The sequence below is a fragment of the Zingiber officinale genome, chromosome 9A (assembly GCF_018446385.1).
Source record: "Zingiber officinale cultivar Zhangliang chromosome 9A, Zo_v1.1, whole genome shotgun sequence".
Classification (NCBI taxonomy): domain Eukaryota; kingdom Viridiplantae; phylum Streptophyta; class Magnoliopsida; order Zingiberales; family Zingiberaceae; genus Zingiber; species Zingiber officinale.
Window position 1 is genome coordinate 132,131,534 of NC_056002.1, and position 52,231 is coordinate 132,183,764.

The following is a 52,231-nucleotide window of genomic DNA, read 5'->3' on the forward strand; positions in this document are numbered from 1 at the left end:
CAGAGACATAAATGTCCATAGAACGAATCATAGACATAAATGGCTTGCCTTTACCCCAGATTAAATTATTTACATCATCATGAACATCTTTAATCCCTCATATTGACCATATGTCAAGAGCATGTTCAACACCTCCAATCAAACAAATTATTCACAATTACATTTTATGTACTGAACTAAAAATGTAACCGGTACCAGTGAATAAATGTCGCAGATGTAAATCAATCTTAATCTTCCTTTTTAGCTAGAATCCATTTATTCTAATCAGTTGCTTTCCTAGTTATGCTCTATAGACCGAATCATCCATAGCCAATAGGAAACATGCTAAAGTAGCAGACACTGATCAGAACTTCAAGTAGACAGCTAAATAGTCACTTAGGGTAAAATTGAGATTAACTTATAATCTCAAGGGTCTCACATAGTAGAGAAGCAGGGATCCATTCTCCTACAACCCTTCTTGTCGCTATAGCACATGTGGTATGAATCACATGCTACGATGTTATTCTCTTTACCAAAAAGAGCGCATGTTTTTCCCAATTTTAACATCGTACAGATTTCGATCTAGACATTCCCAATGTCTAATCCTGAATTCAACATATGAATTCTAATCTGACTTCAAGCAGATTCAGTAAATGGTGGGTGCATTTACTCCAATCATTACACAAATGATCTCATCTTGACACAAATATCAAGGCGACCTTAACTTATGGGTATGTCTCTATTCACAGCTACAAAAGCTGTCCCATAAGCAACGGTCTTACCTCTATTCGTACTTAACAAATAGAGATGATTGTCCATGTGAGTGGACCAATCCTAATCTGCCAACATGCTTATCGAGACTTTTATTCGAATGTAACCAAGACATATACACTGAATAGATCATGGAATTTTTCATTTATCAAAATGTCTTTACAATTGTTACATTCTTCGAAGTCCCAAAGACTTCATATGCCCATGAAATGACTCTTTAGTCAATGACTTAGTAAAAGGATCAGCAAACATATTTCGTGTAGGGATGTACTCAAGAATAATCTTTTTCTTGTCAACAATATCCCTTACAAAATTATACTTAATTTCTATATGCTTGCCTTTGCTGTGATATTGGGGATCCTTGAAAAAAGCTATCGCAGCTTGACTGTCACAGTACACAGTAACATGACTCCCACTATCTTCAACAATCCTCAGATGCTTCAGGAACCTTCTTAGCCAGACAGCCTCTTGCACAGCCGCTGCACAAGCCACATACTCAGCTTCCATTGTCGACAAGGCTACACAAGCCTGCTTCTTGCTATTCCATGAGATGGCGCCATCATTCAACAAGAAGACATAGCCAGATGTGGATTTTCTGTCATCAAGGTCCCCTGCCCAATCTGCATCTGAGTAGCCACTTAGGCTCATATCTGATCCTTGGAAACAGAGGCAATAATCAGCTGTTCCTTTAAGATATCTGAATATCCTCTTCACCGCTTTCCAGTGTCTCGATCCTGGGTTTGACTGGAAACGATTAACTAAGCCAACAGCATAGCTTATATCGGGACGAGTACACAACATAGTGTACATCAAACTACCAATAGCACTGGCATATGGTTTTTTCTTCATTTCGGCTATTTCCTCAGGAGTCTTGGGATACATACTTTTGCTCAAGACAGTACCTTTCGCAATAGGCGTCTGTTCAATGTTGCAATCTGACATATTGAAGTGTTGTAGCATCTTAGTGATATAAGCTTCTTGAGACAAACCCAAAAGCCTCTTTGATCGGTCTCTAACGATCTTCACTCCTAAGATGTACTCTGCTTCTCCCATATCTATTATGTCAAATTGTGATGACAGCCAACTTTTGACTTCTATCACACTCTTTATGTCACTTCCAGCTATTAGCATATCATCAACATATAATGATAAAATGACAAGCTTTCCTTTTTTTCCTTTCTTAGGTAAACACAATGATCCTCATTGATCATTTCAAAACCATAAGATAATATTACTTCATTAAATCTTATGTTTCATTGTCTTGACGCTTGCTTTAGCCCATATATAGAGTTCCGAAGTCTACATACTCTTTTCTCTTGGCCTTCAGCAACATAACCTTCCGGTTATACCATATAGATTTCTTCGTCAAGATTACCATTAAGGAAAGCCGTTTTTACATCCATATGATGTAATTCCATGTCATAGTGTGCTACTATAGCTAGGATGACACGTATTGACACAAACTTCACAACTGGGGAGAATGTCTCTTCAAAGTCAATACCCTCCATTTGGGTATATCCTTTTGCAACTAATCGAGCTTTGTATCGATTAATCGATCCATCTGCTTTCCTCTTTACTTTGAGAATCCACTTATTCCCAATAGCCCTTCGGCCCGGAGGAAGATCGACTAAATCCCAAACTTGATTCTTTCTCATTGACTCCATTTCTTCATCCATTGCAACTTTCCATTCTTTTCTAACTGAGCTTCTCAAAGCTTCCTCAACTGTTCGAGGTTCCTCATCGTCAACTGGGAGAACCATTAATGCCTCATTCTTAATATCAAACCTTCTCCGAGGAATAATCTGACGACTATTTCTTCGAAGGTTAGATTGTTGAGAAACTGACTCATTCAGTGGCAAATTACTCCCACTCGGTTGACTAGATTCAGGCATCTCCTGATATGTTGATAAAGGAACATTATCCTCCTCCTCTATCTCATATAGAGGAATTGTCTTATCAACTTCACCTCGTATTGGGAACTCAGTTTCTAGAAAAGTAGCATCTCTTGACTCTATCTTAGAGATGGTTCCATCTTGTCGCTCACCAATAAAAACATAACCCTTAGAGGTCTCAGAGTACCTTATAAAGATACACTTCTTACCTCTGGGTCCTAGTTTTCCATATTCGTGAGTCTTATCATGAACGTAGGCAGCTGACCCCCAAGGTCTCAGATTACTCAAATCCGATTTTCTGTCTATCTAACGTTCATGTGGGGTAGATGGAACTGACTTTGAAGGTACTTTGTTAAGTATATAGGTCGCAACTAATAATGCATCTCCCCAATAGGAGATTGGCAAATTAGCCTGCGCCATCATAGACCTAACCATTTCAAGAAGAGTCATATTTCTTCTTTCACCAACCCCATTTTGCTGTGGAGTTCCAGAGATAGTAAGTTGTCTAATAATCCCTTTCTCATTACACATTGTCTTGAACTGATCAAACAAATATTCTCCTCCACGGTCAGTGCGCAAGGTTTTAACCTTACATTCCAATTGATTCTCAACTTCATTCATGTAATGAATAAAGCAATCCAATGCTTCAGATTTGTGAGAAATCAAATACACATGACCAAAACGTGTGAAGTAATCGATAAATGTAATGAAATAAGAACTCTCATTTCTAGCCTTCACATTCATTGGACCACAAATATCCGAATGAATTAATTGCAATGGTGAATCAACCCTAATAGCCTTACCAAATGGTTTCCTAGTCGTCTTTCCAGCAAGACAATGCTCACATATAGACAAGTTAATCTTAGCATGAGTGTCTAATATGCCCTCCTTAGCTAATCTATTCATTCGTTCTTGTCCTATATGTCCCAATCTAGCATGCCAAATTTCATCATTAACATCAGCATTACTAGTAAGAGCAATGTTTGAAAAACAACTATTATTATTTGGTTCTACATCAAAAACCATAAAATCATTTGTTACATAACCATATCCAATTAACACAGAGTTAATTCGAAGTTCGACACAACGGCTATAAAAATTTACATTGTAACCTAAATCAAGAAGACAAATAACGGAAATCAGATTCCGTCGAATCTCAGGAGCATACAGGACATCATGTAGAAACAAGGTGCCTCCACCACGTAGGTTGAGCTTGCAAGTGCCAATTCCTTTGACTTCTATTCTTGCATTGTTTCCTACATATATCCATTTGTTGCCAGCTGGTACCCGACGGTACTCCACATATGTAGCTCGATCACGAGCTACGTGGTTCGTTGCTCCTGAATCTACAATCTACAAAGGATACGAATCAGCTAACAACACTGTACTTGCAACATATTGCTCGTGGAAAGAAGACAAAAATGGATTTACCTTTTTAGCCTCAGTACAATCCCGAGCAAAATGGCCCTTCTTGCCACAGTTGAAGCAAGTCAACCTGCTCTTAGGTTTTTGTCCATATTTCTTTCCTTTCTTCTTGATTTGGTTTTTCGCAGCAACAGCATTAGCCTCCTTTTCCTTTCCCCTTTCCTTTCTTGAACCACTTGTTCTTATTCTTGGAACCAGAACCTTCATCTACAAAAGCTTGACCCGAAATCCTTGCGGATTCAATCATCTCCGCCTCAAGTTCCACATGGCGTGAGACATCAGTGAAAGTCTTGATACTCTCACTATGGGTCAGGTTCTGTTTCATCGTTTCCCAAGAATCAGGAAGGGAACGGATAACTGCCTGAACCTGTTGTTCATCGGTCAACGTATAACCTGCAGTCTTAAGCTCTCGAATCATGTTACCCATCTCCCTGAGATGTTGGGCCATGGTAACATTCGAGCGCTTCTTACAACTATCAAACTTGATAGTTAGCTGACGGAGCTTACTCAAACTAACTCCACTGTACTTCTCTCTAAGGTCTACCCAGACAGCATGTGCCGATGGTAATGGCTCATACTCAAATACCAGGTCATCCACCATTGAACTAATCAATATACCCTTAGCAATGGAGTCCTTCCTTTTCCATGCCTTATAGGCATCAAGGTCACGTCTGTGCTGTGTTGTGGAACCATCAACCGGTTCCTCCATGATTTGGTTTACAGCCTCCAGAACTTCTTGTTCCTCCAGAACTTCTTGTATCATGAGGTGCCAGATTTTGTAGTTATCTCCATATAATTTCTCACCCTTATTGAGTTCAGCTATGATGTTTTTAGTTGTCATGATCTACATAAATAAACAAATTATTTATTATTTCAGTGTAGTTCATATATGTGAAACTATTTATTGACTCAGTGTAAATTAGAGTTAGTTTACAAAATCAAGTGATAACATTGTTTCCACTCATCATTTGTATGTTCTAATCTAATCAGCACTGATCAATTATATTACACATATCCAAGCTAATGAACAAATCATTTTATATGAACGAATCATATTTATATGAACTAATCATATCATGAAATGAACTAATCATTTCCAAGTTAGTTAACATATAACATAACTTTTATTATATAATTATGTTCGTACAAAAAAATAGAAATTATTACATGACTCAAAACTAAATGAGCTAACACTGTTCGTACATAACGACAGTAAACAGAACACTAATAAACTAGATAGGCCAACACTGCTCCCACTAGGACAAACACTAGTATAGCAGCCAACAGTATCCATATTAACTTGGACTTATTTGGGATCATCTCAAATGGGGCAGCTTCAGGATTCTCCATTAGATCCATTTCTGGATCTTTCTCGAGCATCTCCTGGTCCTCTTCAGACTCTTCAGGCTCTTCTTCACCCATATGGTGAAGTAGTTCCTCACACAGTACTGAATATGTGGCACGTCCTTCATGACGCCCCCATACATAGTCTGCTATTATCCTGGGATACTCTGGCAATGAATGCATCAATGCCCAGATCCTATAACTGTCTAGGACTGAATACTCTTCTTGCTCAAGTTTCCAAAATAGTCTATCCAGCCGTCTAACATGTCCGTCAACTCCATAAGAAGACTTATACTCTATCTCCTGAATCTCCTCTCGGAGCTGGTTTCGCCGTACTTCGTGACGAGTCAATGTGATAATCGTCCGTGCCATCTGAAAAATTGAATTTAAATAAGTCAGTACAAAACTGACTAACCAGTACAAAACCAGTTTAATTCAATTTATACAGGCATACCATCATTATAAATCAAGAAAAACAAATCTTCTCGATTTTCAGGAGTTTAAGTCGACTGACCCATTAGACTGGTCAATCAGGAGTCTGAATGTTAAACTTAGTCTATTGTCCTCATTAGAATTAATCTAATTGGACCTATGTTCTGTTATCGTTTAAGCTCATTTGAGTCAATCACAGACTTATTAATCAAACTCAGGTTCGTTTGACTCGTCCAATTGCCTATTAGATTAAGTCTGACTCATTAGAACAAATCCAATGTTTCTGATCAAATTTGACACAACGGAACTAATCCAGTCATATTTGATCAGTCCAACTTCTGTAATCAAGAATACCCAATTAATTCAATAATAAACCGGACTGGTTAAATCAACAAATAATTTAAACCAGCTTTAGGTATCATTGAATCAAATTGGTCTGCCTAAATCAATTAATAATTTAAACTAGGCCTGGGTTTGATTGATCAAGTTGGTAGGGTTCTATTTTTTGTAAATTGAACCATAATTTAATTAAATATTTATTTATTAATTAATAACACATTTACTATATGTATTTAATTAATTAATAAAAATATTTAATCAAATATACTTACTGTTCGGAAAAAAAAAGAAGGTGTGCATGCCCCTTTTTTTTTCTTACACGTTTTTTATTTTATTTTATATATTTAATCGATTCAAATTTGTAATCGAATCGATTCAAAAATAAAAAAAATTGCATGTCGCACTGTGCTTCGTCAAATACAAGCACTGTTCATTCCTTTTTCATTTGATCTTTAATCGATTCAGATTTTGAAATGAATCGATTCAAATATTAAAAATATTACTGTACATGATTTTTAATCTTAATCGATTGACGAATCGATTCAACAAAGCACTGTTCCGTCAATTGAATCGATTCAATTCTTTATTCAATCGGTTCAAATATTTGAATCGATTGAACAATCGATTTAAACAAAAAATACACACTGTTCGCGATTTTTGAATCGATTGAAACGAAATTTCAATCGATTCAATTCACTGTTCATCTTCTTCTTCGCAACAGAAGAAGAAAAAACACGAACTTTTCGGCGTCGTTTTTCATGCTGTCAAAACTATACATGCTCTGATACTATTGTTGATAGTTTTGAGAGCATGAAAACTTAAACGAAGTAATTAAAATAATAATGCGGAAACCATAAACACTCACATTGATCTCCCGAAGAACCGCAACCAAAGACGCCGGTCGATGAAGTCGCCGATGAACCGCCGGAGACGTCGCTGCTGCTGTCGCCGAGAAGATCACCACACGGAACCTTCTCGAACTCTTCCACAAACCAAATCTCGTCCCTACGGATGTTCTCCCTTTGCTCACACGATCACCTCCACTGCTCTTCTGCTGCGCCTCTGATCGCCAGAAGCTCTCCACCCCTCTGATTGCCTTGGACGCCTCTTATAAGCAGGCTGAGGAAGACGAAGGGGAAATGACGCCCCTTCGTCTCCCTGGCGTTTGCAGCAGCGAAAGGGACGAACCCTTTCGTCTGCCAAGTGTAATGCCCAACATAAGTGTCCTCCAATATCGTCTAGGAATAAAATAATATATATATCAAATGCACATTCATTTTGTGGGTGATGCATAGACGAATCTCAGTGAATCCGGATGCTCGAATCACTCCCCATCTGCCACTTGGGGTGTCCGGGACTTATTCAGACATCCAGATTTATTGAGAGTCATCCAGTGTGGCCCATACTCTATAAGATGAAAAAAATCTGAGGACATCTATGGAGGAAATAATGGAAGCATAATATATCAATTAATATTAGTCTCTATTAAAATTTAAATTATAATCCTCTTGTTTAGTTTTATCTCTATTAAAATTTAAATTATAATCCTCTTATTTTATTTTGTAAGTGTTTTATTATGGTAAGTATAAATATCACTTTTTCTTTTTTATAATTAAGTTATCCAACTTTTTAACTGGTTAAACAAAAAAATAATTGGTTAACTCTATAAAATTTTTTTAACAACTATTAGGATAGATTTAAGAAGCATACATAAATCCTGATAGTTGCCTTGCATCACAAATAATTTATACTTCGTGGACATGGCATGCTTTACTATAGACTCAAACCCTCTTTTCATGGGAGTTAGCACCGTGCTCCAAAGTAAATAATAATAATAATAATAATAATCCTCTGTAATCTAGATATTGAGTTTTTACGATGTAATTAATTTGGAAGTCGATGCCAAAAAAAATCTCCCACTACATCGGAAAGTATTGATAAATTCTAATGGACGGTCTAATATCATAATTTTTTTAAAATTCTCTAAATATAATATACCTCCGTTGAGATTTAATTTGAATCTCATTGTCTAAGATGACGTTTGATTTTCTCTTAGAAATTGGAATCAGAATCGAAATGGATATCATAGTATTGTGGAATGGGAATGGGTATGAGATTGGATATCATTTTTAAAAATAATGTTTGGTTAATTGAATAATTTCAATTAGAATGAACCAAAATTTCTTTTTTTACCCTTAGAGAAAAATAAGAGAAAAAATTAGATGGGAGAGAAAGTTGAACGTGAGATAAACATATGATGAGAGAGATAATGTGATGGGAAAAATAAAGAGAGAGAAAGTGTGATGAGAGGAAATGAGAAGAGAGAGCGTGACAGAAGAGATCGAGAAGAGAAAAAATATGACGAGAGAGAAAGTGTGTTGAGAGAGAGAGAGTGATGAGAAAAAAATAAAGAAAGAGAAAGTTAATGAGAGAACATGAGAGATTGAGGAGAGAAAAAGTATGATGAGAAAATGTGTGATGGGAAAAAATGAAGAGAGGAAAAGTGTGATAAGAGATGTTGGGATTCAATCAAAGTCCCACATTGGAAAGATTTTGTAAAGATCATAGGGTTAAAAGGATGCAAGATATCTCCATTGGCATGAGGCCTTTTGGCTAGAGCCCAAGAGCAAAGCCATGAGGGTCTAGCCCCAAAGTGGACAATATCATGTTATTGTGGAGATATGTGGACATCCTTTGGCACAACAATTGGTATCAGAGCCATGGTCCGGACCAGATGCCAAGTGGGACGGCCTTGAATGAAGTTGAGGGTGGACCCGGAGTAGGTCAGGGTGACCGGATGTTCGTAGGAAGCCTGGAGCAGGTCAGGGTGATCAGATACTTGTGCGGAAGCAAGTAGGTCAGGGTGACCGGATGTTCGTGGGAGGCCTGGAGCAGGTCAGGATGATCAGATACTTGTGCGGAAGCAAGTAGGTCAGGGTGACCAGATGTTCGTGGGAGGCCTGGAGCAGGTCAGGGTGATCGGATACTTGTGCGGAAGCAAGTAGATCAGGGTGACCAGATGCTCGCAGGGAGGCCCGAAGCAGGTCAGAGTGACCAGATACTCGCGGAGAGGCCTGGAGTAGGTCAGAGTGATCGAGTACTTGCGATGAGGCGACTAGGTCAGGGTGGCCGGATGCTCACAGGTAGGCCTGAAGTAGGTCAAGGTGATCGAGCGCGGATGCTTGCGGGGAGGCCTAGGGCAAGTCAGGATGACCAGATGCTCGCGGGGAGACCCGGACTATGAGAGTAATTGTGGTCCTTCGTTTGAGGTGAGGATTGTTGGACTTCAATCAAAGTCCCATATTGGAAAGATTTGGTAAAGATCATGAGGTTAAAAGGATACAAAATATCTCCATTGGCTTGAGCCTAGGCCTAAAGTGGACAATATCATGTCATTGTGGAGATATGTGGAAATCCTTTGGCACAACAAGAGAAAATAAGGAGAGAGAGTATGGTAAGAGATATTGGGGAGAGAGAAAGTATGAAAGAGAACATGAGGAGAGAGAGTGTTTGATGGGAGAGAATAAAGAGAGAAAATGATAGAAAGTAGAAAATATGTGATGAGAGAGAATGAGAAGAGAGGAAGTATGATGAGAGAGAACAAGGAGAGATAGAGTGAAATAAAAGAAAAATTGAATAAATATATTAAAGGTATTTTCGTCCAAAACTTAATTCTCATTCCCATTCCATCAAAATCCAAGGGAGAGGGTGAATTTCATCTATACCCAAATTTTTTGATTTTATTTCAAAATTTTGATTCCATTTCCATCAACTAAATACAAGATTTAGGAATGAATTCATTCTCTCATTCCCAAATCCCTAAATCAAACGCCACCTAAAAGTCTGTTCGCATCATAGCCCAGGGTAATAATGCTAAATTGAATGATATAATTTCGCGGTGGCTATAAATCAATTTTGATTAAAGGATAATATTAAATAACTAAATTTTGATCAAATAATATATTTTGTAAATTATTATTAAGTATATTTTAATAATATCATCTTCTATATATTAATTTCATATATATATATATATATATATATATATATATATATATATATATATATATATATATATATTATAATTCAATTTTAATCGTTCAGAGTCTTGCTAGATAGATTTATTGTTGATTAAAATTGTTTCACCTTTGTAAAGCTTGCGTCAAAAATAATATAAGACCTGAAATTTTGATAAAGTTAATCGTGGTGTTTTAATAAAGCTTCTTTAAAATGTTAGAATTTTAGTCAATAATTCATTTTAATTAAAATGATTAAGGTGAAACTTAAAAGAATATTATAAATATTAAATATAGACAAGTTCCGTTTTCTTTTTTATGATATGAACAATTGGGACGTGAAATATCTGACATATATGTGATGCAAAAAGCTGATCGTTCAGGTTATTATCTCGTCCGTTGCTGAGTTATTTAATGAAAGAAAAATTATAAGGTTGATTTATAGTTGATCCTTAAAAATTAAGGAATATAAGAAATTTTATCATGAGAATATATGTCCGTTGAAATTTTGATCCCATTGTCCGTCACAAACTCACAATTATAGTAAAAGATGATCATTACACAACTTAAACGTCTTTATAGCTCCTGTTGTTATGTAACGAGAAATAAATTATAAGATCAATTTATAACATAGATAGAAGATTTTTTTTTTCAAAAAATATAATTTATCTATAAAAAATTAATCTCTATTTTACTATAATAAATTTATCATCTTCTAATTAAATTTTAATTAGGATATTTGAAAAAGGAGGTAACACAACCGCTTAATACAATACATGGAACTGTTTTCGTGAAATTTTAATTCTATCGATGGATATTTGATCGAAATTGAAGAAAAAGTATCTTTTAACAAAAAATAAGAAGGAAAAAAAAAAAGAAATTTAAACAAATTTGATCAGTTCGACAGAAGGCCGTGCATGTCGATCGCCGGCGAAGTAAGCTGATCAGCACGTGAAGACCTGGAAGCCGTCAGTCTTGACGGTGCCGCAGACGGGGCACTCGCCGGCGGCAGGCTCGCAGTCCTCGCAGAGGCACAGGTGCTTGCAGGGCAGCAGCACAGCGCGCGCCTCCCGGCGGCCGCACGCCGTGCACCACCCGCTCCGCCGCGTGAGACGACCACAACGCCCCTTCTCCTCAGTCGCGAAGCGGCACGACGAATCGGCGGAGGCCGCCTCGCTATCACCGTATCCCTCCCCGCCTCTTGTCCGCAGCGTCCGCTCCAAGCTCGCCCTGAGCACGCCGACGGCCGCCTCGTGGTGCCTGGCCGCAGCCACCCACATCTGGCCCTCCGCGCTCAGCTGCCGCACCTTCTCCTCCAGCGCCGCGCTCCTCAGTCTCGCCGCCTCCAGCTCCGCCTCCTTCCCCCTCAACCGCCGCGCCGCCTCCCCCTCCGCCGCCGCCAGAAGCCCCCGGCAATGCCTCTTCCACACCTCCCGCACCTCATCCCGCAGCCGCTCCACCTACAAATCCAAAAAAAAAAACACACACGCACAAATAAATCTAAAAAAAAATCCAATAACAAAGAATCCATCATGCACCCACATAAAATCCAACAACGCCGTCAATCTCCGAATCCCGCCTGCGAGGAACCGCCATCATTCTCCCGCTACCGGAGGCAGCAGCCCCCGGCGGCCGCTTCCTCTCAAAGTCGCTCGACGCCCCTCCTCGTCGCTGTTGCGGACCAACGATCTGGCGCTGCAGCAGCTGCAGCTCCTCGTCCACGGCGGCGTGTCCATTATCCGCAATTAGAGTGTTCCTAAACGCGCGAATCTCTCCCAACCTTTCGACCGCCATTAAACCTCTCGATCGCAGCTCTGTTCTTGCGCGATTAATGGCGGAAGACAGAGGATGGAGCACGCGGGCCCTGTTGCCATATATATAGAGAGAGAGATCTGGCATGTCCGTGGCTGTGGACCGAGCTCGATTCACCCGGATGGCCTCAGACGCATCTCGTGAGGATAAAAAGGTGGGAAATGGGTAGAAACCTCTGCGTTGATTGCGATCGGTAAGTTGATTCTACACGACAATTTTGGAAAGGGAGCTTGAGTGGCGACAGTCATGCCGACGAGCAGGCCCTGTAGCTCTCAGGCAACCATGTGAATTATTAAGAACGATGATGCTGGTTGTTTTTTTTTTTTTTTAATTTTGGTCCTACGAAAATCTCTCGTAATGTAAATAGGAAAGACATTATTTTGGTACCTCTTGTTTCTTTACTGTTTCCTTAGAAAGATAGTGACAGCCTTCTAGTAAACACAAATTTTTCCTTGTATAAAAGGGGAAGAAGAGAAAAGATCCGTTTATCGTAAATTCGACGAGGGAACAAATAACCAAAAAAAAAAAAATTTATCTAAGCCATATGAATTTATTTTTGAGATATACTCAAAAAGTCTGATACATTATCTTGTGATAACACTACAAATAGCAAGACATCTAAATAAAGTATGAAATACAATGTTTGTTTTATTTTGAAATGGAATGAATAAAATGAGAATAAGAGGGATATTATTTATATCAAATAAAAAGGTAGAAGAATTTCTTGATTGAATTAGATCACATCGATCCAACTTAAATTGGATGATCTAAATCGTATCTCTTCTCAAGAAACACAATGTATCTTCATTTGGATGTCTTCCATTTGAAATCAATGATTAAGATGAGGCATCTGAAGTGACACTTATGCCTTTTTATTTGGATGAATGTATCTTCATTTGGATGTCTTCCATTTGAAATCAATGATTAAGATGAGGCATCTGAAGTGACACTTATGCCTTTTTATTTGGATGAATATGATTTGTCTATCTTAATTCGACGATTCAAATTAAGTCATGTCACCAATTCATGTAAATTCTCATTCACACACTAATTAGTTCAAAACTAATTTTCCAACAAAATCAGGACATAGAGTTCAAATGAATCGATCGTTAATGTTGATATTGGTGATACACATGTTTTACCTATTCAAATTTAGTATATTTCAACCTGAGTCATCGATATTCGAATAGGTATAGATTCAAACTAGGAATATATCAACCCGAGTAATCAATATAAACTCAAACGACGAGAACAAGAATGCTTCCATCTTTAATGGGGTAATCTCATTGTCAGACTGATATTTATTAATTTGTCAAAATATAATAAAGGTAATTATGCTCATCTCAGACGTTCTTTACAGTTCATTCTTAGACTATATGAAATGAGATAAATTACGAGGTCAACTTATAATCGACCATCAAATACTAGAGAATAGAAGAAGTTTTCCACTAAAAATATATCTCCGTCAAAAATTAATCTCTATTTTATTTTAATAAATTTATCATCCTTAACCTAACACTCCATGGACACATTTATTAATTTGTCAGAGATGAAGGCACAAAGTAAGCAAATAGATGCAATGGCACAATTGCGCGATGGTACGACCTTTAATTGGAAAGTAGTCGAGCCACACATTAGTTAGATTTTGGTTTCACTTGTATAGCTACCCACCCAATTAAGGAGAGCCATATGTATCGATCCATTAATTAGTAAGTGCGATTAGGAAACAACTCCTTCCTCGCTAGTATGTTTAAGATTGGATATATAGCTAAGTCGACCGATTTGGTCAATAAAAGTTTGCTTTACTTGTAGCTATCCACCTAATTAGGGTCATTAGGCATTGATTTATTGATTAGTAAATTTGATTAAGGAATAACTTCTCTAATTAGTGTTTTTAAAATTCAATGGATTTCTTTTGTAGGATTGGATCGGTCATCCAGAGATAATCAATAAAGATAATTGAGATTATTATTTTTTAAAATCTAATGAATTTCGTCAGCCAAAGTTTGACTATACTTGCAGCTTAGGGTCATCCGACATTGAACCATTGATTAATATGTTTGATTAGGCCAGCGCTTCTTCCCAAAGGTTGGATTTACTTGTAGTTACCTACCTAATTAGGGTCATTAGACATCGATTAGCAATTTTGATTAGGTAACAACTCCTTCCTGACCAGGTTGATTCAAAGGAGGGAGGTTTAGGTGCTAAACTTCCTCCGAGAACACGAATAAACCAACATAGATTAACACATAATAGCAGATATAAAATATCTCGTTAGATGTCTGACCTTCTCATATAAAAAGGTGTGATGCTTGAGCAAATCCTTCCAGTAATTTATCCCCTTCTAAAGAGTATGAGACCACTTTGGAGGAGTCATTAAGGTGACGATTTCACTTTTTTTTTTTTTACTCTAATAATAGAGGGAGCTCGTAGGAGGGTTAGCCACCTTTTTTGGCCAAGTTCGATATGACTCAACCCCTATAGGGTTATACATGGTAACACCAAATGGATTGAGACAGGATTTGGATGGCCTTCTTGGGCGACACTGATGAGGCCTGGCCTTGCATGAGCTCCATATCTTGAACAGAAATCGATCATCAACTAAAAAATATTATTGATCATGTCTGAAAGCTGAAAATGACGCGCTAGGCAAGTGGCTGCAACGTTGATTGGACGAAGACTTTCTGATTGAATTGAGGACTATGGGCTAGTGTGCTAAGCACCCTGCACACATTTAAATGAGCCAACAAAGCGTCAACGCCAAAAATCAAGAAAGAGGTCCCTGACGAAAGCCCTCCAACACTCAAGTCAGTGTATTGCCTGAGTGGAAAGAAGAACAATAAATGGATAGCAAGATGCGCGCGTAGTAAGACGTATAAAGTATGCCTACCTTGTCATCGGAGAGGACCCCCTTTATATGTCACCTCTATAACCTCAGCAATTATGAGATGACCGACAATGACATATGTCAAAAGTTGTTGATCAACATAATATGTACATCCTGGAAAGCGTATAGCCATGGTCCGAGAAATTTTTTGTTATCCATGTGCACCCTTTTTGAAACTAAAGTCATCAATGAGGCTGTTGAAGGAATATGCTATCACAAGGTGTCGACTGAAGGAAAGCATAATCATCTTCGAGGAAGGTTCCATTAAAGGCTTGTGTCATCATAAAGGAATATTCTCTAACAAACGACTATTATTCTTTGACAAGTTGTTAAGATTCTCTAACAGTATTGTCCCCTGGATATGTCCTGGCCGGAAGTTTGGCCAACCAACCACTTAATCTGACGGTAGATCAATGTATAATGGCGTCACTGCTTTATGCAAGAACGCTTTGTTTTTAAGGTCGCTCGAGTATATATTGTGTGGTGCTATAGACTTGAGTGAAATAATAGAGAAACGAGTCCCTTAGGTATGGTTGCTTCTATGATCGTCTGACCATATACAAAGATGCTTGCTTCTGGAGAGTGGGGAACTGAGCCTCCAAAAGACCCCGATCAGTTCTTTAGGTAGGTCGTCCTTACATATAGAGACGAGTCTCTGGTCACTTGAAGTAATATTTTGAGCCATTTAAATCCGGTCGGGTTTCTTCTAAAAGCTACCCAGCCTACTTTATCGGGCTAAGGGTACCGAGGCGTAATTAGTCACCCTTTTAACCCGATCGATTGTACATAGAAGTGTGGGAGAATGAATAGGAAGGCCTACATATTCGTCCGACCGTATATGCGGTTGTATTTCGAGTAAAAGGATGGATGATTGGGACCTGACCAAATATGTTCCCGGTCGTCTTTTAGACCAGCTCGTCTCCTCTTTGTCCTAAACGAATGGATGATTGGGAAGTTATTACAGAGTTGATTTATTAATTTCCTAGCTCCGGGGGTCTTTATATAGCTCCTGGAAAACCTATCCAGAGTCTTGAAGGAACCTCCAAGAGGGTTGAGGGCACCTCCAAGGGGTTTGACCAGATAAAACTTTATCCGCGCTCAAACAGTCAAGTAGACTGGGTCTGAGGCGCCTCCAACACTGAGGTGCCTCGGACAAGTCTGAGGCGCCTCCAACACTGAGGTGTCTCGGACAAGTCTGAGGCGCCTCCAACACTGCATGGTATAAATAGCTTCCAATTTCTCTTTTTCTTCTTCTTCCAAAGCTCCGATCGCTTGGGTGATTTCGATCAACCGAAATTTGATAAGCCCGATTTTCTCGTGATTTGGGTATCAAATAATTTCACCGAACTCCTTCCTACACTAATGCAGTATAGGATGACTCGGATCGTCTCTCTCAAGGAATGTAAACAGTAGGATGATAGTCTTAGGATCAATTATTGTTGGCTTGGGTTTTCTAGACAAATTGGGATTTAAGAAATGACTTATGAACAAATAGAAGAAATAAGAACCAAAATTTATGCTACATTTGCAAATTCAATTCATGGAAAGTAACAAGAAAAGAATCTACTAATCTAAACTACTGCATTGAAAGAAATAATAACCAAGAATAGCCTATTGCAACCATTAAGTAAACCTAAATTGTTTAGACATCAAGAACAGTACTCTTAACGGAAGGTTTCAAAGCAATAGCAAGAGAATTTGAATCAACTATGCATTGATCAACTACAACAAACTAAAATTCAAACAGAGATAAAGAAACTATCATTTAGAGGATTCACACTAATCAAATTGGAGAAACCCTAGCTTGGGTTCGGTCTACATCAGATGAAGAACTCATCGTTGAAGACAAACAAAGTAACTCAGATGGAAATGGATCGAGATCAGAGAAAAGGTGCGGAGCTTCAAGAAAGGAAGATAACCGGCCGGAAGACAAAGGAATCGGCTCAAACCACCGAATTGCTTCTCCTTCTTTGCTTCTTCTTCCTCGCACGAAATCGCGGTAGAAATTGGTGTTCAGATGATTGAGATGGCGTCGCCGGCTGGAAGATGGATCGATGACCGGAGGAAGGGACGCCCTTGACCTCTCTTGACCGCCGGCGGTGGAATGGATCGAGGAAGGAAGATCGCCGGAGCGAGCTTGCGCTCCCTGTGGCTTGGATGCGAAGACTGTAGCAAATTGACGAAGGAACACTGTAGCTTCTCATGTGATTTAAATCAGATCTCAGATCTGTGATGAACGGCTGTGATTTCCTCGGATCGATCCAACGGTGGCAATTGCTCCAAATCTGTTCCAAATCTTCAGATCTTGATCAATGGTTGTGATCTACTATTCTTTGGCTTGGATGGACCAGATCCTTGATAGATGACTTAGATCCGCTCCGATCTTGGATGGACGGTCCATATTGCTTCAGAACTTGATTTCTTCAATTAGCCCTAGATTTGAATCCAAACTTGGTCTGATCTGATCAAGTCCATGACCCTTTTGATCCTACAAAACATATAACAAAATATTAGCATCAAATACCTCAAATATGATATAATTTGTAATTAAGTCCACAAATGAATGTAATTCATGAAATATGATATAAATGTAGAATTAACACATGAGAAGATCAAATGACATGCTTATATGAATCAAAATATCTATACAAAATGATGGTTATCAAATTCCCCCACACTTATTCTTGCACGTCTCGAGCAAGCAAACAAAACAAAGAAACAACTAGAATTCATCTCCCTAACATTTTCCTAGCAATACCTAAAAGATAGTAAAAGAAATTTAACTAAGACCATCTAAAGATCACAAACAATCATGAATTCAATCCCTACAATAATCAGTAGCATGGTGATTTCAATCCAAATGAAGAATTAAGCAAGTTACAATCTCACAAGGTATTCACCTATTCTAGCCCTCACACTCAAAAATGTATTTTAGTGGAGCTCACTCAATGTCACTCACAACATTTCACTACCATAAGCTTGCTTATTTTCTAATTCTCCACCACTATAAAACATAGCATACATGAATCAAAAGGATTTTATCAACAAGAATTGAAATGGAAACAAAAAGAACAATGAAAGTGAATGAAATAGCAAATTAAAAGAAAAGGCATCAATGAAGAGAATGAGAGTATGGAAGGAATTTACTTGATGAGTTGACCATTTTTTATGTGTAAAAGATGAATACCATTTGTTTTTATCAATTCAAAAGACTAAGCTAACCTCTCCTTCAATTTGATGGCAAAACAAAATTCTTGATACTCTATCTTCACAATTGATACACTCTTGATTTGCCAATTGTTCCTTCACTGTTTTGACACTCAATTCCATCATTTTGAAAGCTAAACAATCTCACATTAGCTAATGGAAAATAGTTCCCTTCCCCCACACTTAAAACATTGACCGTCTCGGACAATGAAACAAATCAAAACTAACTGAAATGTTTACAGGCACACTTCTTATTTCCATTCTGCATTCTGCAGAATCTGATTTCTGTCTCCCTCTTTTTTTTGTGGTGTATTGCAGGTACAAGTGTCTCCCAATGTAGCAGAAAACTCTCCATTTCTGAACAATACAGCTCCTATCAGATCTCCAATAAAACCTGACCACGACAATATATCCCAGCAGCCACAACAATGCTGAATTCTGGATTCTGAAATTCAGACTTCAAAACTGGCCGAACAGATAATAGATTGCAGAAATCAGCAGCTGCTGCATTCTTCAGTTCCCTTCAAATTCTGCAGCTTTTGGTCACAACCCTTCAAAGATGACTTAAATCGATATTACAGCAATTCATTAGCAACATCAGCTATCCAAACAGATAACAGAATCAGCAACCTTCTTAACCTGCAGCCTTTCATCAATTGAATGAAATCAGTAATTCCTTTCTGCAGAATTTTCTTTTTCTTCCTTTCTCTGTTTCTGATTTTTCATATTCGAACTTTGGGGATCAGTCTAACGTTTTGGACTCTAAACTTCCAGATTTCAGCTTCCTCTTGAACCAACACAACTTGATGAGTTGATTACTGTAGCAACATTTCCAAAACTCTTTTGAGGTTAATGCTGATCTGATTCAACCTCAAAGCCTTACTGCCATACTTCAGTTTCACTTAATTCTGCTGATTATTCATCTGAGAAACAAGCATCTAAAATAACCCAATCTTTGCTGAAACACTGAAAAGAAAGCACAATGGTTTCTGATTCTTTCAGATGGTTGCATCAGTTCAAGAATAAGGCTTCTTCAAGTTTCATTAGACACCTGAAGAACATAAGTAAAGAAACAACTAGATTTAAACAAACTTCCAGCCGACTGAAACAAATAAAGAAAATCAAATTCCTCAATTGCCACAAGTTTAGAAATCTGATTTCAGAATTCAGATTCTTGAACTTGTCAGTTTTTCCTTTCTTTCCTTTCTCTGTTGACTGAGTTTCAGAATTATAAACCTCATGCAGTGAGTTTCAAGTTGTTGTTTCCTCCTATTCCAAAGGAACTAACTTCACTTCTTGTATCAGAATTCCAGAGCCTATCAAAGTGTTCCATTGAAATTTCAGCAACTGTAACGATCTGTCAAGCTCTTTGAGTTGCAGAATCCACACTGGCTGTGCTCAACATGCCCACATTTCCCAATCCTCTAAATTCCTAATCTGTATGTCAAATGGGAAAATACTTGGACTGATATAGAAGCAAGTAATCTTCTCCATTTCCCATCAGCATTAGTGAATCACAGCTTCTGATTTTTTTCAGAGTTTATACCATACAAAAATTGGAAACAGGAGTTAGTTTCAAGAATTGAATCCACTGAGATTACATGCTTCAAATCATGATAGTTTCATAAAAGAAGGTTCATCAAATGTCAATGAATTAGTTCTGGTTCAATTAAAGTTGTCTCCTGTTAGAGAATTTCGAAATGGATGGCCAAACATTTACTGATTCTACATTTCTGCAGGTTTCTGCTGTACATTGTTCTTATTTCTCGATCAGTAAAGAAAACACCATCCTGTTGTATAGTTGGAGAGACAAACAAAGTTGACTCTTTTGCAAACAATTCATGACATTTTTCTTCAAAGGCAATTTCCGGTATTCAGATACTTAAATCAAACAATCAACTTCAATGAATTTTAAGAGGTTAGCTCAGAAACCCAAATCTTGAGGATTCAATATATGTTAGTATCCAAATTTCATGTCAATTCAACATTTTCCCAATTTATGACTTTAGCTTTTCAGCAATCTATATCTTGCTTTCATGAGGATAATCTTGTTGAATTTGATTTGTTTCACACTTCTGTTAGTAACTGATTCTTGGGCATTTCAATTCTTATTATAGAAGCTCGAGTTGCATTAGATTCAATCCATCCTCAAAGATCAAATTCAAACATCCAATTCAAGGAATTGAAAATACCTAAGGTTTAGGTTTTAGAAACTGATTCAGCAGAAACTCAATGGATTGATCCACCTTAGGTTTCTGAAATTTGGACATAAACAATCAGATTCAAAGAAACTCAGAAAACCAGTTTCAGAAATTCAGAATTGAAGAAGTTCAAACTTTGAATCATGAAAGAGTGGGCAAAGTGACATCACCACATCTCTATGAGAGATCTAAAGCTCAATTTAAAATTTCCAATGATTAGAAAGCTGCAAAGAAAACTTGACACACAATTGATATATCGATTTCCTTATTTCAATTCTGCACATTCTGCACATTCCTTAGTTCAGCCTTTACAATTTCTGGGATTTCAGCTTTTCTATTGCTGAAGCTACTGACTCCAGGAGTTGTGTGAGTGGTTGAACTAAGGAATTCAAATCCTGCATCTCAACTTCTGAAATCAAATTTAATCCACTCAAATTCTGTAAATTCAGCAACATCTTGATGAACTTCACTGCCAAAAGTTTCCAAGTTCCTGGAATTTGAATATGCAATTTTTTTCTTTTTCAGAAATTAAATCTGTCTATGGTTGTTGCCAATTCCCTCCCTGCTTCAGAATGGTCTCAAGCTCCACTTAAACCTCTTATTGATCAAAAACTTGCATTCACAGATTGACATCAAACAGTTTTTTCAGTTCTTTTTCTTTTCTGCAACTCAAAATCATCTTCTCTCTTTCTCTGTGTTTTTTTTTTAATTCCTACATTTACAGTTTCAGAAAATAGATTTCTGTCTAGTTTCAGTAAGAGAACCTCAAATCAATCTAAAGGGTTTTGAGTCAATAAAGAGTGAGCATCATGGGAAGGATAAGCACCAAATGACATTGTAGAGCAGGAACTTAACTTAGACCAGACTGTCCAGAAAATTTCAAGGAAATTTGGCATGCAACAGTTCCAATTGGCACACTGCTTCCAAATTACTGAACTGATATTAGTTCTCTATTGAGTTAATCTTGATTTGTATGAACCCTTAGAGATATTAATGCATCTTATTCCTTCCAAATTCAGTAAATGTAGAATTCTTCACAACACACCCGCAAAATCACTCCTCCAACTTTTTGGTGGCAACACTATCACTGTTGAACAGTGACCACTCTCCAAGGTTGTAACATCAAGAAATTTGGGATTCTATGAACTCAATACACATAACTCCTCCCCCACACTTAATCCTTTATCCATCTTGCAAAATCTAACTCATCAAGAATTCAACCAAACTCTCAAAAGAACGAAGGCAAAGCAAATATGGTAGAAAATAAAATGTTAAGTGAGTTATTCAACTAGAATTTGAGAAGGGAAGAAATCAAAGAATGGGAAAAGAAATATCCTTCATATCCATGCATACATATGCTATTATGATTTTGAAAAGAAGTAAAGCAAGTTCTAGAGTTCAATTATCATGAGTGCATATCACACAAAAAGAATAATAGAGTATAGGCTTAAAGTGATCCTCTCTAGGTAATTTTCATGCAATCAAGCTCAGTTAATCAAATTGGAATCTACCACAAAACTAACCAATATCATGTAAGAAAAGCATTCAATTATGTCAAATGACCTAGAGCTTGATGGTTCAAATTTAAGAAACTTTTACCATCTTAAAAGTATTACTAGAACAATTTCATGGAGAATTTTATTCAGAAATGAAATGCTATGTAGACTACAAAATGCAAAGTATTAAGCAAAATGCAAATGTAAAGTATGAAAGTAAAAGAAAGTGCAAAGCAAAAAAAAAGTAAAGAACAAACTCCCCTTTATTCCGGGCGGTTGCAAACGATTTAGAAGTAGCATCCACGTCGGTAATGAAATGGTCTTTCCCGGTGGTTGGAGTCGGTTAAGAAGTAAAATCCAAGTTGGGAGTGGAATAATTGTAGTTGCAGTCAAATCCACTTCATCCAACATTTTTCCTTTGAAAATTCTTCCTAGAGGTCGGAGGCGGTTTAGATGGAGCAACCATTTTGGAAGCCTACGACGACCTACAAAGCCAAAGAAAAATAACACCTCTTGCAAGTATGGGAAAATATTAGTTTTTACATTACATGGTTCAAAAAATATATCACATCCAACAAAATCAATTAATGGTACCTCAATAAAATCTGCTAATGAATCACAAGAAATACTAACCTTGTCATGTTGAAAGGTACCTGGAGGTTCTAAAATGGTGACTGTGACCTCCTCATCATTAGATAATAGCTCAGACTCTGGTTCTGGCTTATGTGGTATATCTAAGGAAAGTGATTCTTGGGGCTCTGCTTCCACAGCATAAGTCCCTACACTCTCATTATCAACATCTAGTTCATGTGATTCTTGGGGTATTGCTTCCAGTATACAATCCCCTACACTTTCCTCATCATCCACATCAGTACCTGCATCATCAACAACATCTACAACAACAGTATTAGTAGAGTTAGAAATCCTTACAACTACAGAATCATAACAAGAAATATCAGAGGAGTTCTGTGAAGTAATAAAATCAAGATCAGGTCTGTCAAAGACACTACAATCCCTCTGCTCAAGCACCTCTACATCTGTAGGAATAATCTCATCAACTCTTATGGTAACTGGTTGTCCATTTCTAAATTGTTGAGGGTTGGCTGCCATATTTTCCAAAAGTTTCATAGCTTCATCAGGAGTCTTATCAATCAAGGGCCCTCCACTAGTTTTATCCACCATGTACAAATCAAACGGCGACAACCCATCATAAAAATGTAGGACAAACATCTGATCACTGATTTGATGTTGAGGACAACTAGAGCAAAGTTCCTTAAATCTTTTCCAATATTCACTCAATGTCTCCTCCTTGAATTGTTGAATACCACGAATTTTTTTCCGCATAGCTATATAATCATTTTGAACTCCCTGTGGTCTTTGATATAATGGATATGACTCATCAAATTGTCCTTGTGCAACCTCGTATCTGAAACTTGCATAATCCACAGGTGGGTAGTACTGATGTTCAGACTGATAGAACCAAGTTTGAGGCTGATAGTACTGATAATATGGATCCATGGTCAAATAAATTCCTGTTCTTACACTGAAATACTAGCAGATAAGATCAGAAAATACAGGAGCATAAAAGATTAAACACATGGATATATGAATATGAAAGCACTCAAACAAAAAATTTTTAGTTTTCAAAATAGAGAACAATCCTAAGATTATCAAACACCGCTACATTCCCCGGCAACGACGCCAAATTTGATAAGCCCGATTTTGTCGTGATTTGGGTATAAAATAATTTCACCGAACTCCTTCCTACACTAATGCAATATAGGATGACTCGGATCGTCTCTCTCAAGGAATGTAAACAGTAGGATGATAGTCTTAGGATCAATTATTGTTGGCTTGGGTTTTCTAGACAAATTGGGATTTAAGAAATGACTTATGAACAAATAGAAGACATAAGAACCAAAATTTATGCTACATTTGCAAATTCAATTCATGGAAAGTAACAAGAAAAGAATCTACTAATCTAAACTACTGCATTGAAAGAAATAATAACCAAGAATAGCCTATTGCAACCATTAAGCAAACCTAAATTGTTTAGACATCAAGAACAGTACTCTTAACGGAAGGTTTCAAAGCAATAGCAAGAGAATTTGAATCAACTATGCATTGATCAACTACAACAAACTAAAATTCAAACAGAGATAAAGAAACTATCATTTAGAGGATTCACACTAATCAAATTGGAGAAACCCTAGCTTGGGTTCGGTCTACATCAGATGAAGAACTCATCGTTGAAGACAAACAAAGTAACTCAGATGGAAATGGATCGAGATCAGAGAAAAGGTGCGGAGCTTCAAGAAAGGAAGATAACCGGCCGGAAGACAAAGGAATCGGCTCAAACCACCGAATTGCTTCTCCTTCTTTGCTTCTTCTTCCTCGCACGAAATCGCGGTAGAAATTGGTGTTCAGATGATTGAGATGGCGTCGCCGGCTGGAAGATGGATCGATGACCGGAGGAAGGGACGCCCTTGACCTCTCTTGACCGTCGGCGGTGGAATGGATCGAGGAAGGAAGATCGCCGGAGCGAGCTTGCGCTCCCTGTGGCTTGGATGCGAAGACTGTAGCAAATTGACGAAGGAACACTGTAGCTTCTCATGTGATTTAAATCAGATCTCAGATCTGTGATGAACGGCTGTGATTTCCTCGGATCGATCCAACGGTGGCAATTGCTCCAAATCTGTTCCAAATCTTCAGATCTTGATCAATGGTTGTGATCTACTATTCTTTGGCTTGGATGGACCAGATCCTTGATAAATGACTTAGATCCGCTCCGATCTTGGATGGACGGTCCATATTGCTTCAGAACTTGATTTCTTCAATTAGCCCTAGATTTGAATCCAAACTTGGTCTGATCTAATCAAGTCCATGACTCTTTTGATCCTACAAAACATATAACAAAATATTAGCATCAAATACCTCAAATATGATATAATTTGTAATTAAGTTCACAAATGAATGTAATTCATGAAATATGATATAAATGTGAAATTAACACATGAGAAGATCAAATGACATGCTTATATGAATCAAAATATCTATACAAAATGATGATTATCAACCTCCAAGAGGGTTGAGGGCACCTCCAAGGGGTTTGACCAGATAAAACTTTATCCGCGCTCAAACGGTCAAGTAGACTGGGTCTGAGGCGCCTCCAACACTGAGGTGCCTCGGACAAGTCTGAGGCGCCTCCAACACTGAGGTGTCTCGGACAAGTCTGAGGCGCCTCCAACACTGCATGGTATAAATAGCTTCCAACTTCTCTTTTTCTTCTTCTTCCAAAGCTCCGATCGCTTGGGTGATTTCGATCAACCGAAATAGGGCTCACCCGAACCCAATTTTCGGCCTTCTCCTCGAGCAGGCTTCCGTCCCGGCTTCTTGTCCCTCGAACGCCGCGCACATTCTTCTCGTCCACCGATGTATTCTTCCGTAGCTCTTTCATCCTTCGGACGCATCGAGCCCGTCGGCTCTCTTCTCGTGCCGTTCTTCTCGCTAGCTGCGTCTTCCGTTCGACTTCCTGCGCTCCTAAGCTCCTGCACACTTAGACACAGGGATCAAATAATAAACAGGACCTAACCTAACTTGATTGATCACATCAAAACAACCACGGAGTCCAACACATACCAATGGAGATATCTTTCCCTTATAAATCTACACGATCCTTTTCATATATTTTCAATATAAAATTTTATTTATAATCTTACAACTCAACATCTTCCCTTTCCCTCACCAACTCCCAATCAAAGCCAAACAGCAGCATAAGCCGCTTTGCTGGACATCGAGGTCAAGATTAGGATTCGAAGGTAGAATCACAAAGATTCTAGAATTACTCGTAAAAAATATGAGAATCCCAAAGGCGCATCTAAAATTCGGAGTTGCCCGCGAGACATCCTAAAATTTCAAAAATGTGTAAAAGCATTTTTCTTTTTCTTTTTACCCTTGCCAAATCTGACCTTTTTTTTTATCTTTCTTTTCTTATCATTACCTTATATAATAATTTCTTTTTATAATCTATACATATAACTACTTATGACTATAGTTTTTACTTGCTTAATCATTCTCATTAATAATGGTACTAATTTTACTATTATAGGTCTGGTGTGATTTAAATCAGCCTCAACGTGAGTCTAATTTTTTAAAGATTAGGAATCAAAACTATAAATTTAGAAAGATTTGATTAAATTCATTTTAGATGATTTCTGAACTATAATGAGTTTAACAGTGCTCTGCATTATTTATTTTGACATTTCCAAGTATACTATAATGATATATACTAACTTTCAATTATAATGTGATCCTTGATAAGGAAAGAAATAATCACACCAAAATTTCATAAAGATAAAATAATCACATACTACAATCAAGGGATTGCATTCTAATCATAAAAATATTACCGAATATTTACTCATTAATTAGGCTATAATCAAATTATTGAGAATCATTCTCTCCTATATAAACTATAAATAAATATCATCTAAATTATCTACAATATTGCATCGGATCAAGAAACCATTTCAACTTCTCTTCTTCCTCTTTATACTTTTCTACATCTTTCTATCCTGATCTTCAAAAAATCAAGTCCACGTTGGACCTGATCTAAATTAGACCAGTCCTTGAGGATCTAAATCAGTACTACAATAAGTCTGGTTTGATTCAGTTCAGGTTCAACGTGGACTTGTTTTCTAGAATAAGACCATGTTATGACTGAAAGTTAGCATAACATTGTAACATATCCGAAAAAATCGAAATAAATAATAGAGGATACAGTTAAACTTTTGGAACCTAAAAAATTCACAAAGATCTATTAGGTATATCTATCAGTGAGTTCAATTAAAATTCAATGGATCTATGCTACTTAGATTTCTATAAACCTATATCCATCCGGTAAAATTGAGTTAGCTCTGATGATAAAGAAATATTACGATTTGGGGGGGGGGGACCAAGACCATTTTGAACCTGATCTAAGAGCATATTAAGCCAAATTGGTCCTGGGAGACCAATCCACTATTTATTAGAGAATAAACAGATATGAAGCTAACTGCGTTCTACCATTTCAATGGCAAGCGAAATACTCGAGCTCGAAAAAAGGATCAGTTTTAGGGGCAATAACATGAATTAAGGACCAGGAAAAGGAAAAGGACAAGGACATTTTTCTTTCAGGAAACTTTTAACAGTAATTCGAATCCGATCAAAATCTAGATGGCCTACAGACAACAAAAAGGAATTTTTCTTTCGTATTAGGAAGCAGGCACTTGGTCTCCCTTAGGGATGAATACACCAATTATCTAAACTCCTAGCCATCATTCCATCCTAAGATTGCAACAAACCAACAAAAGCAGCAGTCAGCAAACACCAATAAGCCAAAGCACGGAAACGAACAATAGAAAAAGGCAGCAGAGATCCAAGGGGATAAATTTGGTCCTAATTTATATATATATATATATATATATATATATATATATATAGACACACAAGGGGCTCACCCAGGGAGGTGCTTCTAGTAATTAGAGGTGCCTCCCCATGAGTAGGGATGTAAACGAGTTGAACCGAGTCGAACAGTATTAGGCTCGAGCTCGGCTCGTTTAAGTTATATTCGGACTCGAGTTCGAATCGAGCTTTTATCACAAGGCTCGAGCTCGGCTCGTTTTAGAATAATCAAGCTTGCGAACAGTTCGAGCTCGACTCGTTATTAGCCCGATTATCAAAGTTAACGAGCCTAATTCGTTAAGCGAACTCGGGATCGTTTTCGGACTCGTTTAGAGCTCATTTTTGGCTCGTTTTAGAACTTGTTTTTTGACTTATTTTAAAACTCATTTTAATGCTCGTTTTAGAGTTCATTTTTTTCTCATTTTAGAGCTCGGTTTAAGGCACGTTTTTTTGGCTCGTGAGCCTATAAACGAACATGTTCCCGAGCTCACGAGCCGAATATCCTTAAACTCGAGCTCGGTTTGATAAAACTGTCGAGCTCGAGCTCGGCTCGATAAGATAAACGAACGAACTCGAACGAGTTTTTTACCGAATCGAGCTCCGAATAACTCGCGAACCGTTTGGTTCATTTACATCCCTACCCATAAGAGGCGCTACGCACGTCCAGCATTAGCGCGTTCTGCATGATATATATGTTTATATATCTTGTACAGTCATTCGATGGATGACACATGAGTGAGTCTCAGTTAATTTGGGTGTCTAGATTCACTGAGAGTCATCCGATATTATCCATCGAACGACCATACAAAATAAAATTATATATATATATATATATATATATATATATATATATATATATATATATATATATATATATATATATATATATATATATATATATATATATATCTATCTGCACGGTCATTTAGTGGTTGATGTATGGACGAGTCTTAGTAAATTCGGATGCTCGGAGCACTCCCAAACTATCACTTGGGATGCCCATGACTGATTCAGACATCCAGATTTATTGAGAGTTACCCAGTATCATCCATCGAACAACTCTACAAGATAAAATCAATCTTAGGACATCTTTTGAAGTAAATAATGGAAGCACAATATATTAATTAATATTTAATCCTCTTGTTAAGTTTTGTCTCTATTAAAATTTAAATTATAATCCTCTTATTTGATTTTATAAGAGTTTTATTATGGGAAGTATAAATATCACTTTTTCGTTTTTATAATTAAGCTATATCCAACTTTTTTATTGGTTAATCAAGAAAATAATTTGTTCAATTCTATAAAATTTTTTTAATAATCATTAGGATAAATTTAAAAAGTACAGATAAATTTTGATAGACGGCCTTTATCACAAATAATTTGTACTTCACGGACATGATATGCTTTACTATAGACTCAAACCCTTTTTTCATAGGAGTTAGCACCGTGCTCCTAAGTAAATAATAATAATAATAATAATAATAATAATAATAATCCTCTATAATCTAGATATTGAGTTTTTAAGATGTAATTAATCTGGAAGTCGATGCTAAAAAATCTCCCACTAAATCGGAAAGTATTAATAAATTCTAATGGACGGTCTAATATCATAATGTCCTTTTTTTTTAATTCTCTAAATATAATATACGTCCGATGAGATTTAATTTGAATCTCATTGTCTAAAAGTCTGTTCGCACCATAGCCGAGGGTAATAATGCTAAATTGAATAGTAGTTTCGAGGTGGCTATAAACCAAATTTTATTAAAGAATAATACTAGATGACTAAACTTTAATCAACAAATATACTATATAAATCATTATTAAAAATATTTTAATAATATTATCTCTATATATTACTATTTTATTAAAAATCTCTCCCCTTTACTAACTAACTTTGATGAAACGTAAAATGCATTTATGTTAATGCTTTTTTTTCTATTTACACTAAAAATAATTCCAAGGTTTATTAGTAATTCCACAAGCGAAACAATAAGTGCTCTAGAGTTCGAGACTCAGTTACAACGTATTATTATGAATTTTCCTCATCATTAATTTTCTCTGGTTGTTTTATATTAAAAAATATAGTTCTCTTTAGTCTCATATCTTAGAATTGACAATACTATTATCAAAAAATGTTCTATAAATATTTTAGACAGACGATATTAAAAAATATACTTTTCTTAGTTTTTTTTACTAAGACAAGTATAATTAATTATTGGTTTATAAGGGTGACACTAAAAAATCCAAACAATTCGGATTTTCAACGACCCAAATATTTTATATATTATTATATTACACACGCAATGTGTGTGCACGATCACACTAGTATTAATTATATGCATATGATTATAATTCAATTCTAATTAGCTAAATTTACCGTTATTAAAATTATTTCACCATTGTAAAGCTTGCGTCAAAAATAGTATAATACGTGAAATTTTGATCAAAGTTAATTGTGGTGTTTTAATTAAAGCTTCTTTAAAATGTTAGAATTTTAGTCAATACTATTTCAAAACGGTGCAATTTTAATTAAAATGATTAAGGTGAAACTTAAAAGAATATTATAAATATTAAATATAGACAAGTTCCGTTTTCCTTTTTATGATATGAACAATTGAGACGTGAAATATCGGACATATATGTGATGCAAAAAGCTGATCGTTCAGGTTATTATCTCGTCCGTTGCTGAGTTATTTAATGAAAGAAAAATTATAAGGTTGATTTATAGTTGATCCTTAAATAATTAAGGAATATAAGAAATTTTATTATGAGAATATATGTCCGTTGAAATTTGATCCCAGTCCGTCACAAACTCACAATTATAGTAAAAGATGATCATTACACAACTTAAACGTCTTTATAGCTCCTGTTATGTAACGAGAAATAAATTATGAGATTAATTTATAATATAGATGGAAGAATTTTTTTTTTTTAAAATATAATTTATCTATAAAAAATTAATCTCTATTTTACTATAATAAATTTATCATCTTTCAATTAAATTTTAATTAGAATATTTGAAAAAGGAGCTAAAACAACTCCTTAATAAAATACATGGAAATGTTTTCGTGAAATTTTAATTCTATGGATCGATATTTGATCGAAATTGAAGAGAAAGTACCTTTTAACAAAAAATACGAAGGAAAAAAAAAGAAATTTAAACAAATTTGATGAGTTCGACAGAAGGCCGTGCATGTCGATCGCCGGCGAAGTAAGTTGATCAGCACGTGAAGACCTGGAAGCCGTCAGTCTTGACGGCGCCGCAGACGGGGCACTCGCCGGCGGCAGGCTCGCAGTCCTCGCAGAGACACAGGTGCTTGCAGGGCAGCAGCACAGCGCGCGCCTCCCGGCGGCCGCACGCCGTGCACCACCCGCTCCGCCGCGGGAGACGACCACAACGCCCCATCTCCTCAGTCGCGAAGCGGCACGACGAATCGGCGGAGGCCGCCTCGCTATCACCGTATCCCTCGCCGTCTCTTGTCCGCAGCGTCCGCTCCAAGCTCGCCCTGAGCACGCCGACGGCCGCCTCGTGGTGCCTGGCCGCAGCCACCCACATCTGGCCCTCCGCGCTCAGCTGCCGCACCTTCTCCTCCAGCGCCGCGCTCCTCAGCCTCGCCGCCTCCAGCTCCGCCTCCTTCCCCCTCAACCGCCGCGCCGCCTCCCCCTCCGCCGCCGCCAGAAGCCCCCGGCAATGCCTCTTCCACACCTCCCGCACCTCATCCCGCAGCCGCTCCACCTACAAATCCAAAAAAAAAAAACCACACACACACAAATAAATCGAAAAAAAAAAATCCGACAACAAAGAATCCATCATGCACCCACATAAAATCCAACAACGCCGTCAATCTCCGAATCCCGCCTGCGAGGAACCGCCATCATTCTCCCGCTACCGGAGGCAGCAGCCCCCGGCGGCCGCTTCCTCTCAAAGTCGCTCGACGCCCCTCCTCGTCGCTGTTGCGGACCAACGATCTGGCGCTGCAGCAGCTGCAGTTCCTCGTCCAAGGCAGCGTGTCCGCCGCCACTGGACCCATCCGCAAGCACAGTGCTCCTAAACGCGCGAATCTCTCCCAACCTTTCAACCGCCATTAAACCGCTCGATCGCAGCTCTGTTTTTGCGCGATTAATGGCGGAAGACAGAGGATGGAGCACGCGGACCCTGTTGCCATATATATAGAGAGAGAGAGATCTGGCATGTCCGTGGCTGTGGACCGAGCTCGATTCACCCGCATGGCCTCAGACGCATCTCGTGAGGATAAAAAGGTGGGAAATGGGTAGAAACCTCTGCGTTGATTGCGATCGGTAAGTTGATTCTACACGACAATTTTGGAAAGGGAGCTTGAGTGGCGACAGTCATGCCGACGAGCAGGCTCTGTAGCTTTCAGGCAACCATGTGAATAATTAAGAACGATGATGCTCGTTGTTTTTTTTTTTTTTTTTAATTTTGGTCCTACGAAAATCTCTCGTAATGTAAATAGGAAAGACATTCACATTATTTTGGTTCATTATAGAAAAGGGAAAGAAGAGAAAATATCCGTTTATCGTACATTCGACGAGGGAACAAATAACCAGAAAAAAAATGATTTATCTAAGCCATGGCCATATGAATTTATTTTTGAGGTATACTCAAAAAGTCAAAAAGTCTGGTACCAACAAAAATATTTCTTATCTTATAATCTTATATGTGGACTCTGATTGTAATCCTAGCACAATGGTCTACTCCTAACTTACAGAAACATCAATATAAAATTTTCATCCCAAGAAAAAGACCACCACTAGTAAGTTCTCAAGAGTTTCTCTTTCTTTTTTTCTAGGACGTAACATAGATGGTGAATTTATGATATTTTTACATAATAATCAGGGATCGATTTTTAGAAACTAAAAACTTAAAGTTTATCTTACTATACGTCTATAATATCTATATATACCTCCCTCCATATCCGTGAAACTAACATTAAAAAAATCACTAAAATAACGAATCTATTTTTTTAAAAAGTTCCTCTTTTTACCATTCATCAATGTCAGTGAGCCATCACTATTGTAAATTGTGCGGATTACTTTTAAATATACCGATTTGAGTAGGAATCAAGCTCGATTTAAACCGATTCAATCCTAACGATAAGCTCACCGACACTGTAATTATATTTTATGCGGGACTCAAGTTTGTGTGGTTCATCTTTAACACAATCAAACCGAATCCAAATTGACTCATCATTGCAACTAATAACTCACAAATATCTTTATATTTATTATGTTTGTCTTTTGTCCAATTTTTGTTTTAGAATATTATACTAGAAATTTTAGGACTATTACAATTCATGATAATGATGATATAATTTTTTTTTCCAAAAAAATACACTAATTGAAATGATAGAAAGTGCAATGTCCAAGTTTAACAATCAAAATCTCTAACCCCCACGAAAAATAATGGTTAGGTCATTCAATAACAGATCAAATATATGGAATTTGAGACTCAACTATGATATGCTTATGGATTTTTTTTTAATGGATATCGGATCTAAGCTGATTTTTAAATTGGTCTCCACGTATACTTTTCCTATTACCATAAAGAGTGTTAGTATGGAAACAATCCATTAAATAATATATAACAATCCTTTGATGAATAGGAGTACGTGATGGGTACCCAAAATTTGTTAGAGATAGTGGTGGTGCAATCTTTGCACAGGTAGAATAATGGTATAACACTGTTTTAAGTCAAGATTAGTATTGGACTCTATATTTTTAAGACAAATTTATCCCGCACATAGTATTCATGGAACATGACAATCTGCTTCCTAAATATAATGACTTTATCTTATGATAATACTACAAATCGTAAGACATCTGAACAAAGTATGAAATGCAATATTTGCTTTATTTTGAAATGGAATGAATGAAATGAGAATATGAGGAATATTATTTATACCAAATAAAGGGGGTAGAAGAACTTCTTGGTTGAATTAGATCTCATCCATTCAACTTGAATTGGATGATCTAGATCGCATCTCTTCTCAAGAAATATAATGTCTCTTCATTTGGATGTCTTCCATTTGAAATCAATGCATTCTCATTTGGATGAATCTAATTTATCTATCTTAATTCGACGATTCAAATTAAGTCATGTCACCAATTCATGTAAATTCTCATTCACACACTAATTAGTTCAAAACTAATTTTCCAACAAAATCAGGACATGAGTTCAAATGAATCGATCGTTAATGTTGATATTGGTGATACGTATATTATTTCAACATAAGTCATCGATATTCGAATAGGTATAGATTCAAACTGGGAATATATCAACCCGAGTAATCAATATAAATTCAAACAACGAGAACAAGAATGCTTCCATCCTTAATGGGGTAATCTAATTGTCAGGCTGATGTTTATTAATTTGTCAAAATATAATAAAGATAATTATGCTCATTTCAGACATCCTTTACCGTTCATCTTTAGACTATATGACATGAGATAAATTATGAGGTCAACTTATAATCGACCGTCAAATGAAAGAAGTTTTTCACTAAAAATATGTCTCCATCAAAAATTAATCTCTAATTTATTTTAATAAATTTATCATCCTTAACTTGGCACTCCATGGACACATTTATTAATTTGTCAGAGATGAAGGCACAAAGTAAGAAAATAGATGCAATGGCACAATTGCGCGATGGTACGACCTTTAATTGGAAAGTAGTCGAGCCACACATTAGTTAGATTTTGGTTTCACTTGTATAGCTACGCACCCAATTAGGGAGAGCCATATGTATCGATCCATTAATTAGTAAGTGCGATTAGGAAACAACTCCTTCCTCGCTAGTATGTTTAAGATTGGATATATAGGTAAGTCGACCGATCTGGTCAATAAAAGTTTGCTTTACTTGTAACTATCCACCTAATTAGGGTCATTAGTCATTGATTCATTGATTAGTAAATTTGATTAGGGAATAACTCCTCTAATTAGTGTTTTTAAAATTCAATGGATTTCTTTCATAGGATAGGATCGATCATCCAGAGATAATCAATAAAGATAACTGAGATTATTATTTTTTAAAATCTAATGAATTTCGTCAGCCAAAGTTTGACTTTACTTGTAGCTTAGGGTCATCCGACATTGAACCATTGATTAATATGTTTGATTAGGCCGGAGCTTCTTGCCAAAGGTTAGATTTACTTATAGTTACCTACCTAATTAGGGGCATTAGACATCGATTAGCAATTTTGATTAGGTAACAACTCCTTCCTGACCATGTTGATTCAAAGGAGAGAGATTTAGGTGCTAAACTTTCTCCGAGAACACGAATAAACCTACATCGATTAACACATAATAGTAGATATAAAATATCTTGCTAGATGTCTGACCTTCTCATATAAAAAGGTGTGACGTTTGAGCAAATCCTTCCAGTAATTTATCCCCTTCTAAAGAGTATGAAACCACTCTGGAGGAGCCACTAAGGTGATGATTTCACTTTTTTTTTTTACTCCAATAATAGAGGGAACTCGTAAGAGGGTTGGCCATCTTTTTTGGCCAACCTCGATATGACTCAACCCCTATAGGGTTATACATGGCAACACCAAATGGATTGTGACAAGATTTGGATGGCCTTCTTGGGTGACACTAATGAGGCCTGCCCTCTCATGAACTCCATATCTTGAACAGAAATCGATCATCAACTAAAAAATATTATTGATCATGTCTGAAAGCTGAAGATGACGCGCTAGGTAGGTGCCTGCACCTTTGATTGGACGAAGACCTTCTGATTGAATCGAGGACTATGGGCTAGTGTGCTAAGCCCTCTGCATACATTTAAATGAGCCAACAAAATGTTAGCGCCAAAAATCAAGAAAGGGGTCCTTGACGAAAGCCCTTCAATGCTCAAGTCAGTGTATTGCCTGAGTGGAAAGAAGAACAGTAAATGGGTAGCATGATGCGCGCGTAGTAAGATGTATGAAGTATGCCTACCTTGTCATCGAAGAGGACCCCCTTTATATATCATCTCTATAACCTCCGCAATTATGAGATGACAAAGAATGTCATATGTTAGAAATTGTTGAGCAACATAATATGTACATCCTGGAAAGAGTAGAGCCATGGTTCAAGAAATCTTCCGTTACCCATGTGCACCCTTTTTGAAACTGACGCCATCAATGAGACGGTTTAAGGAATATGCTATCACAAGGTGTCGATTGAAGGAAAGCATAACTATCTTCGAGGAAGGTTCCATTAAAGGCATGTGCCATCATGAAGGAATATTCTCTAACAAACGGTTGTTATTTTCTGACAAGTTGTTAAGATTCTCTAACAGTATTGTCCCTTGGATATGTCCTGGCCGGAAGTTTGGACGACCGACCACTTAATCTGACGATAGATCAATGTATAATGGCGTCATTGCTTTATGCAAGAACGCTTTGTTTTTAAGGCCGCTCGAGTATATATCGTGTGGTGCTAGAGACTTGAGTGAAATAGTAGAGAAATGAGTCCCTTAGGTATGGATGTTTCTATGATCGTCCGACCATATACAGAGATGCTTGCTTCTGGAAAGTGGAGAACTGAGCCCCCAAAAGACCCGACCAATTCTTTAGGCAAGTCGTCCTTACGTATAGAGACGAGTCGTCCTTCTGGGGTTCGAATCTCAGCAAAACCAAGGTAAATACCTCCTTTATGTGTTAGTCACTATTCCAAAAGCTAGTAGCCGTCCGTGATTTACCTCCTCCGTGTTGGCCCTGAGACGAGTTGGCGGGGCGCTGAGAGCGAGCGTATTCACCTTTTTACCACCAATTGAGCCACATAAATCCGGTCAAGTTTCTTCTAAAAGCTACCTAGCCTATTTTATGGGGCTAAGGGTACCGAGACTTGTAATTAGTCATCCTTTTAACCCGATCACAAGAGCATGGGATAACGAATAGGAAGACCCACATATTCGTCCGACCTTATATGCAGTTGTATTTTGAGTAAAAGGCCGAATGATTAGGACCTGGCCAAATATGTTCCCGATCGTCTTTTAGATCAGCCCGTCTCCTATTTGTCGCGGACGAATAGTGACTTGTCAGATGCGCAAGGTGTTTCAGTGCCTTTGTCCCTCAAACACGGCCGACCATTGGGCCGGTCATCCTTGAATTGAGGGGCCTAAGGCTATGTTTACTTGGGAGAGTGGAAAGCAAAATTAAGGAAAAGTTTCCACAGTGGAAAAGTTTCCGTCGTTTACTTCATTAAAATTTTCCGAAGGAAAAGTAACGCAATCCATCCGCGGATAATTTTTGAGCCAAAATCGATCACCTCAAAATCGGACGGAAAGCAGCGGATGGAAAAAAAAATGACGCATGTACCCCTTTTGCATTCACAAAATTACACCATATACCAAAAAAAATGACGCATGTAGCCTTTTTAACTCATAAAATTACACTATGTATCAAAAAAATGACGCATGCACCCTTTTTTATTTACAAAATTACATCATAAGTATTCACCTTCCTCTATCAAGGTAAACAAGTGTGCAAAGGAAAAGATTTCTTCACCATTTCTTTTCTCTTCCTCCAAAAATAACTTTCCATAGTTGATTCTTTTCCTTTCCTCATCCACACCCTTGAGTAAACATAGCCTAAGTGCTGGGTGAAAGATTACGCCCTGTTCAAAAGTGAGCTTGAGCTCCACATTTAACACCCATTATCAATTATCATTAAAGAACTTGTAAATGTAAATGCAAATGCAGCTGAAATTATCACTGAAGGCATGCTATAATATACTTAGATCATGTAAAGCTTTTAAGATCGTTCAGGGCAGAGATGGATGGTGAGGCTTATGCGTGGAGGTGCCGCCGCTGCCGCGGGTCTTGGATGGGCGGCGGCAACGGATGGAGAGGGTGACGTGCACCCCTGGGCTGCCGGCGCTGCAGGAGCCGCCGAGGAGCAGCGAATTGTTGACTCTCTGCACGTTGCTGTTCACCAGCGTCGCCATGGCCTTCTCCTGATGAACTTCCTTGATCTGCTGATCGTCGTCGAGCTTTGTGGCCGAGGGGGAGGGCGGCCCCCGTAAGTCCATGGCCGCTCCCACGTTGTTCCCTGCGAGGATGATCGCCCTCGTCCCGCTCTCGCTCTCTTCCTTCTTCTCCGCCACCGTTGCCTTTTGGAGATTGTCGCCGGTTGCTTGTGCAGGTTTTGGCTCGGGCGCCGGAGTGAGTTTGGGCGACGCCGGTGGCGTCGGGGAAAAGGTCGTGTTGGCTTTCAGCGACGGGGGAGGAGTTGGGATGCCGTTCGTCGTCGCCGCGCGAGGCGGCGGAAGATATGGTTGCGGTTGCGGAGACGGCGTGTGCCGCGGGTTGGGGGACGGCGAATGCGCTCCGCCGGCTTCGCGGGCTTGGGGGATGGCGATCGGAGGCGCGTTGGAGCTGCATCTATCTCCGTCTTCACCGCCTCCATCGGTGTCGGGGTCGATGACGAGGGGGAACGCCTCGTCGGCGATGGTGAACGGGGGCGAATCGATGCCGGTGCCTCTACCACCGACCTTGCAGGGGGCGGCGAGCCCGCACGCGTTTGCGGCGCTGCCTCTCCTCTCAGCCTCGGGGACGGCGAGCGCTCTCGTGCCGGCGCCACCGGCGAGGCCACCAAAGGGCTTCCGACAATCTCTGTTGTCTCATCGCCGTTAGTCCTTCGAGGAAGCACACCATCGATTGCCACTGCGGGCCACGATGCTGTTTCCACCAGTGGAGGTGGCGGCGCCCCCTCCGTAGGTGAGGAGATCACCGGGCTTTGGATAACATCCGTAGCGTCTCTGTTATTCCCCACTGGAGGAAGAGCTTCGGTGACCGGTGCCGCGGGTGTTGCAGCCGGTGGAGGTGGAGGCGCAGTCGGCCCGGCCAGTGGGGTTATAGGAGGACGAGCAAGAGCCTGAGTCGTCGGCTATGGCGCCGGTGGCTGAGGTTGCGGAGGCTGCACAGGTGCTTCAAACCGCGCCTGTGAGGCGAGCCGGAGCAGCCACGGCCGGCCTGGAGCGGGCTGGTTCGCCATTACTGCAAGAGGAAGGAATTGCCTGAAGAATTTAACCAAGAACAGAGATGGTGGGAAGAGGAGCTTCTTCTCAATGGATATTTATAGGAAAAATTGAACTATCATGAGACGACGACAACAACAACAAAGTCTTTAGATCGCAAAGAAAAAAATAACCAAAAAAGAAGGCAAAAGAAAGGCATTGGATACCAGGAATCATTCGTGAAGGACTTAAGGAAGGAAAAAGGGAGAGGCATGAAACCTTAACGCCCGACAAGTTAAAGGAACAAGATTGGTATATCATATTATTTTAGACAAAATTTAAAATAATAAAAGAGAATTAATAATAACAGACAAATGAATTTTTCTCAAATGAACAAAGATAGTAGATAGAATTTTAAAGACACGGATGATGAACTCAGAATTCATGTATATCACAATGACTTACAGTGCTTGAAGCCTAACCTTTTCGACTCCGAAACATTGATAGTCTTGTTTGCCTGTTTCAGGGGAACACAGTAGATTCTTCCAACGGAATCCTGCATACAATTCAATCGTAAACAAACAACAGCTTAGCTACTTGCCCAACTCGTCTAAAAAAGAACTTTAGAGCTTACTCTTGCAGCTATGCCGAGTTTCTCCAGCTTTTGAACCGCATCCTCAACTTCGTAATTGCATTCTTCATCGAACTCCTCTTGAATAAGTCGTTCGCATTGATTATCAAGAACCTGATATATAGACCACATGAGCAATGATTTACTCGTCGTGAAGAATCACGGAAAGTGAAGGATGATAAGGATCATACATCTATTGGCATTTTCCCTTGCTCCATCAAAATGAAGAAAGAAATTATGACCTCTTTGACCTGCACACTCAGATTATGAAACGGTGGAGATCTTTCTAAAGCGCAGATGAACTTTATAGTTTTGTGTTTGTTGTCGTGCAACCTACTTCTTGTTGAATCACATCATCACACAAGTGTAGAAGTGTGCCTTTTCCACTGTCAAGTTGTTTGTCGTACATCGATTTGGTGATTAAGTTTTGGTGAGTCGTCAAGTTCTGCTGAAACCTGCATTGTTCCATATGTCGTTTAGGGAACCAACTGTCAAAAAGCATCTTTCAATAGATAACCTTTTGATGTTCATATTATTATCAAACATAACTCATCAAGTATAAAGAAAAATAGACATGTGCACTTAAGAGATGAGTACTGATTAGGTTATGACATATGCATTGAAGTTTTCGTAGTTTTGAAAGAAATTCTTGTAAGTTAATAACCACGAAAAGATTGAACACGTGAAACCTTCCAGTCGTAAAAGAGAGCTAAAAACAGAAAACTGCAAACCTCAAGCAGGTTTTCCAAAATGAAGTCTGTTTATCGAGAATACTCACGTGAAGTAGATCTTAGCGCAATAGCCAATGAGACCAGAGAGGATAGCTATGGCAACCCTGATATCCGCCTTCAGCATTTCAAGAGAGCCAACAAGAGTAACCTGAAAAAAGAACTTTTTTTATCTTAGATAAAGAGATTAGAAAGGAAATGTGAAACCTATTGAATGAAGGTGTCGAGGAACTTACAAGACCAAGCACAACAGAAATGAGGAACTTAACCCAGTCCATTGGAGTTAAACTTGGGTTCTTCTTTTCAGGCTACAAATAGTTCTAATTGATGTATATTAGTCGAATTTGAGAGTTATTTTGAAATTTACCCATTTCCTTCAACTTTAACTCAGATATCTCACCAGAACGAGTTCCATATCAGCCATAGGAATGTTTTTGAAATGCTTAATATAGATTCCTCGGTCAGGATTGTTTCCCGTGCTGGCCTGTCTGTACAATTAAACAGCAAGAGTGTGAAAAATGCAACTGACTTCAGAGAAATCAAAAAAAGAACAAGTGTCTATGCATTCCCACTCATTCCTCTTAAATGACTAACTTGATAAGAAGTTTATAAAAAAACAGAAATAGAGTTGTAAACGGGATGAGCATAGCTGAGCCAAGCTTGTTTGTTTTTCTTTTCGAGATTGCTTATTAAAAAGTCTATCAGGCTTGAGATGAGATAAACACTGAGCTCAACTATGGACATGAGTGTCCAAACTATTGACTTCTTAACTAAGAGAAAAATGTATGGAGTCTGGTATGTTTACCTGTACACAAGGATCATCCTGTCAAAAGCTGGTTCTTGGAGTGTAATTTTGTTCGTCAGGTTTTTCATGCTGCAATAAACTCAATTACCCAAAGTAGGGAACAGATGATAATTTAAGTAGATCAAGTACTATAGATGAACAATTTAGGTTCATAGTCAGAACCTCATTTTCAGATTCTCAATTCGAACACGTTCAACAAATATGTCTTTCTCATCTAAATCGGAGCTGGATCTTCTGGACCCGAAATCCCTGGTCCCCACCTGGACCACACCACTGGTATAAAACTCCCTCACGTGCAAAGTGCGTGCACGTAAGAATGTTCAGGAAGTATGAATGTGTCTTTGCTAGAGATCTAGAACTGATATGACTAAGCTATTATTATGCAAGTCAGTTATTTTGTTTAATCCGCAACTCTGTTGTTTGGTCAGATTTTACAACATTTGAGACCTAAATATACACGATTATCTAGTCTATCCATACTGAGGCAGATCCTAGGAAAAAATTTGGAGTAGTTACAAACCGATTTAGTTAATCCATTTTACTTTGTTGCAAAGGCCCACAATGAGGGTCGTGCCAGGACATGGCCAAAATTGAAAAATAACTGTGTACTTTGGTATGAATTCGCTCCAATTTGTTTCCTTTTATTCTGTCTGCTCATCTCATTTCCAGTATTTTTTTTTGTTTATTCCTCTTCTCCCTCTCTATTTCCTTGTATATCTCTAATTCTCTACTCCATTTTCTATTAACACAGTTTTCCTTTTCTTTCACATCTGTCTTCTTTGTAGTTCATATTGTGTTGGTTTATGAGTTGGCAATTCCTACTTGCTGATCTTCACCAACATGTGCTAGCTTGTGAAACGTAAACTAGCACAACATTTATCTGTGTGCTTTGGATTTGCTATAACATGCCAAATTTATTCATGATGACTCTGATTGATATATAATGTAAAGAAAAAACACAATTAACAAAGACATCTTCTAATTTACCACTTTATTTTTCACCCTTTTTAATGTGTTATGTCCCATTTTTATGCTAAGAATGCCTTTTAAAATCCCATAATACCACAAAAATGACTAGAAAAACAAAGGCCTATGTCAAGCTGTTACCTTCTGTTTCATTTTTGCTTCATCATTAGTTTGAGTATTAGCTTTGATGCTGAGTTAATATCCTTTTTGCCTTTTAAACCTACATACCACTACCGATTGACACTGATTGCGGCAGGTAATGAAAAAGAGCAATTTCAAACTAGTTACTGATGAAGAAATGAAAGTTGCACAATCTGGGCAGTATCTCTTAAACCTTCCGATCAAAGTTGATGAATCAAAGGTTCAAACAATAATTCATTGCCTTTTATTCGCTTGCCTTTCATTTTAGCTTAATTTGACACATTGTTAAAATGTAGCTGGACAACAAACTTTCGCCGATGTATTTTAAGGATCATCCTCATGAGAACCTCCCTAGTTTTTCTGATAAGGTATTATTCAAAACTTTTATCTACAATCTTTTGCTTCTGTTACAAAGTTGAGAAATTTTTTAAATTTCCAACTTTTCTGATAAGGTAGTTTTAAAATTTTGATTTTTTTCCTTATCTTTTCAATTGAAAATCTTTAATTCTTACAACAACAAATGTTTCTTATTTTTTCTTTCTTTTAATAAACCAGGAACGAGCCTCTAGTAATTTATTTCTACTAAAAAAAAAGAATTACAAAAACTCGAAAAGAAGAAATATATTAAAAACATTTCGACAGGTTAGGCACCAAAACAAGGGGTCAAAGGAATTACCGAATGGGAAAAACAGTGATTTGCATCATCATTCTCATTTCACTGTCTATGTACAAAAGCTAAGCTGGAGATAATTTCATAAATTTTATCTTTTGAGGTGTCCTTTCTTCCACACAATGAACATTTCCTTTTTTTTTTTTTCTGTTAGAGCACATCTTTCATGATTCGATTGGAGGTATTCTTCTCTGTTGTTGATATTGTCTTAGACTAATTTTTGAAGATAAGATCCTTCATATTATTCCAAAATCTATCATCAACGACTAGAGAGTTCCATTTCGATTTCTTTCTTGTAATAGAGGGTTGATATTCTGTCTTCAATTTTAATAGTTTTCTCATCTTGACCTTTTTGCTCTTAAAAGTACATTATTTTTCGTCGTGGAATGGGAATCGACAAGACAACAGATTACTTTTTCATGGAGAAATTGGATGTGCTGGTCGCTCATATTTGGATGGGCTTTCTTAGACTTACAAGGTAAGCAATTTAAGAAAAAAATGTGTCTTCATTCTGGATACTAAAGCTTCTCACACATCATGATGTGTTGAATGACTTCAGACTTCAACAATTACTCTTGAAACAACCAAAATTGAAAGACAAGAAAGAAACCAAGAAAACTGATGAAGTTACTGCTGATTTAGATGGGGCCGGATCTTCTGGACCCGAAATCCCTGGTCCCCCCCGGACCACACCACTGGTATAAAACTCCCTCACGGGCAAAGCGCGTGCACGCGCCCCAGACCCAAAAACCTCTCTCGATCTCCAGCGTCACTCAAGCCGAAGCCGAAAAAAACCCTAGCCTCGTGTTTCCTTCTCCAGCACCGCTTCCGCAGTCGTCTCCCTCATCGCCTGCGACATCCCTCCGAAGCCGACCCTCTCGACGACCAGCGTCGCCTCCACACAAAAAACCCTAGCCTCGTGTTTCCTTCTCCAGCACCGCTTCCGCAGCCGTCTCCCTCATCGCCTACGACATCCCTCCGAAGCCGGCCCTCTCGACGACCAGCGCCGCCTCCACACAAAAGCCCTAGTCTCTCTCTCGACATCCAGCGCCTCCTCCCTCCCGCTGATTCCCCCGTCGCCTGTGGCCTACCTCGTCGCCTGCGGTCTCCCTCCAGCATCGCTGATCCAGCGGCCTCCACCCAGCGTCGGGGACCTCCAGCAACCTCCCGTCCTCCACCTCCATCCTTCTTAGAAAGGTAATCGTTTACATTTTTTTTTGGTTGAACTATATAGAAAATTCATTCTCAAGTAGTTTTCTCTTAAATCTAAATCCTCGTGATCATTTCATCCACGGATTCATTGCAGAACTTGAAGGTCAAGATCTTTATCGGTTTTTTTTCGTTTTTTGCATCATGGTCTTCTGCCACCATCTATAGCTCAATTTAATGCAATTATGTCCTCACTTTTCCTTTTCCATTTCCAGAATGTGTTTGATCTACTTTTGGATTCCCTACAATTTGTGTATGACAATCCTGATGTCATATTTCACTAGTCTTGTGATTCACTGGTTTTGATTATACATTTGGCACCTCCAGCGGCCTCTAGCGACCTCGAATTCCCTCGCTCCCGCGACCTAGAAGGATTCCAGCTGCCTCCATCCTTCTCAGAAAGGTAATCGTTTACATTTTTTTTTAGTTGAACTATATAGAAAATGTGCCTTGAGCTCTGGTCTCTGCATGAGATTGTTGTTTCTTAATTTTGGCTCAGGGTGATTGAGGTTTTCCAGTGATTAAATCTTTAACATTGTGTCTGATCCCACTGATTGGAATTAAGAACCATACTTCTAGGCTTCTGGCAGAATGACAGCATTGTTTTTGCATGTGGGCGTGTCATTCTTTTAGTTACATCAAACGTTGTTACACGACTTTCCTTTTCATGTGCTAGTTGCTAGCGTGATTATATTATCTATATTCATTGATGCCCCAGAGTACATGCCTCTGGACTATTATACTTTTTTAGCTGAAAAATAAAATCACCTTCATTCATGTAGAGTATGAAATTTACACTATGAAACTATATGAGTTGTCGCTTTTTTTAGACCAAAATTCGTTGGTTTTTTCAGCCGGCTAAAAGTAATTATCATGGAGGGTGAATCTACGAGTTGTCGTCATTTGAATTTTGAAGAAAATGAAGCTAGTCAGGAATGTGACTTTGATGTTATTAATGAAGGTAATAAGATTCATATTAGGAATGTATGGAGTTTCAATATATCGAATTTTAAAAAAAAATTTTTCTTTGTTTGTTTGATTTTATAGGCTTAAACATTGAAACAGATTTGGATATACCACAAATGGGGTTGGAATTTGATACAGAAGAAGATGCATATCAATTTTATTTGACATATGCTAAAAAAGTTGGATTTGGCGTAAGGAGAGGTAAAATCCACAATGATAAATCGGGTAAATTACTTGATAGAGTTTTTTATTGTTGTGCCCAAGGCAAAAGAGGAAAAGACAAACGAGATCTTTATGTCAAAGCAAGTCGTGACGAAACTAGATTTGGTTGTGAGGCTAAAATGAAGATTAGCAATCGAAGAAAAAGCAAGTTTACTGTGGTGCAATTTGTTAAAGAGCATAATCATTATCTCTCAAGTCCAAACAAAACTCACCTCTATAGAAGTCATAGAAATATATCTTTTTCTGCAGCGAAACAGATTGAGATTGCAAGTGATGTGGGAATCCCCCCAAAAGCATCTCATGATCTTATGGTGAGACAAGTAGGTGGGAGGGAGAATCTAGGATTTATTCCTGAGAATTACAAAAACTACTTGCAATCCAAAAGAACAATAAATATGAGAGTTGGTGATACAGGGGTGTATTGGAGTATTTGCAGAAAATGCAATTTGATGATCCTAATTTTTTTTATGCTATTCAAGTTGATGAAGATGATTTGATTACTAATATTTTTTGGTCTGATGCGATGATGAGAGCTGATTATGCTAATTTTGGAGATGTTGTTTGCTTTGACACAACCTACAGAAAAAACAATGAAGGTCGGCCAATTGCGTTGTTTGTGGGTGTTAATCATCACAAACAATCGATACTTTTTGGTGTTGATTTATTATATGATGAAACTAGTTTGACTTTTGAGTGGTTGTTTAATACATTAACTAAAGCTATAGGTGAGAAAAAACCAACTACTATTCTTACATATCAAGATGTAGCGATGACAAAGGCATTAGCTTCTAGATGGCCTAAAACACATCATCGTTTGTGCATTTGGCACATTTATCAAAATGCCGCCATACATTTGAGTGGGGTTTTTTTTCGCAGTTTAGAGACTTTGCTAAAGATTTTGCTTCGTGTGTATATGATTTTGATGAAGAGGAAGATTTTATTTCAGCATGGAACATGATGTTGGCCAATTATGCACTTGAAGACAATGATTGGTTGAGGCGCATGTATAACATAAAGGAAAAGTGGGCTTTAGTATATGGACGGCAAATGTTTTGTGCAGATATGACTACAACCCAAAGAAGTGAGAGCATGAATAGTATTGTGAAAAAATATGTCACTTATAAACACTGTTGGTTAGTCCTAGGAAAATCGTACTGATTCCACTGTACAAAAATTTGTACAAGTATCGAACATTTCCTTAAATAACCTATTGTGTTCTTTAGAAGTTAAATTAGGAATCGCAAACGGAACTTAACATCATTGATTCCAAATTTAGCTTATCTGTTCTTAATGGTTTAGATTTGAATCGCAAGCGGAACTTAACACTATTGATTCAAATCCACCTATGTTATTAATTCCATTCAATATTAATTTCCAAAATTGGCTTCCAGAACTGCATGGCGAGGCACATGACCTTCTTGGATATGGAAGCAACCACCACCGCCTAGACAAAGCCTTTTAAGGAAAGCTAATATTTAATTTCCTTAAATAACTCTAGGTTAACAAAAAAGAACAATCGAATCACAAATTCGAAAAAGAAGAAAACACAAACTCGAAAAACTAATTCGAAAAACTAGATTTAATGCCTCTTGTGTTTGGAATTCTTACAAAAAGAAATAACTAGCATGACGCGGAAAACAATTGCTAATTATACCTTCTTTTTGTATGCTAATGACCTCGAGATCTTCTGCCGTATTCCTCGCCTCGCCTTGGACGTTGTGTGGGTGACGATCCTCCAAGATGAACACCACCCAAAAGTTTTCTTCCTCTTCCTCTAAAATCCGGCCACGACCACCACCAAGGAGAAGAGAGTAAAGGGAAAGAGAGAAGAGAGAGGGCCGGCCACCAAGAGATCCTCCAAGCAAGAGAATAAGAGTTGTGTCTCATGAAGCCTCCCCACCCTTTCTTTTATAATACTTGCCCAAGGCAAATAAGGGAAGAATTTTTACAAAAATTAAAATCTTCCTCTAATTTTTCTTTTCCCTTTTATTTTTTCCTTTTCTTTCCTCTTGATTGAATCAATCACCAAAAATTAATTTGATGATTTTATTTTTTTCAATATGGTCGGCCACCTTACTTGGGCACCAAGCAAGGGTGCCCGACCCCCATAAGAGGAAAGGAATATTATTTTTAATAAAATTTTACAAGAAGAAAAACTCTTATAAAATTTTACAAGCTCTCTTTCCTAAAGTAGGAGTTAAAAAAGGAAAGTTCGAAAAATTAAAACCATGTTTTAAAATTTAAAACTTCTCTTATAAAATTTCCTTTTTTAACATGGTGATAGAAAATTTAAATTTTAAAACTTATCTTCCTTTTTTTCTTAAACCATGAGGATGATTAAAAAAGGAAAATTTTAAAACTTTTAAAATTCTTTATTAAAACATGTGGCCTAATTCAAATAAGGAAAGTTTTAAAAAATTAAAATCTCTCTTTTAAAACTTATAGTTTTCTACAAAGAGAAGATTTTAAAAAATTCAAAACAAACCTCCTTGTTTGAATTATTGTGGTCGGCCCCTACTAGCTTGGTCACCAAGCAAGAAGGCCGGCCCCTATAGAAGAGGATGTGGTCGGCCACCAAGCATTGGACCGACCCCCTTCTTGGACACCAAGATGGGCTTATATTTGGATGGACTTGAGGCTATATTGAGGCTACGACAGGGACATAGAGGAGAAATTGGTTTTGGCCTTCCGATAAGCTTGAGTATCCAGTGTTTGCCCTGAACACACAACTCAAGTTCATCGATAATAACTCATTCCACTAGAGAGTTATTATCGCACTACCGCACCAATCCCAAATTACATTATGGGCTCCTTCTTATCATGGGTGTGTTAGTCTCCCTGTGTTTAAGATAACGAATGCTCACTAATTAAGTAAGTTACTGACAACTCACTTAATTAATATCTAGCTCCAAGAATAGTACCACTCAACTTCATTGTCATGTCAGACTAAGTCCACCTGCAAGGTTTAACATGACAATCGAGCTCCTCTTGGGGGCATTCTCAACCTAGATAACTAAGACACAAATTCCTTCTATAATCAACAACACACACTATAAGTAATATCATTTCCTAACTTATCGGACTTATTGACTTATCGAGTTAAATCTCACTCATTGATAAGTCAAAGAAATAAATACTAAATATATGTGTTTGTTATTATATTAGGATTAAGAGCACACACTTCCATAATAACTAAGGTCTAGTTTTTTATAAAATCAGTACAAAAAGAACTTACCTAAAATGGTTCTACTCAATACACTTGGAGTGTATAAGTGTAATTTATTAGTTAAGATAAGCCAATACTTAATTACACTACGACTACTTCAACGGTTTGTTCCTTTCCATCTTAGTCGCGAACAACTGTTTATAATTTATAAAAAACCGACAACATGATCTTCTGTGTGTGACACCACACACCATGTTGTCTACAATATAAATTAATTGAACAAATTGCATTTAACAAATAAATGTAGATATTGACCACTGTGATTCTTTATTTCTAAATAAATGTTTATACAAAAGCTAGACTTTTAGTATATACACTCTAACAAACACAAATTTTTAGACTTCTTCAATCACTTCCAAAGACTCCTTGATGATCGTCGATATGAGGAATTAAAAGCTGATTTCAGATCAAGTACAACTATTCCATATTTGATGTTTCCAATTGAGATTTTAAAGCATGCTAGTGAAATTTATACTCATGAGGTATACAAGTGTTTTCAACATGAGCGGTGCTTATCTCATGATTCTAGTCTTGAAATTTGTGAGAATGTTGATACATTTACAAAATATAAAGTTACTCCTCATAAAGTCATTCAACATATCATGATGTGTGAGAAGCTTTAGTAACTTCATATTTTGTAAATGTATCAACATTCTCACAAATTTCAAGACTAGAATCATGAGATAAGCACCGCTCTTGTTGAAAACACTTGTATACCTCAGGAGCATAAATTTCACTAGCATGCTTTAAAATCTCAATTGGAAACATCAAATATGGAATAGTTGTACTTGATCTGAAATCAGATTTTAATTCCTCATATCGACGATCATCAAGGAGTCTTTGGAAGTGATTGAAGAAGTCTAAAAACTTATGTTTATAAGTGACATATTTTTTCACAATACTATTCATGCTCTCACTTCTTTGGGTTGTAGTCATATCTGCACAAAACATTTGTCGTCCATATACTAAAGTCCACTTTTCCTTTATGTTATACATGCGCCTCAATCAATCATTGTCTTCAAGTGCATAATTGGCCAACATCATGTTCCATACTGAAATAAAATCTTCCTCTTCATCAAAATCATATACACACGAAGCAAAATCTTTAGCAAAGTCTCTAAACTGCGAAAAAAACCCCACTCAAATGTATGGCGGCATTTTGATAAATGTGCCAAATGCACAAACGATGATGTGTTTTAGGCCATCTAGAAGCTAATGCCTTTGCCATTGCTGCATCTTGATCTGTAAGAATAGTAGTTGGTTTTTTCTCACCCATAGCTTTAGTTAATGTATTAAACAACCACTCAAAAGTCAAACTAGTTTCATCATATAATAAATCAACACCAAAAAGTATCGATTGTTTGTGATGATTAACACCCACAAACAACGCAATTGGCTGACCTTCATTGTTTTTTCTATAGGTTGTGTCAAAGCAAATAACACCTCCAAAATTAGCATAATCAGCTCTCATCTTAGCATCAGACCAAAAAATATTAGTAATCAAATCATCTTCATCAACTTGAATAGCATAAAAAAAATTAGGATCATCAAATTGCATTTTCTGCAAATACTCCAATACACCCTGTATCACCAACTCTCATATTTATTGTTCTTTTGGATTGCAAGTAGTTTTTGTAATCCTCAGGAATAAATCCTAGATTCTCCCTCCCACCTACTTGTCTCACCATAAGATCATGAGATGCTTTTGGGGGGATTCCCACATCACTTGCAATCTCAATCTGTTTCGCTGCAGAAAAAGATATATTTCTATGACTTCTATAGAGGTGAGTTTTGTTTGGACTTGAGAGATAATGATTATGCTCTTTAACAAATTGCACCACAGTAAACTTGCTTTTTCTCCGATTGCTAATCTTCATTTTAGCCTCACAACCAAATCTAGTTTCGTCACGACTTGCTTTGACATAAAGATCTCGTTTGTCTTTTCCTCTTTCGCCTTGGGCACAACAATAAAAAACTTTATCAAGTAATTTACCCGATTTATCATTGTGGATTTTACCTCTCCTTACGCCAAATCCAACTTTTTTAGCATATGCCAAATAAAATTGATATGCATCTTCTTCTGTATCAAATTCCAACCCCATTTGTGGTATATCCAAATCTGTTTCAATGTTTAAGCCTATAAAATCAAACAAACAAAGAAAAATGAATTTTTTCAATAAAATTCGATATATTGAAACTCCATACATTCCTAATATGAATCTTATTACCTTCATTAATAACATCAAAGTCACATTCCTGACTAGCTTCATTTTCTTCAAAATTCAAATGATGACAACTCGTAGATTCACCCTCCATGATAATTACTTTTAGCCGGCTGAAAAAACCAACAAATTTTGGTCTAAAAAAAGCGACAACTCATATAGTTTCATAGTGTAAATTTCATACTCTACATGAATGAAAGTGATTTTATTGTTCAGCTAAAAGAGTATAATAGTCCAGAGGCATGCACTCTGGGGCATCAATGAATATAGATAATATAATCACGCTAGCAACTAGTACATGAAAAGGAAAGTCGTGTAACAACGTTTGATGTAACTAAAAGAATGACACGCCCACATGCAAAAACAATGCTGTCATTCTGCCAGAAGCCTAGAAGTATGGTTCTTAATTCCAATCAGTGGGATCAGACACAATGTTAAAGATTTAATCACTGAAAACCTCAATCACCCAGAGCCAAAACTAAGAAACAACAATCTCATGCAGAGACCAGAGCTCAAGGCACATTTTCTATATAGTTCAACCAAAAAAAAATGTAAACGATTACCTTTCTGAGAAGGATGGAGGTAGCTGGAATCCTTCTAGGTCGCGGGAGCGAGGGAATTCGAGGCCGCTAGAGGCCGCTAGAGGTGCCAAATGTATAATCAAAACCAGTGAATCACAAGACTAGTGAAATATGACATCAGGATTGTCATACACAAACTGTAGAGAATCCAAAAGTAGATCAAACACATTCCGGAAATGGAAAAGGAAAAGTGGGGACAGAATTGCATTAAATTGAGTTATAGATGGTGGCAGAAGACCATGATGCAAAAAACGAAAAAAAAACTGATAAAGATCTTGACCTTCAAGTTCTGCAATGAATCCGTGGATGAAATGATCACGAGGATTTAGATTTAAGAGAAAACTACTTGAGAATGAATTTTCTATATAGTTCAACCAAAAAAATATGTAAACGATTACTTTTCTGAGAAGGATGGAGGTGGAGGACGGGAGGTTGCTGGAGGTCCCCGACGCTGGGTGGAGGGCGCTGGATCGGCGATGCTGCAGAGAGGCGACAAGGGGCCAAGGGAGGCGCTGGAGGTAGGCGATGCTGGAGGGAGACCGCAGGCGACGAGGTAGGCCGCAGGCGACGGGGGAATCAGCGGGAGGGAGGAGGCGCTGGATGTCGAGAGAGAGGCTAGGGCTTTTGTGTGGAGGCTGCGCTGGTCGTCGAGAGGGCGGACTTCGGAGGGATGTCGCAGGCGATGAGGGAGGCGGCTGCGGAAGCGGTGCTGGAGAAGGAAACACGAGGCTAGGGTTTTTTGTGTGGAGGCGGCGCTGGTCGTCGAGAGGGTCGGCTTCGGAGGGATGTCGCAGGCGATGAGGGAGACGACTGCGGAAGCGGTGCTGGAGAAGGAAACACGAGGCTAGGGTTTTTTTCGGCTTCGGCTTGAGTGACGCTGGAGATCGAGAGAGGTTTTTGGGTCTGGGGCGCGTGCACGCGCTTTGCCCGTGAGGGAGTTTTATACCAGTGGTGTGGTCCGGGGGGGACCAGGGATTTCGGGTCCAGAAGATCCGGCCCATCTAAATCAGCAGTAACTTCATCAGTTTTCTTGGTTTCTTTCTTGTCTTTCAATTTTGGTTGTTTCAAGAGTAATTGTTGAAGTCTGAAGTCATTCAACACATCATGATGTGTGAGAAGCTTTAGTATCCAGAATGAAGACACATTTTTTTCTTAAATTGCTTACCTTGTAAGTCTAAGAAAGCCCATCCAAATATGAGCGACCAGCACATCCAATTTCTCCATGAAAAAGTAATCTGTTGTCTTGTCGATTCCCATTCCACGACGAAAAATAATGTACTTTTAAGAGCAAAAAGGTCAAGATGAGAAAACTATTAAAATTGAAGACAGAATATCAACCCTCTATTACAAGAAAGAAATCGAAATGGAACTCTCTAGTCGTTGATGATAGATTTTGGAATAATATGAAGGATCTTATCTTCAAAAATTAGTCTAAGACAATATCAACAACAGAGAAGAATACTTCCAATCGAATCATGAAAGATGTGCTCTAACAGAAAAAAAAAAGGAAATGTTCATTGTGTGGAAGAAAGGACACCTCAAATGATAAAATTTATGAAATTATCTCCAGCTTAGCTTTTGTACATAGACAGTGAAATGAGAATGATGATGCAAATCACTGTTTTTCCCATTCGGTAATTCCTTTGACCCCTTGTTTT

The 52,231-nt window shown here is 37.9% G+C and overlaps 3 protein-coding genes across 5 annotated transcripts; all 3 read right to left on the minus strand.

Annotated features, from left to right (window-relative positions):
- Positions 1-10,958: 10,958 nt before the first annotated feature.
- LOC122020939 (probable BOI-related E3 ubiquitin-protein ligase 3) lies at positions 10,959-12,365 on the minus strand. Its single transcript, XM_042578993.1, has 2 exons — positions 11,741-12,365; positions 10,959-11,658 (listed from the first exon to the last, which is right to left on the minus strand). Exons 1-2 carry the CDS (start codon positions 12,095-12,097, stop codon positions 11,143-11,145), a joined length of 873 nt encoding a protein of 290 aa, XP_042434927.1. The 5' UTR covers positions 12,098-12,365; the 3' UTR covers positions 10,959-11,142.
- Positions 12,366-30,304: 17,939 nt separating this feature from the next.
- LOC122021336 (probable BOI-related E3 ubiquitin-protein ligase 3) lies at positions 30,305-31,367 on the minus strand. Its single transcript, XM_042579459.1, has 2 exons — positions 31,066-31,367; positions 30,305-30,979 (listed from the first exon to the last, which is right to left on the minus strand). The coding sequence occupies exons 1-2, from the start codon at positions 31,327-31,329 to the stop codon at positions 30,464-30,466; spliced, it is 780 nt and encodes a 259-aa protein (XP_042435393.1). The 5' UTR covers positions 31,330-31,367; the 3' UTR covers positions 30,305-30,463.
- Positions 31,368-37,726: 6,359 nt separating this feature from the next.
- On the minus strand, positions 37,727-41,781 carry LOC122021813. Of its 3 annotated transcripts, none has more exons than XM_042579973.1 (10): positions 41,478-41,781; positions 40,371-40,439; positions 39,966-40,053; positions 39,802-39,873; positions 39,616-39,716; positions 39,175-39,292; positions 39,029-39,088; positions 38,841-38,951; positions 38,672-38,762; positions 37,727-38,246 (listed from the first exon to the last, which is right to left on the minus strand). In XM_042579973.1, exons 2-10 carry the CDS (start codon positions 40,436-40,438, stop codon positions 38,137-38,139), a joined length of 819 nt encoding a protein of 272 aa, XP_042435907.1. In that variant the 5' UTR covers position 40,439; positions 41,478-41,781; the 3' UTR covers positions 37,727-38,136. The 3 variants fall into 3 exon arrangements, with proteins under 3 accessions (XP_042435907.1, XP_042435908.1, XP_042435906.1); XM_042579974.1 differs by lacking the exon at positions 41,478-41,781 and adding an exon at positions 40,533-41,420 and having other exon boundaries at positions 38,689-38,762; XM_042579972.1 differs by lacking the exon at positions 41,478-41,781 and adding an exon at positions 40,533-41,420.
- Positions 41,782-52,231: the final 10,450 nt, after the last annotated feature.

Bases quoted from the DNA above. Each gene is read 5' to 3' on its own strand.
- LOC122020939 (XM_042578993.1), bottom strand. From the start codon at position 12,097: ATGCCAGATCTCTCTCTCTATATATATGGCAACAGGGCCCGCGTGCTC. The intron at 11,659-11,740 runs GTGGGTGCATGA...TTGGATTTGTAG, and splicing joins ACGGCGTTGTTGGATTTTAT to GTGGAGCGGCTGCGGGATGA.
- LOC122021336 (XM_042579459.1), bottom strand. From the start codon at position 31,329: ATGGCGGTTGAAAGGTTGGGAGAGATTCGCGCGTTTAGGAGCACTGTG. The intron at 30,980-31,065 runs GTGGGTGCATGA...TTGGATTTGTAG, and splicing joins ACGGCGTTGTTGGATTTTAT to GTGGAGCGGCTGCGGGATGA.
- LOC122021813 (XM_042579972.1), bottom strand. The intron at 40,054-40,370 runs GTAAACATACCA...TTAATTGTACAG, and splicing joins AGGATGATCCTTGTGTACAG to ACAGGCCAGCACGGGAAACA. The intron at 38,763-38,840 runs GTAAGCTCTAAA...AATTGTATGCAG, and splicing joins AACTCGGCATAGCTGCAAGA to GATTCCGTTGGAAGAATCTA.